The sequence below is a fragment of the Castor canadensis genome, chromosome X (genome assembly GCF_047511655.1).
Source record: "Castor canadensis chromosome X, mCasCan1.hap1v2, whole genome shotgun sequence".
NCBI classification, from domain to species: domain Eukaryota; kingdom Metazoa; phylum Chordata; class Mammalia; order Rodentia; family Castoridae; genus Castor; species Castor canadensis.
Genome location: NC_133405.1, coordinates 93,262,543 through 93,334,631, shown reverse-complemented (window position 1 = coordinate 93,334,631; position 72,089 = coordinate 93,262,543). Strand labels below are relative to the sequence as shown.

The following is a 72,089-nucleotide window of genomic DNA, read 5'->3' as shown; positions in this document are numbered from 1 at the left end:
GGGTTAGTTACTATTGTTATACTGTTTTAAAAGTCTGCCCTCAAAATTGGGGCTGCCTGTTTACCCCAGGTAAAACGCTACTTTTTTTTCACCACAGTAAAATAGAAATTACAAAAATTCAGGACACCAAAACTGAGCATTAAGTTTCATTCCACCTTTTTCTCTAACTTTGGCAATTCCTAGTTCTATCCCTGTTCAGCCCCTTTGCCTGGAGATACTCAGTAGCAGACTCCAGTCCTGGTTGATGTAGGTCATTCTAGATTAAGGACAAAGACCACAGTTTCACAGTCAATCTATGCCTAAGGCCCAACTGACCTGAGGGGGGAATGTTGAAGTCAGCTACACAGGTTGTGAAATGTGTGCAGAACAAAAAAGTTGCCAACTCAACAGGCTGAAATGCAGGCCATGCTCCACTTATCAAGCCCCACCCACGCAGGTCTTAGCGATACAGAAAGGAGGCCCTTTGCTTATGCATCTGTCTGAACAGGTCATCTTTCTCATGTTAACAAAAACATCCTATAAGTTGCCAGATGTCCTGAGAATGTTCTCAGTCTCTGTTGGTTCACTCTGTCATGATAACATGTATGGTATGCACTGGTTCTGTTTTAGAATCAGTCTGTATATGAAGCCTTTTAGACTTAGTTATCCTTCCAGAACAGAATAGAAAAGTTATAAACACTTTTGAAACAGCAAAAAATGACTGTCAGAATGACTGCTAGAAACTCTAATATATTCATTTTATGTAGATGGAGTGGAGATACCAATTCCAGGTAATAGAACAAACATAAATGAATTGAACCTTGAACTCAAGAAGTTAGAAAACCTGCCAGGTGTGTTGGCTCAAGCCTGTAATCCTAGCTACTAGGGAGATGGAGATCAGAAGGATCGCGGTTCAAGGCCATATGGTTAGTGAAGCCTCATCTCAACCAATAAAATGCGCGGCATGGTGGTGCATACTTGTCATCTCAGCAATGCGTGACGCATAAATAGGAGGATTGTGATCCAGGCCAGCCTGGGCATAAACCCGAGACCCTATCTCAAAAATAACCAAAGCAAAAGGGCTCAAGTTAGGTAGAGTGGCTTGCTTGGCAAGCACAAGACCCTGAGTTCAAACTCTAGTACCACCAAAAGAAGAAGTTAGAAAACAAAACAAACAATAAATTTGTGGAAGCAAGGCAGAATGGTAAAAACCACAACATAAATTAAGTTGTCGAAAACTAAGGAATGCAGGTATAGAAGTAACACTTACAAGCATAGGCCCCAGGGTATGTCTCTTCACAGGGTTTTTTTCCATCCACTAAGTCCCTCCCTCCTCCCACCCTGGAGAGCCAAACAATGCAGACATGGCCTATCTTAATCTCTTTTCTGTTGCGATAACTGCATATTACAGACCAAGTAACTTACAAAGAAAAGAAACACAGTTCTGAAAGCTGGGAAGTCTAACAACAAGGGACTATATTTGGTAAGAGCCTTCTTGTTGGTGGGGACTCAGCAGAATCCCAAGGCAGTGCAGAGTATCACCTAGTAAGACAGAGCAAGCTAGCCAGAGAGCTCACTTTTGTAACAAAGCCAACTCCCTCACCAAACCATTGCTTAGTTTGGATGTGGTTTGTCCACCAAGGATTCACGCATTGGAAGCGTGGTCCACAACATGGCAATAGTAAGTAGTGTTGGGATCTTTAAGATGCATTGCCTAGTAAGAAGTCACTAGATGATCAAGAACACTGCCCTCAGAAGGTCTTAAGGTAGTTCTCGTGGAAACCTGATTAGTTCTTGCAAGACAGCTGTTATAAAAGATTGAGACTGGCCCCTCCTTGATCTCTAGCTACCTGTCTCACCATGTGATGTCAACTTCTTATACATGCTTCCAAACATGAAGCCCTCCCTCACCAGAGAACAAATCAGATGGGGCTGCCCAATCTTGAACTATGAGCTAAATAAGTGTCTTTTCTTTTTTATTGTCCAGACTTGGGTACTTTGTTATGACAATAGAAAAATGGACTATACCCATTAATCCATAAATGGAGTATAGCAGAGCCCTCATGACCCAATCATCTCTCAAAGGTACTACATCTCGAATAATGTAACATAAAACTTTAGAGATTAAGTTTCTAACACATTAAATTTGAGGGACATGCTCATATAATAGCAATGCCTCTTTTCCTAATTCTATTTTACTCTCATCATCATCATCATTCTGTCTCTTTAATTTCTGTCTCTTTATTATCTGTTTAGTCTCTGTATCATTATTCTCTATCTCTCTAAAAATGTTTGTATCATTCTACATCTCTGTTGCTCTTTCTATGTCTTTCTGGAACTCTGGGTCTGCTTTCCTGGCTCTTTCCCTACAGATTCCAAACATACACAAATTCATCTTGTTTTCAAAAAGAAAGTATCTCCCTCCTAGAATATGTGTAGCTGAACTTCTCATAAGAGGAATTTACACTCTGGGGCCTAGCCTTACCTCATCTTCCCTTCAACTCTCACCACACTGCAAGCAAACTCACTTTGACTCTTCTTCTGCTCTATATACTCTCTAAAGAGTAAGAGATCCTCACTTTCATCTCCAATAATTCTTTCTTTCTGAGTGATCTTCTCCTCCCACCCTTTCCCCAATTCACTCTCCTCCTCTCCTCTCTTCTCCTTTCTCCTCCTTCTCCCCTCCTGTACATTCTCCTCCTCCTAGCATTCTCTCCCCAACCCCTCCCTCTGCCCATCTCCATTGAGGCTGCTCAGGGCTAGTCAAGACTCCCCTTTTTCTCCTCTTTTCCCCACTACACAACAATTCTCCTAAGTAACCTCATTTTCCCCTGTCTCAACCACCAGCCTCAACCATCTTCTTATTTCTTCAGACTCTAAGAAAGCTGTACTCCCATCTGACACCCCTGAAGAAAACACATCACAGGGCATTCTGCAAAAAATTAAGGAACCATAAACCCTGAGACATACCTATGGGCACAGGACGATTTCGAAGCTCTTCCCTGGAAATCCTGTCTCCCGGAACACCACTTGCTCCTGCCTTTCTCTTAATTCTCTGGCAGCTCCTTTTCAGGTTCCTTGCTGGCCCAGTCCTCTGTCTCTGTTTCTCTTTAAACACCTACATCCTCAAGGTATTGACAGATCCTTCACCAAACCTTCTGACAGAGGTCTTGCCATCTACATCATCATAGAGAAAAGACCTTGGAGACAGCCCTGACAAATGACTGGAAACTCATCTGGCAGCTGTAAGACTGAAGGACAGGGGGCAGATGACCTCCTTGGAGGCAAGACCTGGCTGTGGTTTACTGGGAGATGGAGACTTTGTCAGGACTGGGGACAGAGGTCATTAAATACATGGCCTGCATTTAATGATTTTATCCTGCATTCTGAATCAACTATCAAAACCACTTAAATATGCTGTATTCAGCTTTATTCAATAAATTACAAAGTTGGAATTACTTTTCAGTTACAGTAAATGGCTCTTAAATTTCTTAAAGAGTAAATTACTTTTCACAGTGTAAAAAAAGCCCCACCCCCTCCCCAATAAAGATAATACACAAATTGTCTAGAAAATATTTCTCTGTGCAGGTTTGACTGAGGGAAGGCAAAAAGGGATGACTGATAATAAAAGTACTTATTTTTCATATTCAAGAAAGCAAAAGATTGTTCTTTGACCAAAGTCTCAACTTTGGGGTGATGGGAGAAGGGAAGTAAGGAGGAGCAAGTGGAGAGAGTGGGAGAAATAGGAGGAGAGAATGAATCACCAGCCACAGCCTCACTCCAGTAAATACACTTTTGAGAGGTAGCAAATCAATAGCCCCAAGTTTCTGAAAGCCCACCAGAAATGCCCAGTCTTCAAACTTGCCCAATTAATGATAACCATACCCCAAAGTCAGCCAGACAGTGACAGCCCCACACTTTCAGTCAACAGTCAATCAACACCAAAGAATCGCACCCTGGTCAGCAACCTTAATCCAGTGAGCATCAGAACATAGTAAATATTTGTCAGTCCCTGAACATTCCTAGTCCTTCACCTCAACCAATCCCTGAACACCAGGCTTCCCAAAATCTTCCCAATGTTCTGGCTTTGTTCTAGAAGACCATGCCTTAAAAGCACAGCTTTCTCTTATAGACAAACAGCAAGTTTGTCTTGTTTGTATCAGATAGCAAATTCAATTATTATCAGTTCACAAGTTTACAGACCTTTAAAACTGTTTATAGTTAGTTGAGTTAGGATTTATGAGTGACAGATATACTTTTCAATTCTTGTGGTGGTTATTATTATTTTTAATTTGTAGGTATCTGAATCTCAAGATGTCAAAACACAAGTGCAAATTTCATGATAAATTTTCTGAGCAGTATTAAATGGGGGAAAAGTCCTTTTGAAGACCTTGGTGCAGTGCTCAATTATTTATTTAATATAAAAAATGACAGAAAGTCAGGTGTAAACCAGCATATAATAGCTAAACATAAGAGATATTGTAATGGTCTTCTACCCAGATGACTTGAACACATTTCTACCAGAAGTATTTTCTGATTTCAAAGTTAAAAGCAAGTATTTAAGTGCCAAGATGAATTCTACTTTAATAATCCAAAATGTAATAGAGTCATGTAATATTACATAGATTATCAACTATCTAAATGCCTCATCTTTTAAAAGCAGAGCCACGGAAGCACCTACTTACAATGCAGACAAGAACTTTGTCTTTACTTGTGCAATTACTTTTCTTGGGATGAATCCCTTGAGTAAAATCTCTTTCAAATCAAACTTGAGAAACAAGAACAAATTTTTGTAGAGGCTCTCTTATTTAGTTAGGAATTAATGAGAAAAATGTTCTACTTTTATGCAAATAATAGGAATACAAACTTTGGTGGATGTTGGCATAAAGGTGCAAACAATTTATTCAAAGTTGGAAGGCACTCTGCCTGTATTCTGCATAGGACCCTCAAATAGCATCTGATGTTCTTTCTATTAACATTGAAGTAATTGTCATGCAATTGTTCTCTTACTTTGGCATTTATACCATTCAAATTGAGCAATTAAATGATTTAAAATTTTTCTTGGCATCTGGTATTATTCAATTCTCATACATTCAAAAATCTGTTAGCTCTTTTTTTAACAAATGAAGTTGAGAAAATCGTTAGTTTACTTGAAGCATTAAATGCTTTAATTCTGAAGATGAGGACCCCCAAATTTCTGACTATTTTAATAATCCATTGAGCAAAGCCTACTTATTTCATGTTCCTAGTTTTCAATAGCTCTTTAACAATAGAACTGTAGATTGAAAGAAGAGCAGACAGTGTTAATGAAGTAATTCGCTGCCTAAATGGAGTTGATTGCATTAAAGAAAAAAATTAATGAAAAATTTGTTCATTTAAGTGTCAAGGCTATTACTAAAGGAAACGTTACTTATAAACAGGAAAAGAAAAATGTGACTTGGAGTACATCATTATTATCGCACTTGCCATGACCACCTTTCAGGATGGATTTCATCCGTTGTATAATTTGATACTTCTACATAGATGTTACTAAATACTCTTCCAGCATGGAAACAAGTAGAGTCATCACACGTAGTTACAAGGAAAGGAGTAAAAATAGATGATAATGCTGTTTTTGTGTGAACATTTAAAAAAAATTGATCAAGAAATACAAAGCAATCCCAAAGAACAGAAAACAAATGAAGAATGGTATTATGTGCTTCAACGGATCTAATTTGAAGAACAATTCTCAGAGTTGACAACTTTATAAAAGTACATGTTTCATATACTGGCTCATAAAGCTAATATTTAGTATGTTTTCTCAGTAAAGAATGTTCAGTGGACAAAAGAACAAAATAAATATAATCAGTATAGAGGCTATTCTACTATGTAAATGGAAGAAAGAATGTACTGCAAGGAATTTAATAAGCAAAATCTTCAAAACCCAAAGCTATTAATGAAAGCCAAACACCACAGAAAAAGTATGCAATTTGGATATATATAGTTTACTCTAGATAAGCAACAAATAATTTTTAAAGCAAGTATATCCCATGCAACATTTTTCTTTTATAGCAATGTAAATATGCATAGGCAATATGAAGTCAAATTTAACTGGTTCTCCTTTATTTTATTTGTTAAATCTGGCAACCTCATTCATAGGAAGAATGTGTCCAATCTAGCAACTGAAACTGTAGAACACACACAGATTTGAAAATCATTTGTATAAATGTAACTCTAGGAAATCCCTTTCTACGTCTCTCTTGGAAATATGAAAGTGAATTAGGGTCAAAATAGGCCTTCTGTACTTATGTAGTAATCTCAACTTTAAGGCAGTGAGGAGCTTGCTTGAACTGAAAAAAATGCACCCTGGTTGGAGCAGAGATGTATGGAAAGGCCTGACTGAAGTGATAAGAAGATTCTGGTGTGAACAGGGCAAAAGAGTAGACACTGGTTTGGGAAGTGCTGAGAAGGACATTGGCATAAGAAACAGAGGCAAAGAAAAGCAGGGTTTGAATGAAGATGTGTTGTTTTACTCCTATCACATTCAAGATGTCTATGGGACATTCAAGCAGAGATGTATAGCAAGCAGTTGGGTATGTGGACTTGGAGGTAGAGAGGAGAAGTTCTCTGTGTTAAACAGAACTAGTGAGAGAGGTATTGCAGAGATCACTGGCAATCCTAAATATATTAATGCCTGCATAGACCAGAAGGACCCATCTCTGATGCTCCAAGCCTTACTACATAACTGTATATGTGTTGGGAAGGACACTGGCCTGAACATGGAAGATTTTTTTTAATTCATTTATTCACATGTGCATATATTGTTTGGTCATTTCTCCCTGCTGACCCATACCTCCAGCCCCTACCCTCTCCCCTCCACCCCTCACTTCCAGACAGAACCTGTTCTGCCCTTATCTTTAATTTTGTTGAAGAGAAGACATAAGCAAAATGAGAAAGACAAAGCGTTTTTGCTAGTTGAGATAAGGACAGCTACACAGAGAGATTCCTAGCATTGCTTTCATGTACAAATGTGTTACAACCCATGTTGATTCATCTCTAACTGATCTTTACACTGGTTCCTGATCCCCTTCTCAACATGGAAGATTTGAAGCTGACTTCCAGGATGGAAGGGATCTTGATGTGAACCAAGGTAACTAGATTTGTGTCTATTCTGCCTGTGGACAGAGAAGACCTGAGCCAGAGCATGATTGACTAGAGGCTTAAAAATAATGAAGAGGAAATTGGGGTAAGAATGGGGATTTCACCTTAAATAAGTGAGAAGTAGCCGGTTGTGTTTGGTGTGGCCTGGGGTGTGCCAAGCTTGGGTCAGGTTGGGAGTTATCTTTATGTACTCAATGGGTACCAAGACTCTTGGTAGGTGATGAGACTATAGAAAGAGTGTGTGTTTCTTCGTGTGACTGGAATAGTCATAAAAATGAGCAGAGCAGAAATGAAGGGTTCTTGACATGAGTAGGTGCTGTCCTGATGCATGTGAGAAGCACTTCAGGACCAACTTTGTGTTGGTGAGGTCTGGCTTAGTGATGGAGGAGCAGGGAAGAAGATCTTGCATTGGAGATTTTTCAAAAATCTCTATGAGTTGATATTGTGTGAATCTCAACAGTAACTAAAACCAAGAAAATCATTTTCATCAGGTTTAAACTGAGCTACATATAAATCTGTGATTTTTTTTCTCCACAGATGACTAATCTACTAAAATTCCTGGTCTAGCAGAGACAGACCATTTTTACTACCTGTAGGGATAAGCTTTTGTAAGCCAATGTTTCTCAAACTCTTTAAGGTAAAGGACTCTTTGTGATAGGATTCAGAAAATATTACAAAATATTTTGCCAAAATTATAAGCTTTTTTTTCAAGCTGTGTTTTCATAAATGATTGGATAATGTTTATTATGCATAATCATATTAGTATGGTACCAAATTTATTGTGTAGGAAACAATTCTATGTCTGTGTCATCCAACCTAGTGAGAAATAAGAAACCATATTTAGCCTAGCACTAGTAACAAGAAGCTCTAGAATACACATAAAAAAGTCACGACAATAGTCACAATGTAGCAAATTTATCTTTCTATATAAGATGGAGGATTACATACTTCCCCTGTGTAACTCTGAATAAGAAGAGTCAGATAACAAATGACAAACTATATTCTGAAGAGAGAAAGAGAGAAAGAGCATTGGAGATCATGAAAGAGGTAACAGAATAGCTGAAAAGAATCAGAAAGGATACTAAAGAAAAGTAGGAAACAGCCTGCAGGTCCAACTCCAGATCTGAGTTAAGGGAAACTGAAGCCAACCACAAGGTAAGCCAAGCAGCCCTGGGGAAAACAGGCTGGCAGTCCTAACTACAGGATAAGCCCGCAGGTCTCTCAAGTCTTAAATCCAGCACTGGGATCTTGTGTGACAGTGACTCCTCCTTCATGGCAGGACAGCATTGGAGAAGAAATCCACTTTGTCGTTCCCCATACCTTGGAGTACTATAACCATGTGCCATCTTGAGAAGGGACCTATTGTTTGAGACTGAGCTACTTTGGAAACCTGAAAACAAGGAACAATCACAACACAGGAAGCCTAGGGATACCCTGCCAGAGTGTCTGATGGAACACAGCCATGAGAGGCAGTTGTGGAGAGGTAGAGGGTCAGACATGGACCCACTGAGAAGTTTAAGCAGAGGGAATTCTGACTGTGAAGGGTACTGTGGTCCATGGCCCCACCCTCTCTGGCAAGGAGCAAGTCCCACCACCTGTGAATCACTGCAGAGACTAAGTACTCTCAGTCCACAGCCTCCAGAGCTGCTCATCCTCCAGAGCTGCCTCCCTGGCCTGTGTGGCTTGCTGCTGGCAGGATTGAGAGCTCTGACCTCAGGTCCAGTGGGCTACTCAATTTCCTCAGCCTCCACCCTCCTGTAAAGTGGTTTACTGCTGGAAAGGATTCAAAAGCACTGAGACAAGCAGGCAGAGTGCCAGATTCCCTCAGTTGTCCCCCTCCAGTACAAAACTCAGTGCTCTGGTTGTTTCTGCCACACTGATGCACTTGGAGGACACCCCTTGGCTTGAACATTTGCCACCCCTGGGTGAACAAACTGGAGGACCTCTGGAGTAAGTGGGAATGTATCCAGCCCACAGGTTACAAAGATCATTGGAGCTTTCAGCAGATCCCTGTATACAAAGAAGGGACGCTTCTGAAGTGAATGCCGCCCTGAAACTGACAATTGACCCTTCACTGGCCCAACCCTCAGCCTACATACAACAGCCTGAAGAGCAAAAACTACAATGGATTCCAGCTATAGCTCACTACCTGTCACCTGGCAGATTCCAGTGCTAGAGCCCACAAAGAACCTTCTCTAATGCTTTAATTATTTTTTCAACCTTTTCTCTTTTTTTATTCTTAGAATTATTTTTCTTTTTTTTAAATTTTTTAGATTTTATTCCTCTTCTTACCTTTATCTAATTTATGTATTTTTCTTTATTTTGCAATCAGATTTTTCTCTTGTTCTTTTTCTTATTCACATTACTTTTCCTTTCATTTAACCTTGCTTTTTTTCTTTTTCCATCTCCCTGCTACCCATCTTTACTTCATTCATTTATTACTATGTCTACATTTTTAACTTCATACTTTATTCTATATTATTCTTGCCTCTTTCTTTTCCATGGTTCTTGATTGTGTAGTAGTTGACTTTAATAGATTTTTATGGTATTTCTGCATCTGGCTAGTTTTGGTATTGTTGCTTTTATGGTAGTTTGTTTTCTCCTCTCTAAATGGTGCTGGGATTTAGCTCTCAAAAGAAGGGTGCTTATTCACAATAGCCAAGTTATGGAAACAGCCAAGATGCCCCACCACTGACGAATGGATTAAGAAAATGTGGTATCTATACACAATGGAATTTTATGCAGCCATGAAGAAGAATGAAATGTTACCATTCGCTGGTAAATGGATGGAATTGAAGAACATCATTCTGAGTGAGGTTAGCCTGGCCCAAAAGACCAAAAATCGTAGGTTCTCCCTCATATGTGGACATTAGATCAAGGGTAAACACAACAAGGGGATTGGACTATGAGCACATGATAAAAGCAAGAGCACACAAGGGAGGGGTGAGGATAGGTAAGACACCTAAAAAATTAGCTAGCATTTGTTGCCCTTAATGCAGAGAAACTAAAGCAGATACCTTAAAAGCAACTGAGGCCAATAGGAAAAGGGGAACAGGTACTAGAGAAAAGGTTAGATCAAAAAGAATTAACCTAGAAGGTAACACCCACGCACAGGAAATCAATGTGAGTCAATGCCCTGTATAGCTATCCTTATCTCAACCAGCAAAAACCCTTGTTCCTTCCTGTTATTGCTTATACTCTCTCTACAACAAAATTAGAAATAAGGGCAAAATAGTTTCTGCTGGGTATTGAGGGGGTGGGGGGGAGAGGGAGGGGGCAGAGTGGGTGGTAAGGGAGGGTGTGGGGGCAGGGGGAGAAATGAACCAAGCCTTGTGTGCACATATGAATAATAAAAGAAAAAGAAAAAAATACTCCATCCCAGATGGCAAAAAGTAAGGTATAGTGTTGAGGATGTCTACTACATGGTGAAAGTGAAGAAAATCAAGAAAGTATTGAAAAGGGTTGGGAAGGGAATGTGGTCAGGACAGACCCATGGGGACTTTTTGGGTGATGAAAAAGTATTTCTTGATATGAACAGTAGTTATCCAGAAGGTCATTTTTCACTGTTGATTAAACTACATTAAAACATAAATGTTTGTTTAAAAAAAAAAAAGAAGGGTGCTCACTAAGAGTACCTCCAAATAAAATGGAAAATAGATCCATCACAACAGATGTGCAATCACAACTTCAAAACAAAGAAATAGGAACAAACAAAGCAACATGACTCCTCCAAAAAGCTCATATTTCAAAAACTAGATCCAAATATTTGAAATGGTTGAAATGCCAGACAAAATATTCAATAGTATACTTTTAAGACTGACAAGTGACTTCAAAGAGTATTCATATGAATACTCTTTGAATGAACTAAAGAAGTCAATTCAAGGGCAGGAGATGTGACTCAAGTGGTAGAGTGCTTGCCCAGCAAGCACAAAGCCATGAGTTCAAATGCCAGTATTGCAAAACAAAAAACAAAAAAAAAAGAAGAAACAAATTCAAAACATGAACAAGAAATTCAGCAATTTGGATAAGAAATTCAACAATTTAGACAATAGAATCTGAAAAGAGCTAAAGATTCTGAAAAAAAAAACACCAAATCTTGGGAATGAAAAGCTTAATAAATCAAGTAAAAACTCAACAGAAAGCATCACCAATAGACTAGACCAGACAGATGAAAGAATATCAAGGAATGAGTTACCCAGTGCTGGTGGCTCACACCTGTAATCCTACCTACTCAGGAGGCAGAGATCAGGAGGATCACAGTTCAAGGCCAACCCAGGCAAATAGTTCATGAGAACCTATCTTGAAAAAACAAAAAAGGGCTGGTAGAGTGGCTCAAGGTGTAGGCCCTGAGTTCAAACCCTAGTCCGCAAAAAATAAGAATGAGCTAGGCATAGTAGTACATGCCTATAATCCCAGTAACTGAGGAGATGAAGCAGGAAGATCATGATTTTTGAGACCAGCCTGAACTACACACAGAGAGAGAAAGAGACCTTGTCTCAAAAAAATTAAAACCATGGAAAAGAAAAGGATATCAGAGATTAAAAACACAGTCCTGAGGAATTATTATATTCATATAACAATAAAGAAAAGAATGAGCTATCATGACCACAGCATTCAATACCTCCAGGTCATGATTAAGATACCAAACCTATGAATCTGTAGTGTAGAAGAGGGTAGCAAGATAAAACCTAAAGGCACAGGAAACATAGTCAATGAAATGATAGCAGAAAATTTCCCAGATGTGGGGAAAGGAAAGGACATCCAACTACTTGAGGCATTTAGAACCCCAAATATATATGACCAGAAAAGAAACTTTCCACTTCATATTATAGTTAAAATACCAAGTGTACCAAACAAAGAAAAAATACCGAAAGCTACAAAGGAGAAGTACCAAGTTATTTACAAAGCCAAACCTATCAGAAAACAGCAGACTTCTCAGCAAAAACCCTAAAGGCCAGGGGAGGATGGATTGATGTATTTTAACTCCTGAAACAAAATCGCTACCAACCAAGACTACCATATCCATCAAAGTTATCCTTTAAAGTCAAAGAAGAAATAAAGATTTCCCATGATAAGCATTAAACTAAAACAAATCATGACCACTAAGTCAGCATTGCAGAAGACAGTTAAAGGAATCCTATACACAAAAGAGGAAGAAAGATACACACAAGCACAGGAGCTTGGAGAAAAAATAAATCTCACTAGGAGACTTGATCAACAAATGAGAAGTGGAAAGAATCAAACATTATCAACTCAATAAACCAGTAAACCTCTAAGATTAAGAAGGGAGAAATTAGTACAAACCTTACAATAATAACCTTATATGTAAATGATTTTAACTCTCAAATTAAAAGATGCAGACTTGTTGAATGGATTAAAAAAAACAAGACCAAATGATTTGCTGTCTACATGAAATTCATCTCACGGGCAAAGACACACTCAGACTGGAATTGAAAGAATGGAAAATTATATTCTAAGCAAATGGAATCCAAAAGTAATCAGGAACAGTTATATTCACATCTGACAAAGTATATTTCAAGCTACAATTAGTCAAAAGACATAAAGAAGGTTTCTACATATTAATAAAGGGGACAATCCACCAAGAAGATAATAGTGATTGTAAATTTATATGCACTGAATGTTGGTGCAACCAATTTCATGAAACAAACACTATTGGACATAAAGGCCCAGATACAATAATATTGTGGGTGATTCAATAACCCATTTTCATCAATAGATAGATCATCCAGAATAAAAAAATCAACAAGGGTGATCAAGGTTCAAAGCTAGCCTGAGTAAATAGTTTACAAGACCCTATCTCGAAAATACCCAATACATAAAGGGGCTGATGGAATGACTCAAGTGGTAGAGTGCCTGCCTAACAAGCATGAGGCCCTGCGTTCAAACTTCAGTACCACTAAAAAAAAGAAAGAAAAAAACAAATCAACAAGGGAACTTCATAGTTAACCTGCACTTAACAGACCTTCACAGAATATTCCACCCAACAGTTATGGATACACATGCTTCTCTGCAACCCATGTAACGTTCTCCAAAATGGATCATATTTTAGGCCATAAAGCAAGTCTTTAAAGATGCAAACAATATAAATAATTTCTTCTATCTAATCAGGTAATAATGGAATGAAATTAGAAATAAATAGCAAAAGAAACTTCACAGCTAATGATATTGAACAATACAGTTTTGAATAATAAGTGGTCAATCAAGGAAAAAACTTAAAAATTTTTATAATCAAATGAAAATGAAAACATGACTTGCCAGAATCTTTGGGACACATCAAAGTCAGTTCTAAGAGGCAAGTTTATAGCTGTAAGTGCTTGAATTAAAATCAGAAAAATGTCAAATAAATAACCTAATTATGTACCTCAACGTCTTAGAAAAACATAAGCAATCCAAATCCAAAATTAGTAGATGGAAAGAAATAATAAAGACTAGGGTGAAAATTAATGAATTGGAGACTAAAAGAGTAATAAAAAGAATCAATGAAACAGAGTTGATTCTTCAAAAAGATAAATCAGATTCACAAATTCTTAGTCAAACTAACCAAAAAAAGAGATAGAAGACCCAAATTAATAAAATTAGAGATGAAAAGGGGATATCACAAACAGATACCCATAAAATCCATAAGATTATTAGGAAATATTTTGAAAGCTTATATTCTAATAAATTGGCAAATCTAGAAGAAATGTACAATTTTTCTTGACATGTGACCTATCAAAATTGAACCAAAAACATATAAACAACCTTAACAGATCTATAACAAGTGAGAGTGTAGCAGTAATAAAGTCTATCAATGAAGAAAAGCCCAGAATTAAATGGATTCACTGTTGAATTTTACCAGATCTTTAAAGAACAAACACCAGTGCTCTACAAACTGTTCCATAAAATAAAAAGAGAAGGAGCACTTCCAAACTCATTCGATGAAGCCAGTTTTAACCTGATACTAAAACTGAATAAGGACACTACAAAAAAAGAGAAAACTATAGACCAGTTTCCCTGAGGAACATAGACACAACAATCCTCAATAAAATATTTGTGAAATGAATTCAGCAGCACATTAAAAAGATCATACATTGATCAAGTTAGTTTCATTCCAGGGATGCAAGGATGGTTCAACATACGCAAATCAATAAATGTAATACAGCCCATCAAGGACAAAAACCACGAGATCTCAATAGATACAGAAACAGATCTTAACAAAATTCAACATCCTGGAGAATGATGGAGAGAGTGAACTCAACTATGATATATTGTAAAAATGTTTGTAAAGCCACAATGTACCCACAGCACAACAATTTAAAAAATCAACATCCCTTCATTATAAAAGCCCTGGAAAAACTAGGCAAAGAAGGATCATACCTCAACATATTAAAGGTTATATACAACAAACTTACAGCCAACATTATACTGAATGAGGAAAACTGAAAGCGTTTCCTTCAAATCAGGAATGAGACAAGAGTAAACACATACTCCACTGTTACTCAATATAGTGCTTGAATTCTTAGCCAGAGCAATAATAAGACAAGAGAAACAAATAAAATAGATACAACTGAAAAATGAAGAAATCCAATCATCCATTTGCAGACGATAGGGTCCTGTACTTCAAAGACCCTAAAGACTCCAGCAGAAAATGCTTAGATCTGATAATCACTCTCAGCAAAGTAGCAGGATACAAATATACAAAATCAATACCTTTTCTATATACCCATACTGAGTATGTTAAGAAAAGAATCAAGAAAACAATCCCATTCACAATAGCCTCAAAAAAATACCTAGGAATGAACTAAACCAAGGAGGCTAAAGACCTCTATGATGAAAACTGAAAATACAAAACACTGAAGAAAGAAATTGAAGAAGACACTAGAAAATGGAAAAACCTCTCAAGTTCATGGATGGACAGAATTAATATTATGAATATAACTATATTACTCAAAGCAATCTACAGATTCAATGAGTATAGAAGACAAAAACTAGATCCCCATCTCTCACATTGTACAAAAATCAATTTTAAAAAATCAATTCAAAATGGGGCAAAGACCTTAATGTAAGACCTGAAACTTTGAAACTCGTAGAAAAAAATGCTTCAAGATATAGGTATAAGCAGCAACTTTTCAAATAGGGCTTCAATAACTCAGGAAATAATAGCAAGAACTCACCACTGGGCTTGCATCAAATTAAAAAGCTACTGAATCTCAAAGGAAACAATTACCAGAGTGAACAGATACCCTACAGATTAGGCAAAAAATCTTTGCCAGCTATTCATCTGACAGGCAATTAATATTCAGAATATATAAAGAACTCAAAAAACTAAACACAAAAGAAAAACTAATCTGCAATAAATGGGCAAATGAATTGAACAGACAGTTCTCAAAAGAAGTACAAGTGCCAATAAATATATGCAAAAACATTCAACATCCTTCAGAGATTCTATCTCACCCCAGTCAGAATGGCTATCATCACGAAAACAAAAACAAATGCTAGAAGGATGCTGGGAGAAAAGGACCCTTATACACTGTTGGTGGGAGTGGAAAGGTAAGTTAGTGTAGCCACTATGGAAATCAGTATGAAGGTTTCTCAAAAAACTAAAAATAAACGAATATACCATTCTTGGGTGCATACCTGATGGAATCTAAATCAATATAAAATAAAGATACCTTCATACCCATGTTTATTATAGTACTACTCACAATGGTAAAGTTATGGAATCAGTCATATATATATATATATATATATATATACATAACTTGACTGATACACACACAAAATAGAGTATTATTCAACTACAAAGAAGAGCAAAATTATGTCATTTGCAGGAAAATGAATGGAACTGGAAATCATCATGTTAAGCGAAATAAGCCAGATATGGAAAGACAAACATCACGTATTTCTCCCATGTGTAGAATCTAGATTTTTTAAGGCATGAAGATTGAAGGGAGATTATTTGTGAAGAGGAAAGGGAATAGCAGGAGAGGGGATGGGGAGACAAAAGAGGGTAATGGGGTGTAAATATGGTTGAAGTACATTATAAACATGTATGAAAATGTCAAAATGAAACCCATTATTTTGTACAACTAATATACACTAATGATAAAAAAGAAAAGAAAAGAAAGCCACGTGGTCAGTTTCCATAGAAATACAGCATGTCAAAGTTGCAAAGAATCACCAATTAGGACCTTCTGTTTTCAGGTGAACGGGATTAAGCCTGGTTCAGTTTTGTTCCACAAGCCTTTGCTAACACCTACTGACTTCTGGATGGTGTTCAGGATGATGGGGAACACAGATGACCCAGATAGAGTCCCTGCTCTTAAAGCAGCTCTAAGTGTTGAGCGAGAGCTACAGAGGCAGGCAATTTCAATCATAGCCTGATTAGATCTCTAATAGGTGCTGGACTCTTTATATACGTCACTCCACAAAGAGTAGGATAGGTAAATATTTGCTCTTTTACAGATGTAGACACAGCTGACAGTGACTTGGTAACTTATCTAGTAATCAGTAGAGCCAATTTGTCTCTAAAGCCAATCAATTTCCCCACTTATCACAGCAACACTTGTTTTACAAATATCAAGAAGTTGTCATTCCTGATGACATAGTCACCCCCTCCCAACATGGTTCCCAGATGGACAAGCCATGCACTCAGCTGGGCAAAGCATTCCTGCAAAGTTCTAGGTCAGAGCACTGGGCAAGATTTCAGAGGATGTGTGCTGAAGTCAATGGAACTGGCTCCACTTTGCAATCATTCATGAATCTATAAGGACAGATAGCTTGCAAAGTGACAGCTTCAGGAAAGATGGGGTCTTTCATGGCATGAATTATTTCTAAGCTGGGGCTACCCCTACTTACCCTGCCCCTTAAGTGGGATCTATTCCTAAGAGAAAGTAGCTTTCCAGAAACTTGTTTCCTGGGAAAGAAGAAACGCAAGGCTTGCCTTTGAGCCCTGAGCCTCTCTCAGCTGGGCAGCCTCACTTCCAGGCTTCCCCTGGGAGGACAAAAACGCCAAAAGACTTCTAATAATCCTTCCCTGGAAGTTGTATCCCGATCAGCCTGCACGGTGTTTTACAGGTTTTAAGAATACAGGGGTAGAACACCTGCTGAGCTAGCAGGAAGCCCTGAGTTCAAATCCCAGCACTAGCAAAAAAGAGAATACAGGGGCAAGTAGAGCCATGAAATAAAATGCATAACAGTATTATGAGAGAATGTAGTTTGTTGGAAAGAATACAAGGCTGAGGAATAAGACAGACCTAGGGCCTTGTGACCTTAAGCAAGTAATCTAACCTCTCTGACCCTCAGTTTCCTCGTTTGAAAAATGGGACAAAGGTGTTTAATTAAGTTTGCAATAGGGCCAAATATTAATCAAAATCAATTTTTGCCACTTGTTAGATTTGCACATAGTATAATAAGATTCGTAAACTCAATTTAAAAAGCTTAAGGGAAAACTAGGCTTGGATATATGAGACTTCAATAACAAATAAAATTTTTTAAAAAGTAAACTGAATAAACTTTTCTAAACCCAACAGCCAATTTGAAGGCACCAAAATACTCAAACATTCCTTTCCTACTGATTATTCTGCCATCCAATTCTAACTGTCCCCATCTTATCACTTGATCAAAACAAGCCTTAATAAGGTCACTAATGCCTTCTATGTTGTTGAATCCAACACACACTGCTCAGTCCACATCTTACTTGATCCTTTATCATCATTTTACACTACTGGCAAATCCCTCCTTCTAGCAACCTTCTTTTTCTTTGGTTTCTGTGACACAAAAATCTTCAATTTTTCTCTGATACTGCTGCCTGTTCCTTCTTATCTTCATGTGATCAATTACCTTCCTCAACTTAGCCACTAAATGTAGTTCCTTAGAGCTCATTTCTAGTTGCCTTCTCAGCCTCACTTTCCTTGGGAATCTCATTCCTACTGATGGCTTCAATCACCACATATTTCCATATGTGTTGAGGATCCCTCGACATCTCTAAACTTAATAACTCACTAGGAAGAAGCATAAGAATTGGAATCTAGTCATACTTACGAATAAAATTAGTTATAGAGAAAGGATACAAAACAAAACAACGAAGTCTGCCAAAAATCAGAAACAAGCTTCCAAGATTCTTTTCCCAGTGAAATCATACAGGACATGCTTAATTCCTCCAGCAAGAAGGTATGATAATACATATGAAATCTTATCTACCAAGGAAGCTCTTTAGAAACTTCGTGTCCAGGGTCATATAGATATCTTTTGTCTAGCATGTACCCAAGTTCTAGACTCCCAGAAGGAAAACAACTATTTACAATAAACCACATTCTTTATGCAAACAGTTTAGGCACAGTGAACCACTCATCAGTTGTGGAAACGGTGAAAACCTTCCTGAAATCCAAGTTCCCAGATGTTAGTCAAGGGCCAATCTTTTAATCAGCCCTTTCAAAGGATAGCAGTCAGACCTACTATGTTAACTTTTTTCTGCACACTTCCAAATGGTATCTCCATCCCTAGTGGCTCCTGTGAACTTCAAGCCCTAAATACTTAATTGCCTACTTGATAACTCCACTAAACTCTCAAAGATATTTCAAGTTTTCTGGGCCTCGGTGGCTCACGCCTATAATCCTAGCTACTCTGGAGGCAGAGATCAGGAAGACCAAGTTCCGAAGTCAGCCTGCCACTTTCTGAGACCTTATCTTGAAAATACCCAACACAAAACAGGGCTGGTGAAATAGCTCAATTGGTAGAGTACCTGCTTAGCAAGAGTGAGGTCCTGAGTTCAAACTCCAATACAATAAGTAAACAAGATATTTCAAGTTTGACACTATGGCTACCAATCATTGAAATTTTTCTTTTCCCCTGGTGTTATTCTAAGCACTTTACAGATAGTAAATCTGTTTATTTATATTGTTTAATCCTCAGAACAATCACCTGACGTAGTGTTATTATCTGCCTTTTAAAAATAAGGAAATTGAGGCAGAAAGGGTTAACAGCTTACTTCAGATTATGCAGTTGCTATACTGTGGATCGTAGATGTTCCCCAAAAGTCTGTGTGTTGGAGGTTTGGTTCCCAAGGAGGCACTATTTGGAGGTGGTGAAATCTTTAAAATGTGGAGCATATTGTGAGGTCTTTGGGTGCCTGAGGGACCCTGACTTCTTCCTCATTCTCTTTTGCTTCCTGGCCATGAAGTGAGCAGTTTTGCTTTACCTCCCTGCCCTTCACCATTGCCATCTGGCACCCTCACCAGAGGCCTAAAAAGAATGGGCCTGGATGATTATGGACTGGAACCTCTAAAATCATGAGCCAAAACCTCTTCTCTTTATAAGTTCATTATCTTGGGCATTTATTATAGTGCTAGAAAGCTGACTAACACTGCAGTTAATTTGTGGGACCAGAATTCAACGCCTAGTAAATCTGACTCCAAATCCATGTCGTTAGTGACTACTCAGTACTGTCTCAATATTTTCAAAATCAAATTCATAATCCTTTTCCTCAGCTCCATTCCTCTTCCAGGATTCCCTGTCTCTATGACAATTATCACCAACCACCCTTCCCAAGTAGGACAAATCCTTAATAACTTTCCATCTCTCCCCTCACCACTTTGCCTATTTTTGTCTCAAACATTTCTTAAGTCTATTCACATTTCTCCATCTTTACCATCACTGGGTTAATGCAAGCTACCATCACTGCAATAGCCTCTACATTGATCTCTAATCTTTTGGACCATATTGATATAGTGAATCACATAAGGATTGTGAGCAACAAGCTGGAAGAAACTTGGGCCTTAGGCAGACATCATAGAGCCATGCTGCCATATTATCTTGAAAATTTACATGACAGTAAACTCTATTTCTGTCTTGCTTAAGTTTCTATTTTGAGTCTTTGTCAAATACAGTCATAAATAAATACACATATACAAACATACATAATAAATAAATAAAACCTATTCTAGTATGTAAGGACCCTGAAAGTTATCACTCCATCCTAAAAACAAGTAAACAGCTGAACAATTGAAAAATCAGCAACTCTATCAGAAAAGTTAGATTAGAGGGCATGCCACTGCTGCCAAAATTGAAGAGAAAGGCAAGCAAAGACAGAGAATCACAACCTAACAAAGCAGAAAACCATGAGCAGAAACCTCCATTGGAACCAGTGTAGAAAATTCTGAATTTCAGGTAGAAAAACCTGAATTTTGATTGACCAATTGCAGGAAACTCAGAATGAAACTAGTCTGAGAGTTAAAAGCTCAAAGAAGTGGGCTCATCTCTGGTCTCCTGGATGCCACCACCTTGGATTGTGGAGCCAGGAGTGCCATCACCACCATGACCATTATAAAAGTTTTGATTAGTTCAACTTTTGGAAAAGCAATTGGTTTGATGTTTTTTGATGCTTGGTTGTACTCTTCCAATATACAATCAACTCTGGCTCCTCTTTGTTCTGATTTTTTTTTCACATCCTTTCTCCTATCCCATACTACATAGTAAGAAGATTAATGGATGACAGGCATTATTGTCTTGGCTTTGGGACTTGCTATTGTATTTGCCAAAGCACATTTGATTGAGTGGAGAGCTTGTGCATTTGTTCTCACAGAAAACAGTCACCTTTGCAATTATACTAGGCTTTTTCTTGGTCTTTAGCAGCAGTGCTGTAGAAGACTCTTTGGGGTATTCTGCGTGCTCCCTTCTCACTTATTTTATGTATATTATTTTCACAAAGACTTGATGAAGGATTCAAAGAATTTTCTCTTGTAGAAATGCTTGACTAATCACACACTTATCTATAGTATGGATGCATTTGGGGTGTCCTGCTAAATTTAAATAATTTTGTGTTTTGTCCTGTTCAGTTTGGTTTTGTTTTGTTTTTCTGAGACAGGGAAGTCCATGGTAGCCTGAAACCCACTTCGTAGCCCAGGATGGCCTCAAACCTGAGATTCTCCTACCTTGGCTTCCCAAGTGCTGGGATGACAGGTATGTGCTGCCATGCATAGTATACTCAGTTTTTTAAAGCAAGTATACAGTGTTCAACATTTTAACATATTATAGTGACTTGTGTTGGTTTAAGAATTCAGAATTCTACTGGCTGTATTATTGGCTAACATACATATTTTCTCTTAAGATTAATTAACTTCCATTATTATAAAAATTAAGTTTCAGTCAGTCAGGATGACATTGCTCCCAATTTTATGCTTAAGTGCAGACCACAAGCATACCTTATGGACTATCCACTCAGTGCAAATACAGCTGCATTTGTATCTCAGAGGGGCCAAGTATTAATGCCAATGCCTTCCATAAGGGTTGTTGGTTTTATTAGTAGACAAGTGTTTTGTGAATTGAAATATATTTTATGTAATTGCTACAAAGGAGTGTTTTTCTTTTCAATTGTTAGAAAAATTTATGTTAAACTTTAAGGTAAGGGTATAAAAACAAATTTTTGAGACATAGTTTTTATAATATGTTTATCGTAGTCAGTGACTTGCATTGTAGGAAGAAACCAGGTTGAAATTCCATTACGTCAATGCTCATTCTATTTATAAGTGATTTTTTTTTTGTGGTACTGGGGTTTGAACTCAGAGCCTCACGTGTTGTAGGCAGGTGTTCCACCACTTGAGCTACTACACCAGCCATTTTGTTGGATATTTTCAAGATACGGTTTTGCAGCTGGCCTTAAACCTTGATCTTCCTAATCTCTGCCTCTTGAGTAGCTAGGGTTACAGGTGTGAGCCACTGACACCGGCTATAAGTGAAATTTTTTATGTTCTATTGGCCTTTCATATATTATCATGGGTAAAAACAGACATACATAGAACTGTTGTATTTTTGCACCATTTACAGCAGAAAAACCTTCTTCTGCTTCCTTCTTTGAACTTATTTTGTATGTTGTATTTATTAAGTACAAGAACTTTTAAAATATAGCTTAATAACACTTACAAATGTTTAACTCACTTGGAAAATAATTCCTCTGCCATACATTGAGAGTGCCTCTCCCCCAATAAGTCTTTAATTAACAAGTGACTTGTTTGTCTTACAAATAATTCATGCATTAACATCTGAAGATTTTAAGATGTAGACCACAGTAAGGGTAGTACTTATTTTAAGATTATATCATACGTAATCTTAAACTATTTAAGTTTCCTGTGAACTCCTCAATTGTTTGGGTATTGATTTCATCATGATAGATCTGTTATTTCTTTATAAAATGTACTTATCATATGAATTAATGCAAAGTAGCAAAAATCTAGCTGTATAGCAGTTTCAGACACAAACCTAACTAAAAACTTCCCAGTAACCAGGCATGATCAAATTAAACTGGTCATTGAAACTCACAGTTATCGGCACTTTTTTCAGGAGCTGGTTTTGAAAATGTTTGAGTTGATCTCATGGTATTTTGTTAAGGGTATTTGTAGTCAGCATACTTAGTGTTTTTCCTCAGTCAAAACTGAGTAAGCTTGATAGTTGTCTTTTGTTATTTTCTAAAGTTCACTTCTCAAGAAAATGGGAGCAAACTTTGGGTTTGTTCAGCTTTATACAAAAGATGTCTAAATCTATGGGATTTTGGGGGGTTTTTTTTTGTAATTTTTTATTTGTGTGTGAGGTGGGGGTTCTAACCCAAGTTTTGCTATTTTAACTGTGTGATAAGAAGCAGCATGAAATTTCTTCTTGTGGCTATGTCATTTACACATTAGACTGAAAATGGCTTGCTCTGTAATAATGTTCTAGAATTAGGAAGTTACAAGTAAACATGAATTAAACAGCTGGTGATACAGCTGGAACTCTTTATGCCTGTGATCTACTAGATATTTTTTTCACCAAATTCATTCTCTGGTTCTTCATTTTCCATCCCTCTAGAACATCAGTACAGTGCACTGTGACTGTTTTACTCACTTATATACTCTCTTTCTATAAAGCTGCATATTCTTTCTGTGTACTAATTGCATTGGCAGTATTGTGTCTTTGACTTTTCACAGTTGCCTGACAGTGCTGTCTCTGGTTTCTAGGCTAGTTACTCAAGATATGAATTTTCCATAGATTATGTCATTCTTCTATAGAAAGAATTTTTTTATGATGAAACAGTAAAGAATTTCAGTATAAAAAAACTAAATGGGCCCCAGTCATGGAGCAGGGGTTCTGCACTTGTGAGTTTTACCCTACAGGAGCTTGATAAGATTCTCTTGGTGATATCAGAGAAAATTCCTCTTGTGTTCCTGGCAAGGAGAAGGGAAAAGGATCCATCTTGAAATATACCATAGCATTCTGTTCTTTTTTTTTTCTTTTTGTCGGAACTGGGGTTGAACTCAGGTGTTCATGCTTGCTAGATAGGTGTTCTACCATTTAAGCCACACACCTCCAGCCCTTTTTGCTTTAGTTATTTTTAAGATAGGGTCTTGTTTATGCCTGGGTGAACCATTCTGACCTATCAAAAGGGTGGGAAAAAACTAAGCAGCACTTGTAAAGTTAGCAGTACAGAGTAAGGCTCACTGAAGAACAGATCTAATCATAGGACTATACAATGCTTCTCTTCCCACCCCCACAACTTACCACCGTACTACTAAAGGACTATTTACAGCAGTTCCTTTTACCCAGTTTATTATGTCTGGTTATCAAAAGAACTTTGCAAGGGACACTAAAGGCAAAAAACAGTTTGAAGAAACAGAGCAAATATAAGAACCAGACTCAAATATGGCAAGAATGTTGGGATAGACTGAAAGTGTAAAACCTCTATAATTAATATGCTATGATAGTTAATTCTGTGTATCAGCTTGACTGGGCAAAGGGATGCCCAGAAATAAGGTCAAACATTATTCTAGGTATTTCTGTAGAGGTGTTTTGGGATGATATTCACATTTAAATCAGAAGATTAAGAAAAGCAGATTGCCTTCCCTAATGGGGGGTCTGTCTCATCCAATCAGTTGAAAGCCTGAATAAAACAAAAAGGCTGAGCCCCTCTGAGAATTCTTCCTGCCTGACAGCCTTTAAATTGGGACGATAGTTTTGTTTTGTTTTTTTACTGCCTTTGTATTCAAACTGAAACATGGACTCTTCCTGGTTCTCAAACCTGCCAGCCTTCAGATTGGAAATACATCATTAGCTCTCTTAATTCTCATGCCTCAGACTCAGACTGAAAATAAACCATCAGCTCTTCTGGGTCTCCAGCCTGCAGATTTCAGAGCAAAACCCCAAATCACAGGTATAGACAAGGACATTACATAATAATAAAAAGAACAACCCAGTAAATGAGATAGCAATCACAATTGTGTGCGTACCGAACAACAGACTGCGTAATCCATGAAGCAAAACTGATAGAACTAAAAGGAGAAGGGAAAAACCCATAATTATAATTGGGAACTTCAATATGCCTCGCTCAGCAATAGACAGGACAACTAAAAAAGAATTATGTATAATAATTGAAAAGCACCCCCAAACAACAGCATCTAATCATCATTTATAAAGCACTCTACTCAACAACAGCAGACTACATGTTCTTTTCAAGTACCCACAGATAATATCCTAGTTAATGCGAGAAATCTCAACAAATACAAAACAACTGAAATCATACAGAATGTTTTCTGGCTACAATGGAATCAATCTAGAAATCAATAAAACAAAATAACAGGAAAATTTTCCAAACACTTGGAAACTAAGTAACAAGCTTCTAAGTAATCCATGGGTCTTGAGCTCTTTATAAAGCATTAAAGCACACACAGGGTCAATAGAAACCAGTATGGATGGCGACAGAACCATAAACTTGTGAAAGGAGCCATTAAATAATTCCACAGGCTGGATGAACCTGGCAGAAAAGTCACCCTAATAGGAGTTGTGGGTTTAGGAATGGGAACATTGTAATGGCCAGCACATGGATCAGAACAAAAAGCCAAAGGAATAAATACCCATATCTCATTTATTTTCTACATTTTAATGTCCTATCCTATTGTGAGCATTTATATCCTGCTGAATCTGAATATTTATGTGTTCATTCCTAGAATTTCATATACATAACCCACCTCCAGACTTCCTTGTCACCAATATTCCTGTCATTTCTTTCTTAGCCCCAAATTATCAGTCAACCCACTCAGCCATTGTACATGAATCAATATAAATCTATATTAGAACATTTCTCCTTCCTAACAAAGTAAACAACTACATGTACCTCCCCAAATTCTGATTTCACTTCACCACAGCCTTTCAGGATCACTTCTGAATGGGGCTACAATGCAATAGTTAGCCATCAACCTCCACTGATGTCGTTATACTTGCAGACTCATCTACAAACCAAGAGGGTGCTATTTCATCCTCTGTTAATTGAGTATAGTGAACTCCCATAAGGCCATAAGGTGAGTTAAGGTACAGGTATTCAAACAGGTGAAGCCAGTACCATTACACTGTGATCCAGTTGCTCAGATACTTTACATGGGTTGTTTGGTCTTGTTTGGGTCTGCTCTTGTACTTAATATTCCATTTAACAAAGGAATAGCACAGCCCATATCCAATATTCTAATGCAGTGGAACAGATTTCACTAGTTCATAGTAAGTATTTTGGGCACAGTCACTTGCTATCCCATATTCTACCAAAACCAAATAGCAAATCAGAGGCTGCTTTTCAAAAAGAAAATAGTTAGCAGGAGAAGGGAGGAGGCATGATTCATTTCAAAACTCTAAGAGTCTGTTTTCCAGCAGCACCATACTACATGTCTAACTGCACAGATGTTTCTGATACCATTTTTATTAATTAATTTATTTTTATTATTATTGTACTGAGGGTCCATTGTGACCTTTACAAAAGTTCTTACAATATATCATAGCTGAATTCACCCCCTCTCTGATACCATTTTGTCTAATGGGCCATAAGTCTTGTGAAGCAAAACAGTTTGCTCAATAGCTTGGGTCTGCTACAAAGCTTTCCTTTCTTCCAGGCACCTCTCAAAATGGCAGTCTTATGGAACACCCAACAAACAGGAGAATACAATTTGCTCAAATGCAGTGTAACTTGCCTCCAAAATCTGAAGTGGTCCTACATGTCTTATGTGATTGAGTGGTTCAAGGTGCAACAACTATCAATCACTTTTGAAAAGATAGCCCAACATATCCAGACCAGCAAAACTCTAGAGACTTCAGCAATATAGATGATTCTTTTTCTTTTCTTTTTTTATTTTATCATTTTCACATTTACTCACGTGTTTATACATTGTTTGGGCCACCTCCCCTCCTCCCAGGTGGTTCTTGAATTTTTATATTTTATCTCCAATTGACTGTCAACTGTGTTTCTTATTTAGCAACCTAAGATGCTTTTATTTTCTGTATAATAGTTCTATTTAGCATATTATTTTAATGAACCAGTACAATGCTTTGTGGAATATCAAGATGATGAGTGTCCTTCCAGACGTGACAAAGCAAGAGACTTGATAGACTTGGACAAGGGGAAGAACAGGTTCTGTTTTCCTTCCTATGTGAAAGTAAACTACTTTTGACTTTCCATCCAGACAGAGATGTGGGGGAGGAGAGAAGAAATTACTAAGTAGCTGTGTATCAATTTACAGTGACTATGTTGATTTGCCTAAACACACTACATAAGCAATCACAAATATGAATGTCATCACCACCCTACTAAGTGTATGATAACTGAGTCATTTACTAGAAACAACATAAATTTTCATGACACAGATGAAATAAATGGCCATGCTTACAGTAAAAATAGTTGAAGAAAAAGAAGGAAAATGGAATGAAAACAGGAAACAGAAGGACAAAAAAAAACCAAGAACTAGAAGGTGACAAAATAAAGACATTTTGGGACATACAAAATTGAATTTTTACAAAAGGAAAATGATTCTACATGGAAATTTGCATTTATACACAAAAATGTAGAGACTCAATAATGCTCACCAAATGGGTAAGTACATAGATAAAAATGCATGAACACACTAGGGAAAAGACTGAGAAGATAGAAATTAAGTATTCTACTATAAGGTTTCCATACTATATGTAAACTGGCATAATACACTCTGAAGAAGACCATGATAAGTCAAAGTCAAAAATATACACTATAAACTGCAAAGCAACAGTCAAAATAACAAAAGTTATATCTAATAAACCAATGAATTATATAAAATATAATAAAAAATACTCCATTGATTCTGAAGGATGGAGAAAATAAAGGAAAAAGAATAAAAGAACAGAGCAGACAAAAAAGAAGCAAACAAAATGAATAAAGAAAAAAATTGTTTATTCATAAAAAAATAAAAAATAGTTCCAATGGAAAAAAAAGAAACAAACAGCAATCATATATAGAAATGGTCTAAACATCCCCAGAAAAATCAGACAGAAAATACCAAGTTGGATAAAAAAGCAAGACCCAACTATATACTGCCTACTGGAAACCCACTTTAAATAAAGAAATGCTTGGTGTGGTGGCATATACTTCCAGATACTCAGGAGGCAGAGTTCAAGACTAGCTCAGGCAAAGTTAGAAGGATCTTATCTCAAAAACAAAAATACAAACAAAAGGGCTGGGGACATGACTCAAGTGGTAGAGAGCTTGCCTACAATGGGCTAGGCACTAGGTTAATTCCCAGTACTACAATCAGCCAATCAACAATCAATCAATATAAAAACTGGTTGAAGATGCAGTTCAGTGGTAGAGTGCTTGCCTAGCATGAGAAAGGCCCTGGTTTCAATCTCCAGTAGTATAAAAAGGAGAAACAAATTAAGTAAAAAATAAGTAAATTTAAAGAAAAATAGCTTTAAAGCAAAAAGATAAGTTAATATTATTCCAAAAGAATCGAGGATGGCTGTATTAATAACAGAACACACTGAAAGCTGTTGAATAATAGGGGGTAAGAAAAGAGTAATAGAGGTGGTTAACCTGATTAAAGTACAATAGATTCGTATATGAAATACCATAGCAAAATCCCCTTGAACAATGAATATACACTTAAAAAATTGACAGGAATGTAAAATAGGTCCTGCTTGGGGATGGCTACTAGTAGAAGGGGGAAGGGTGTACAGAGATTGTGAAGGAGTGTGAATATGGTCAATTCGCTTTATATACTGTGTGAAAGTAGAACAATGAAACCTGATGAAGTTGTTTGAAGAAGGAGGGGTTGAGGGAAAATAAAGGAGGATATCAATCTAACCTAGGTACATTGTAAGACTATACAGAAATGTCACAATGAAATCCCCCCATACAACTAATATATGCTAGTACAATGTTTTTTTAATCCACAAGGAGTTTTTTAAATGTAAGACATTTGACTATGCACCTAAGATTCTCATAGCAGTGGTCTTTAGTGTATAAAGTGTGTAGAGGTATTGATTCATTTGAGATTTTGTTAAATTGAGTATGCATGTAAAAATTTTATGGTGCATTAACTAGACATTGCATTAATCTAGTAATAAAATTTTTACTAAAGTCAAAAACAGAAAATGCAAATTTAAAAGAAAGGATATAACCAATGACTTTTTTTAAAGTTCATTTCACAACAAAAAAGGGATCAGTTAATCGAAAGGACCTAACATCCCCAAATAACAAAGTTCAAACACATGAAACAGACTGAAGGAATGGCTAAGGACTAGAGGGCATGCCTAGAAGTGGAAGGCCCTGAGTTCAAACCCCAGGAGCACCAAAATAAATAAATAAATAAATACATGAAGCAAAACTGATAAAGCTACAAGGGGAAATAGACAATTCACAATTTAAAAAATTTCAATAACTTTCTCAAAATAATTGATAACTAGGCAAAAAAAATCAGCAAGGATATAATAAAGTTGAGCTGTTTTATTGACCAACTCAATTTTATTTACACTTATCAAACTTCTACACAATGAAGGTTGGTAACCCAATATCTACTTTTATCAAGAGTATAACAAATGTTTACAAAATAGGTCATATTCTGACCTGTAAAAGAAAAGGTCTCAAGAAATTCAAAGGGATTTAAGTCATTCAGAACATGTTCTACGACCACAGTGGAATCTAACTTGAAGTTAATAACAGAAAGGTCATTGGAAATGCACTCATATATTTGAAACAAAGATCACACAAATATCCCAAAAATCATAGAAAAATCAAAAGGAAAATTAAAGTTTTGAACTGAATGAAAATGAAAATACAGTCTATCAAAATTTGTGAGATGCAGATGAAGCAGTATGTAAGGGAAAGTTAGACTACTAAATACATATGTTAGAAAAGATAATATGAAATAGCCGGGCACAAATGGCTCACACCTGTAATCCTAGCTACTCAGGAGGCTGAGATGGGGAATATCAAGGTTTAAAGCCAGCTCAGTCAATAGTTAATGAGACTCCATATCAAAAATACCCAACACACACACACACACAAAACAAAAAACAAGGCCAGCAAAGTGGCTCAAGTGGTAGAGTGCCTGCCTAGCAAACATGAGGCCCTGAGTTCAAACCTGAGTGCTGCCTTAAAAAAATAGTATGAAATCAGTAGCCTCCCTTTTCATCTTAAGGAAACTAGATAGAAAAGAGCACATAAAGCCCAGAGTAAGCAGCATATAAGAAATAATGATAATAAAAGTAAAAATCAAATAGAAAATAGAAACAAAGAGAAAAATCAATGAAATTAAAAGGTGGTTCTTTGAGAAGACAGATAAAACTGACAAACCTTGAGACACATTTGTGAAGAAAAAAAGATGAAACAAATTACAATAATAGAATTTAGAGATGTGATACTACAAATTCTATAGATGTTAAAATATTAATTTTTTATTAATAAGGAAAGGAGAGGAATGAGAAGTGACTGTTAAATGGCAATGGGGTTTCTTTTGGGAGTGATAAAAATGTTCTGGAATTAGGTGGTGGCAGTATTTGCTAAACTGCTAAATTCTAAATTGTATCCATTTTTAAATATATGTGAACTATATCTCAATTTTCAAAGCACAATAATATGAACAAATTAATGCCAACAATTTGACAACTTACATGAAATGAAATTCCTTAAAGGACACAAATTACCAAAACTCACTGTAGAAAAAATAGATAATATTAATAGCCCTATAGCTATTAAGTAAATTGAATCTATAGACTACTTTGAGATCTATGGATATATTGTTTCTTCCAATCCAGAAACACAGGAATATTTTTCCATTTATTTGGTTCTCTTCAATTTCTCTCCTCGGTATAAAGCACTATACAATGTCTTCATTGTAGACAACTTTCACTTCCTAAATTAATTTTTTTTACCTTTTAGATTTTTATTAGTAGTTCTCTCTGAAAAATCAAAATTGTTAGCAAATTATTTTACATTCATCAAGACTATATATCTTTATATTTAACGATGTACAACATAATACAAAACAAACCAAAGAGACTGATTTCTACGCCTAGGTATTACTCATTGTGTCATCCTAAAGCAGGGCTGGACGAGGCTGATCAAGAACAAGAAGGTTAGTGCTATGCAACTAAGTCATGGTCTGTTTTCTCACTCGTTCAATGTGCTGGGAAGGGGCCAATGATTACTCCAACTGACAACAGTTTCCTACAGCTGGGGCCCTAAAGCCTTGGACAGCAGAAGATTGTAGTCTAAACCAAGCCAAAAGAAACAGGCTGGACAGGAAAGCATGGGAACTGCCTAGCAGAAGAGGCAAACTCGGCCCCATGAGGAAAAGTGCATTCTTTGCATCTCAGAGACTTAGCAGGGCCAGTGTAACACTAAGACACTCTGTAAAAACGGGAAAAAATAAAACCCTGGAAGAACCTTTCACTTGCATTCATCTTGGATTAAAGTTTAGTCTACCTGAGTAGGTAGAGCAGGAAGCATCTAGACCCAGAGCAGCCTGAGTCTGGCCCTCCCTTTTTCTCCTCCACTCTTCTTGGCAGCCAAGCCAGGTTTTCGCTGAAGACATAGAGACCCCAGAAAGACCCAAGTATTCTTTCTGGAAGGCCAAGATTAGAAGGACATTTCTCAAAATACCAATTCTTTTAGTATGGAAGGAGCCAGGACAGGTCTGAGATATTCACATGCCAAATACTCCCTAATTTGGCTCAGGGCCAGCTCAGGGCCTAGTCTCACAAAGACAGACAAGCATAGTCTCTACACCTGATCTTCTAACATCCCAAAAGAAAATCTGGAAATATACCCCAAAGGTGGGCTTTGCAGGGCTTTCTGGAACATGGTGTTTTCATGGCAGGCTCTAGTTTCAGCTGGCTCCAGTCCAGACCATGAGGTCTTCCAAAGCATTGTCCTGTCATTGTTGTGTAATAGCAAAACTTCCTTAATGTCTTTCAGTTAAAAGCCCATTAAATTTGCTCACTGGAGAAACTCATCATCTTTTCTTCTGAACACTGGTGCATTTTCAAAGATTTTTCCACTAAAAGAGGGTAGAAGCCCTTCTCACAAGGGAAAAGAGATAGTCAAGAATTTGCTCAAGGCAGAGGATATTACAATGTGTATTGAAAACTGTTAAATAATGAGGGGTGAGAGGGAGGGGGTAAGGGAAAACAAAGGAAGGGATTGAACTGAGCAAAGTAAAGTATACTAACAGAGAGGTTACTTTGAGCAACCCCTTTGAACACTCATTTTGTAATTAATAATGAAAGACAGGACTGAAAACCAGGTACAGTGTAGGGGGTACTTGTGAGATGGGGAGGGTGAATGGAGGAGATGAAGGTGAGGGAATATGGTTGATGGACTTCATATACATATATGAAATAGAACAATGAAACCTCTTGCAATTGCTTTAAGTGGGGCAGGGAGGTGGCGGCGGGGGGTGGAGAATGGTGGGGGTGATCTAACCAATGTACAATGTAAGCCTATTCAGAATTTTCACAATGAATCCCCCTGTACAACAAATATATCCTAATTAAAAATAAGGAATAAAGGAATCTGCTCAATATTCTCTCCTTTCTTCTTCACGGCTCTCAAAACACATTTATAAGTAGCCTATGTTGACCATTACCTCCACACACTACACTCATTGGGGGACAGTGCCTGAAGTTAAGAATAGGCCTAGGGACAGTTGGGTATGTTGTGCACTTGTGACACTGAAAAATTCGGAGAGGTGACTGTAGGACCTGTATTTGTAGGTGATTACTCTTCCACAGACAAAACAAGCAGCGAAGGCATCTAGGAGGGTGTCAGTTGGTACCTCTCACTGTCCTAATTCAAAGCTGAAAGCCCAAGAGTATGGTCTTCATTGAGTTCACTGGCACCATTGTGGTAAATTCTGGGACGCGCCACTGCAGAGGTAGCATGTGCTATGGAATGTGTTTGCCAGCTTGATTGTCTTCTGATTTCTATCACAAGAGTCAAGTTTTGAGGAGGACAGAGATTTGATATTGATATTGCTTACTGTGCGGATGGAGGGGAGGGACACTTTGGAAAACAGTGTCATCTTTTCAGTTACCCAACTGTGGTGAGGTTATAAGCCATTGGGTTTATGAAGAGGCTTGAAATCTAAGATTGCACTCTTCAAGGTTGCCAAGACCTCTTCATTCTGTAACACAGACCCAGCGCCTCCTCTGAGCATGTTATTGTCCAATAACAAATTCATAATGGGTCCAGTTGCTCCTACCAGAATGTTTCTCAGCTTTTCCTTCTCATCAATAGTTTTTAACTCCAGATTATCAAATGGGTTCTCTTCAAAACTCGAAGTCAGCCTTCGTGTGGGGTAGGTTGAGAACTTTGTTTTGTGGCACTACTGCTGAGTCGGAGTGAGGATGCTGTTGTGCTATAAGCTGACTAGGATAAGAGGTAGCATTGTGGCTGTACTGTAAGTCTTGGTGTAGCTCATTTTGCTATCATGCTCTGGACCACTCTTAGAATTCACTTCAGCTTCTGCTTCCTCAGCCTTACATTCTGTTACTCTCTGGGCTTCTTGGATATTCTTAGTATCTTCAGCCCACTCAGTGGTTTTCTTTTCCAAGAAGTCATACTGCACTTCTCTGACAACCTGTAAACAATCAGGCAAGGAGAAGCCAAGAGGAAGACCAACTTTAGCTGGTATTTTGAATTTGTCACCTATCTGAAATGGGACATCATCAAACTAACTGAAAGTTCCATGAAAATCTGCACCCAACTTCTTAGAAACCGTTTAGACGCTGCCATCCCAAAAGCTGAACCATACTGGCACCATCAGGCCTCCCAGACTCAGTTCCTGCTGAGCTCCTGATATCCCTATGGTGAGCAAATGGCACCTCTTCCAACTCTACCCCCCCAGGCCAGGTAGCACTACCAGTTCTACAGCCTCATATTGAAGTCTCTCCTTAGTCAAATTTATTCTTATGTATTTTATTATAACTATTGTAAGTAAAATTGATTTTTTGATTTCTTTTCCAGATAGTTCACTATCAGCATACAGAAATACTACTGATTTTTCTATGTTGATTTCGTATCCCACAACTTGACTGAATTCGTTTATTAATTCTAGCAGCATTTGGTGGAGTTGTTAGGGTTTTCTATCTATAAGATTATACAGATTATGTCATATGCAAAACGAACAATTTGACTTCCTCCTTTCCAACATGGATTCCTTTTATTTATTCTTCTTGCCTTATTGCTCTGATTAGAATTTCTGTACTACATTGGATAGAAACAGTGAAAGTAGACATCTTTGTCTTGTTCCGGATCTTGGGAGAAAAGCTTTCAACTTTTCTTCATTCAGTACAATATTAGCTGTAGGGTTTTCAATATATGACTTTTATCAAGTTTAGGTACATACCTTCAATTTCTAACTTTATCATGAAGGAATGTTTAATTTTGTTGAATCCTTTTTTCTGCATCTATTGAAATGACCATATGGTTTTTGTCCTTCTTATATTTGAACTTTCTATTGAACTACCATATGATCCAACAATCCTAGTACTGAGAGTGAGTGTGAGTGTGAGTGTGTGTGTGTGTGAAAAGGAAATAAAATCAGTATGTCAGAGACATGTGATTCCCATGTCTAATATAGAACTATTCACAATAACAAAGATATGGAATCAATGGACACAAAGAAAATGTGTATATCTATACAATTTAATATTATTCAGCAATTAAAAAGATGAAATCTTGTCATTTACAATAAAATGGATAGACTGCGAAGACATTATATTAAGTAAAATAAGCTAGGCACAGAAAGACAAATGCCACATGGTATCACTCATTTGGAAAAAGCTATTTTTATAGAAGTAGAGAATAGAAGAGTGGCTATAAAAGACTGGGAAGGGTAGAGGGGAAATGAGGATGAAGAGAGGTGAGTCATTGGTTAGAAGTTACAATTGGGTAGGGGGAGGAAGTTCTGATGTTCTTTACACAATAGGGTGACCTCAGTTAATAATAATGTAATATATTTCAAAATAGCTAGAAAAGAGAATTTGAAATGGTCTAACCATAAAGAAATGATAAACGTTTGAGGCGATGGATATACTACTTACCCTGATAAGGTCATTGCATAATATATTCATGTATATAAGTAGTAGAGTTTACCCTACAAATATGAATAATTAAAATGTGTCAACAAAAATGCAAATAAGCTAAAATTCACAAAAGAAAGAAATTGAACTTTTTTTATACGCCAATATAATTTGTTGCAAAAAGAAGTTAAGAAAGCAATTCAACTTTTAATTATAATGTTTCCTATAAAGAAAACTCCAGGCCAAGATGGCTGCAATGGTGAATTCTACCAAGTATTTATGGACAAAGTAATACAAATTCTAAGCATATTCTTCCCTAGAATGGAAGGCCAGGGAATACTTCCTAACTCATTTTGTAAAACCAGGATTACCATGAAATCAGACAAGGGCATTACAAGAAAAGAAAAAACATAGACCAATATCTCTCATGAATACAGAGGCAAGATTTCTAACAGCAAAAGCATATCACGACCAAATACGGTTTATCCAAGAATTCAGGACTGGTTAAACATTCAAAGATCAGAGAGCAATCCAACACAATACTGAGAAGTATAAAGTCAGAGGGCTTACACTACCCAACTTGAAGATGTATTATAAAGCTGTAGGAATCAAGACAGTATTGTATTGGCAAAAGAATAGACAAATAGATCATTAGAATAGGACAGAGACCAGAAACAGATCCACATAAATATAATCAACTGCGTTTTTCTTCTTCTTTATTTTTTTTGGCAGGACCAGGGTTTGAACTCAGGGTTATGAGCTTGCTAAACTCTACAGTTTGAGCCACACCTCCAGCCTCAACTGAATCTTTCAGAGAACAAGAAAGAGAATACATTGGCACAAAAATTGTCTTCTCCACAATGGTGCTGGAACAACTGGACATCCACATGAAAAAAATGAATCTAGACACAGATCTCACACCTTTTATAAAAAATTAGCTCAAAGTGGATTATAAACCTAAATGTAAATGTCAAAACTACAAAACTTGTACAAAACAACATGAAAGTAAAATCTAGTTGATGTCATGTGGGCTTGCAATGAGTTTTTTGATACAACACCAAAGGCATAACTTAAGAAAGAAAAATTGGTAAATTAGACTTTAATAAAATTAAAAACTTCTGCTCTATGAAAGACACTGTCAAGAGAATGAAAAGTCAAGCTATTTTAGGATGGAATATTTGTGAAAGATATGTCTGAGAAAAACTATTATCCAAAATACACTTAAAACTCAACAAAAAGAAAATGAACAATTTGATTGAAAATGGGCAAAAGACTTGAAGACACTTCACCAAAGAAGATAATACAGATGAAAGCAAGCATACACATCGATGCTCAAGATCATATATTATTAGGGAAATGTGAGTTAAAACAAAAATATTATGCTATTATACACCTATTTAAATGGCCCAAATCCAGAAGAAAACTGACTGCTTATATCCACACAAAAACCTGCAGGTGGCTGTTTATGGAGACTTTATTCATAATTTGTAAAAACTGGAAGCAATCAAGATATTCTTCAGTAGATATGTAGTATCTACATATCTACTTGAATGGTACAGCCATTCAAGGAATATTATTCAACAATAAAAAGAAATGAGCTCTCTGAAGCTGGGGGAGTGGCTCAAGTGGTAGAGCACCTACCTAGCAAGTACAAGGCCCTGAGTTTAAACCCCAATGCCATCAAAAAAGAAAGAGAAATGAGCTCTCAAGCCATGAAAAGACATGGAGAGACTGGAGATGTGACTCAGGCGATAGAGCACTGGTGCTTTGCAAGTGTGAAGCCCTGAATTCAAATCCCATTCCCACCAAAAAAAGACATGGAGAAACCTCAAATGTATATTGCTAAGTGAAAGAAGACTATCTGCAAAGGCTACAAACTGCATCGTTCCAAGTATATGTCATGCTATAAAAGGCAAAACCATTACAACAATATCAGTGGTTGCCTAGGGTCCTCAGGGAGAGATGAATAGGTGAAGCATGGGGGATTTTTAGGACAGGAAAATTATTTTGTAAAATACTTAATGGTGAATACACTATATTATGCATTTGTTTATACCCATAGATGTGTTATAATATGGATATAAAACCTAATATAAACTGGATTTTAGTTAATATAAGTAAATAAATCAACCAAAGGAAACAAAATGCGACCCAAGAGAGAAAAATATAAAAAATACCATTTCAGATAGCATGAAAAAATATAAAACACCTAGGGATAAACCTGACAAAAGATGTGCCTCAGGCTGGAGGCATGGCTCAAGTGATAGAACACCTGCCTGGCAAGCACAAAGCCCTGAGTTCAAACCCCAGTACCACAAAAAAAAAAAAAAAGAAAAGAAATATGTGAAAAATCAGTACGCTAAGTACCACAATTGATCAGAAAACTTAATATGATTAAGATGACAATTTTCACAAATTGATGTACAGATTTGATGGAATCACAATCAAAATTATAGCGGGCACTTTTAGTAAAAATTGAAAAGTTGATTTTAAAATTCATGTGGAAATACAAAATAGGCAAAAAATGCAGAACAAGAACAAATGTGATCATCTTCTGTCACCAGAGATTTGCCTAGTTTAGGCAAAAAATTTTACTGCAAGAAAGTATTCAGGAATTATGAGGTATCATGTTAGCTACTTAATTGCAATTGTTTCAGAGGAGGGAAGTTCCATATTTTCAAATATTTTTTAAGTTTGCAACAAATGATAAGATTAAAAATCTCAGAAAATACATGGACAATATCAAGAAAAACCAAATGATAATTTTAGAATGCAAATAAAAGTAAACTTCGCTGAAGTATGAGAAAAAAGGAAAGAATCTGTGAACTTGAAGATAGAATAGGAGAAATTAACTAGTCTGAACAAAAGAAAAAAACTAGATTGGGGGGAAATGATCAGAGCTTCAGGGACACATGGAACAATTTTTAAAACCAATATTCATGCTATTGGAGTTCCAATGGAGTGCCAGAAGGAGAGCAGAAAGAGTGTAATGCTGAACAAAAATACATAGAGAAATAATGACTTTGAAAACTTTCAAAGTTTGGTGAAAGATAAACCTACAGATTTAAGTAATTAAACAAACCCCAAATGAGATAAAGCCAAAGAAATCCCAGCTAAAATGTGTTACAATCAAACTGCTGAAAACAAAGAAAAATCTTGAACACAGGCAGAGAAAAACAATGTATTGTGTTTTTCATGATGGTGTATTCTCAACAGAAATCATAGAAATCAGGAAGAAGTGGCATGATAGTTTGTATTCTTTTCTTGCTTTTTTTTTTTTTGGTTGATTGGTTGGTTTTTGAGACAGGGTCTTGCTCTGTAACCCAGGCTGGCCTCACACTCACAATCCTCTGCTTCCCAAGTCCTGGGACTACAGCTGTGCACTACCATGCTTTGTCTGGTAAACATTTTTTAAATGCTAAAAGAAAATAACTCAATCCAGAAGTCTACAGCCAGTGACAATATGCATTAGAAATGAAGATTAAATAAGGTCATTTTTCAATGAAGGAAAACTACCAGAGTTCATAACCAACATATTTGGTCTAAAACATTGCTAAAGGAATTTCTTAGGAAATTATGCCAGAAGAAATTGCAGAAGAACAAATCAAAATAATTTCTGGGCAAATAGGCTATTCTTCTCCTCTTGGGTTTTTAAAAATAGGCCTGGCTGTTGAAAGCAATAAATATGTATATATGTATGTATATAAAAGTATATAAAATAAGTAGTAGACAGAGCTATGGCATATAGCAGGAAGAACAAATGAATTAAGTTACTGCATTTTGTATTTTCAGCTCACAAATATTTTGCTTGATTTCCTCTTCCCTGTAAGAGGTGTTTACATTTAAGTGAAGGTAAGGTGGCTACATTTAAGTGAAACAGGAATTTGGTAATCCATAGAGCAACCATTGAACAAAGAAGTATAGTCAGAATCACAACAGATAAAATGGAGCACTAACAAAAGTTCAAATTACCCAAAGAAGGAATAAATGGGAAATAGGAATCAAAACCATAGGAAACAAAGAGAAAACAAACAATAAAATTGCCTAATTAAACCCAAACATATCAATGATTATATTCAACATCAACCAAGAGCTGACAAACTTTTTCTTAAAGGTCTGATGGTAAATATTTTAAATGTGAGGGCCATATAGTCACTATCACAACTACTCAACTCTGTTGGTGTAGCTCAAGAGTGGCGATAGACAATACAGAAGCAAATGGGCACGACTGTGTGCCAATAAAACCTTTTTACAAAAACATGCAGCTGTCTTGCAGGCTATAGTTTGCCAGCCCCTGATCTAGACATGCCAGTTAGAAGACAGAGATTGTCAGAATGAACAAAAAATAGGAACCATAAGTATACTGTCTCCAAGAAATTTATTTCAAATATAGAGAGAGCAGTAAACTAGAAGAAGTAAAATGATGGGAAAGGATGCACCATGTAAACACAAAGAAGCTGGAATAACAAGTTTGCAATACTGCTTGAGACAAACAACAGAATAGCAAGAAGTTTAACAGGAAGAAGTTATGATGGACAGAGGACAATGTTAATGGACCTGGACAAACTCACACATAATCCCTGGAAGGCTAGAAGTGTGTACTTGCATAAGACTGTACACTTGCTCAGAAGAGAACAGAGAGGGACTTAATTATCATAATTATCTTATTGTCAAAGTCTGAACAAGAGGTCTTCTATTAAAAAAAAAGTGAGATCAAGGGAAGAGTTGCAAACTGCCAGAACTTTTCTCTTTTACGTTCAATTCCATTGAAGCACAAAGACCAAGTATGCCTTCTGGACAATTTCCAGTTACTCCAGATGATGCAAATCTAGAAATGAGAAAGAATGCTTTCTTTCCTTTTTTTTCATTTTCGTCTTGCCTTAGGAAAGCCACAGAAACTCTTGTTTACTATGATTTGACATGTTTCCAATGTACTTTCTGCTTACAAATATTTTGCATGATTTCCTCTCAGCAGACCCAATTCCTCATGCATTTCTGCTTTGAAGTAATCTGCCAAAACTGCAAATGAGTTGCTAAAACTACATAAATCAATGGGCAAATGGCAGAAGTCTTACTGGGTCAACAATTGATCAATGATTGGCTGACAAGTAAGCAACGCTTTCCAAGGGTTACTCCTAGGAAGCAAAGTTTAAAAAGAAAAATAAGCCAGGTGCAGTGGTACACACTTATAGTCCCTGCTACTCAAGAGGTTGAGGTAGGAGGATTATATGAACCCAGAAGTTCACACCTAGCCTGGGCGGCATAGTGAGATCTCCATCTCTAAAATACATGCATACACACGTACATAAACAAGAATGTAAAAAGCTGAGAAGAGACATCAGTGTGCTAGACACTGTAGAGGAATTACTCCAGGCAAGTCACCAAAATAAGACAAAAACAAAGAAATCAGCAAAAGCAACACACCACAGTTGGCTGCAAACCAAACCTTACTAATACCTTATCTGAACAAATTTCAACCCAAAAATGATGAGACATACAAACAGGAAAATAGGACCCATCCACAGAGGGGAAAAGCAGTCACAGAAACTGAGGAGGCCTAGAAATTAAACTAACAGGCAACACTTATAAAGAGTATATTATGAGTATATTTAAAGAATTAAACCTTGGCACGGTGGCTCACACCTGTAATCCCAGTTACTCAAGAAGCGAAGATTGGAAGAATAGCAGTTCCAGGCCAACCCAGGCAAAAAGTTAGCAAGACTTCCATCTCAATCAATAAGCTGGGCGTGGTGGCACATGCCTGTCTCCCCAGCCACTTGGGAAGTATAAATAGGAGGATCACAGTCCAGACTGGCCCAGGCAAAAACACAAGATCCTATTTGAAAAAATAACTAAAGTAAAAAGGAGTAGGGGAGTGGTTCATGGTAGAGCACCTGACTAACAAGCATAACCTGAGTACTACCAAAAAAAAAAAAAGAAAGAAAGAAAGCAAAACATGCTTTAAAAATTAAAGAATTGATAACAATAATTTATCAGGTGGAGAAGACCAATATGGATAAATTATTTTTTTAATTTTTATTGTTTTATTATTCATATGTGCATACAATGCTTTGGTCATTTGGATAAATTGTTTTTAATGAAATAGAAATTCTAGTGTTAAAAGTAAAATAACTGAAATTTAAAAATCACTAGGCAAGCTCAACAGCAGATAATCAGTTGGCAGAATTTAAAAATCAGCAAATTTGAAGATAAATAAACATAGATTACTCAATCTGAAGTTAAAATTGAAGAAAAAAATGATCAGAAAGAGCCTCAAAGACTGCATGACTATCTTCATTCCCGTCTTCATTACAGCATTATTAGCAATGGGCAAGACATGGAAACAACACAAATGCAAATGGATAGAAGAATGGATTTTCAAAATGTGAGAGACACATACAATGAAATATTATTGAGCTTTTAAAAAGGAAGGCAAACAAGTTATCGGAATGGCTCAAGCAGTAAGCCTGCCACGTGTCAAGCCCGGAGTTCAAACTCCAGTGCCACCCAAAAAATAAAGGAAGTTTTTTTTTAAAGAAAGGCAATCCTATCATTCGCAACAACTTGGATGAATCTCAAGTGCTTTTTGCTAAATGAAATAAGCCAGTCACAGGACAAAATATTGTATTTTTCCAATGTATCTAAAATAGTCAAACTCACAGAAAGTAGAGTGATGGTTGCCAGGGGCTGAGGAAGGGAAGAGAAGAGATAGAGTTGTTTCTTAGTAGATAAGAAGTTTCAGTTATAAAAAACAGAATAAAAAAATTCTAGAGATCTGCTGTACAACATAGTATGTATTAACTACGTGATATTATGCACTTAAAATTTTATTAAGAGGGTAGATTTCCAGATCAATCTACAGAGAAAAATGTAGATCTAATGAATGACTTCAATAAAGTCTCAAGATATGAAAGTCATATGTTAAAAATCAATTGTATATTTACATACTAGCAATGAACAGTTGGAAAAGAAAATTAAGAAAACAATTTAATCACAATAGTATCATAAACTGTAAGCTATTTGGCAACGTATTTAACAAAAGGAGTGTAAGACTTGTATATTGAACATAACAAAACATCGGTAAGAAGAATTGAACAAAATCTACATAAACAAAGGGACATTTCGTGTTCATGGATTGAAAAAAATCAATATTATCACACTGACATTTCTCCTGAAACTTATAGTTTTAATGCACTATTTACCAAATCTCAGAAGGCATTTTGCGGAAATTAGCAAACTAATTTGAAAACTTATATAGAAAAACAAAGAACTCTGAATACACAAAATTACATCAAGAAGTATAGTACTGACATAAAGATGTACAAGCATGTCAATAAAATAGAATTGAGAGTCCAGAAGTAAACCTTTGTATTTATACTTAATTACTTTGAGGCAAAAGTGCCAACCAATTCAATTGGAGTGGGGAAATGATCTCTTCAATAAATAAAGTACTGTTAAATAATCACATGCAAAACAACAAACTCATGCCTATACAAAAAGTAACTCGAATGGATCATAGACCTAATTAAAAGTAATAAAACCATACTTTTGAGAAGAAATAGGGAGAAGAATCTTCATGTCCTTGAATTAGGAAAAGCATTCTTAAATGTGACATCAAAAGCATGATTCATTAAAGAAAGCTTGTTAAATTTGATTTCATTAAAATTAAAAATGATTGCACATCGAAAGACACATTAAGGAAGTGAAAAGTCAAGCCACAAACTGCGTGATAATACTTAAAGATCATATTTCACATAAAAGACTTATATTTGGAATATGTAAATAATGCTTTCATTTCAAGAACTGAGGAGTGGCTCAAGTAGCAGTGTCTGCCTAGCAAGCATGAGACCCTGAATTCAAACCCCAGTACCACCAAAAAAAAAAATCACAGCCCTGTCCATTTTCAACTATGACTCCAAATACTTATGCTTACATTTCAATAATATGAATCTACAAATGAACAGATAAGCAAAATTTTTTAGACATTTCACCAAATAGAAGAGAATGGCTAATAAGTACATCTAAAAATTCTCAGTATCATTAGTCATTAAGGAAATGCAAATTAAACACAATGAGATACCACTTCACAGCTGCTATATCTATAACAGAAAAGGCAGACGATAACAAATATTTGAAAGGATTTCTAAGGGGAAAAAACCTCCGCGCCACCTCCAAGACTTTGAATAAATCAGAGGGAATTTCGGTGCAGAAAGAAATAAATTAAAAAAAAAATTTCTACCACCAAGCGTTGTTGGTAGAAATGTAAGATAGTACAACTTGTTTGGGAAACAGTGTGGCCATTTCATGAAAAGTTAAACATAAGTTTACTAGATCACCATTAATTCCACGTTTAGGTATCTATGCATGAGAAATGTTTTCAATTAAATCTAAATTGAAATAACTGAAAGAAAAAATAAATAAACACACAAGGTACAGTTAAAGAATTCAACAGAAAATTACCAAAGATACAGAAAAACTAAGCATAGAACTATCTGAATGTGTTTCCTCGAATCTAACTGACATTTTTTGAACAGGTTATTAAGCAACATCAAATTCTTTTTTCTGGCTTTGAACAAGCTATGTAGCCCCAGGGTATTCTTGAACTTGTGGCCCTCCTGCCTCTGCCTCCCAAGTGCTAGGATTGCAAGTGTGAGCCATCATGCCTGCCATACATTCTTTTCAATTGCACAAGGAACATTCAGCAAGAAAAACCATATCCTAGATCACTCAGGAAACCTCAGCAAATTTAAAAGAATACAAATTAAACAAAGTACATTCTCAGACAATAACTAAAGTACAAAGAAATAATAGAAAGATAACAAGAAAACCTGCACACACGTACAAACAAAACACTTCTAAATAATCCATAAATCAAAGAAGAAGCATCAGGATAAATTAGAAAATATTTTAATACAATATATTAAAAGTTATGTGATGCTGCTAAAACACAGTTTAGTGGGAAATTTATCACATTAAAATGCTTGTATCAAGCCGGGTGTGGTGGCTCATGCCTTGCAATACTTGCTACTTGGGAGCCTGAGAGCAGGAGGATCATGCTTCAAGGCCAGCCTGGGCAAATAGTCCATAATACCCCATATTATTTGGCCCACCAGAGCCAAATGGACTGCAGGTGTGTCTCAAGTGGTAGAGCACCTGCTTTGCAAGCACGAAGCACTGAGTTCAAACCCCAATCCCACCAAAAAAGAAAAAAAAAGCTTTTATCAGAAAAGAGGAAAGGTTTAAGATCAATAACCCAAGCTTAAGAGACTAGAAAAAGAAGAGCAAAATAAATCCAAATCAAGCTAAGGAAAGTAACAGGGGTAAGAGCAAACATAAGTAAAATTTAAAACCAAAAATCAGTACAGAAAAGTCAATGAAAATAAACACTTCTTCTCTGAAAAGATCAATAATAGTGACAAATCTGATAAATCTGACAAAACTGACCAGAGAAAAAAGGAAGGTCCAAGCTATGGAAATTATCAGTGAAAGAGGGTATGTCACTACAGAGCCTGAAGACATTATGGGGACAATTACTGAATACTTCAAAATAATTCTTTGCATACAAATGTAGCAGATTAGATTAAACAGACAAATTTCTCAAATACCATAAATACCAAAACTTACCCAAGTTGAAACAGATAAAATTGTTCTACAACTTCTGAAAAAAAAAACTCCAGTCCCAGAAGTTTTCACTAAGTCTACCAAGCATTTAAACAAGAAATCATCCCAGTTCTTCCCAGTCTCTTCCAGAAAATGGAAGTAACACTTCCCAACAAAATTTACAGGGTCAGCGCTACCTGAACCAGACAAAGGCATTACAAAGGAGGAAAAAAACACATATCGAACCTCTCTCATAATCAATAATGTAGACCTCCTGAACAAAACAGTAGCCAATAAAGTTCAGCAGTATGCAAAAATAGTAATATCCCACAACCAAGTAGGGTTTATCCTAGGAATGCAAACTTGGTTTAATACTCAAAAATTAATCAAGACAACTCGCCATCTAAACATTCTAAATAAGTAAAACCACATGATAATTTGGATAGAACTGGAGAACATCATCTTAAGTGAAGTTACCCAGGTTCAGAAAGCCAAAGACTGCCTGTTTTCTCTCATATGTGGAATATAGGCCCAACACTAATGCAAGCAATATTATGAAAAACAGATCATGCTAAGGGGAGGTCACTAACAAGAGAGGAAAGGTAAAAAAAGGAAGTCAAGAAGGGGAATATGGTTGATGTACTCTCTACACAAGAATGAATATAGAATTTTTAAACCTATTGAAATCACCATAAGAAGGGGACTAAAGTAGGACAAAAATAGAGGGGATGAACCAATTAGGTTATAGTACATGAAAATGTCACAATGAAACTCCCTGTATAGCTATCTTATACAAAGAAAAATGTCTTTTTTCAGAAATGGAGAGCAGGAAGGCAAAACAGGTCCTACCTGGGGGTTGGCACCAATAGAAAGGGAAGACATAAAGAAAGGGCGTAGGAGGGAGGATGTGGTGGAACCACTATGTACTCATGTATGAAAACGGAAAATGAGACCTGCTGAAACTATTCCAGGAATGAGGGGAGATGAAGGAGAATGAATGATAGAGAGGGTGAATTCGACTATGATATATTGTAAGAATTCTGATAAATGTCACAATGTACCCCCAGTACAACAATAATAATTTTAAAAAAGAAAGAAATTTGCCAGTTGGAAGACCTCATGAGTACGTTTGATGGACCTTTCCAGACCTCCTTGGGAATGCAGTTCCAAGGAAGTCAAAGTGAAGAGAAGAGGTTAAGGGGGAAATGGCCTGACATTTTACAAAAGCATTCTAATCTCAAGAGAAAGTGGGAGAAATCTCTGGGATCTGTTGATGATATAGGGCCCACAAAACAAGGCCAACCACGTAAATGCCAAAGAACTATATAAATATAAAGGGGGGAAGTGATAAAAATAAAGGATGGCCCAACCTTTCTGATCTTTCTTTGTAGAAGCAGCTAGTATCTTAAACTGGGACTATTTTTGAGCACCAACACTCATTAGAAATAAACATTTTCATTGAGAGTAGCTCTGTTCTTTATCTCTGTTTATAGGCAAAGAGCTAGATCTAAATACAAGAGCTCTGACATTGAGTTTGTGCTACGTAGAAAAGCACTGGAAACTAATTGGGTTAAAAATTAGTGTTCACAGGCTTCAAAGCGTCTGAATTAATTCTTTGCTTGAGAAGGCACTTCTTAAACAAATAATAATTTTTAAATTAAAAACATATTTCCATTCTTAAAAGCACTACTAGTGCTTCATGATTCATGAATACCAAAGTTATTGACGTGGAAAGATCTTGTGACCAAGTACTATCAGAAATAAGGCTGTGATTTTTTTTTTATCTTGAGCTTGCATTTTTCTTTCAGAGAAAGATTTGGCCCTACTGGTACTAGAGCTATCAATATGTAAACAAGTTGTGCAATTTTCATATTTCAGGCATTGATTTTTTCTTTTGAAGAAAGATATGACCTTGCTGTACTAAAGTTCACAATGCTTAAATAGCAGATAAAAGGGCAAGACTCGTAAGTGATAACATGCTCAGAGCTGAGAGGCTTTTAACAGTTCTTTCCCAAAGTCTGGATTTTCTTCCTCTCATCTGAGCCAATTTAAAATCTTAACAAGAGGTTAATGCTGCTGCAGTGATAATGGAACTACACAGTCCCCATTTCTTTACTAAAAATCCTATATTAAGTGATTTTCTTTTTGGTGGTACTGGGGATTGAACCCAGGGCCTCGCACTTGCTAGGCAAGTGCTCTACTTGAGCCACGCCTCCAGCTCCTTTATTATGTGATTTACATTTATACATTGATGACTGGAAAGTTTTATACTAAAAATCTTTTCTTTAAACAGAACAAAAACTCATAGGTAAAAATCTTGGTTCATAAGGTTGGTTTTAATTCATGAAAAGTAACTATATGTTTCATCCCTAGAGTGAACAAATAATTTCTACATATCTATCTCTAATACAAAATTGGTGATAAAGTTTAGCATATCTGGCTCCATGCAAAAATATGGATATTTTCACCAAACCTGGAAGATCTAAAATTCTCTATAGGTGCAAATTCCTTAATTTGCCATTTGCTTTCACATGGAAAAAAAACACCAGTCTCAGTGTATGCCATGTATGTGTGAAAATTATTTAGAATGATGTCAAGGGTAACCTGGATGTATTAAGGATATAGGATTGTTGGCTAGAGATGTAGCTCAGTGGAAGAGCTTTTGCATACCATAGGAAAAGCCCAGGGTACCATTCCCAGCACCACACACAAAAAAAAAGGATGTGAAATTTAACTGTAATGTGCTATAATCAATTTGTGCTTTTTTCTTTTGTGAGTTTGTTTTCATGAAGCAAGTCAATATTTTGAAAATTATAGGACCTTATATAAATTGAGCGGCATGAGATGAGTGGATAGATTTTTAGATTGTTATTATTTGGCACATCTCCATTACAATTCTTGATAACATATTTGCTGAGATTTATGATGGGCTTTGATGGCTCTAAAATAGAACAACACAGAAGCCACGTGAGCCAACAAAGAAGCCAAGGTCCTATGAAAAATTGCTCAAACTGCCTATTACAAATAAATGAACAGCAGCACCGGTGATGAAAAACAAGAAGAAAAGAAGGAATAAGTAGTAAGACTCAGAGGACAACACCAAGACTGTTCTGGCACTTGGGAGAGGTTTAGTCAAAACTTCACAAGCTGGACCTAGACCTATGTATGTATGTATGGCATGAAAACTTCATAAGCCAACGTTTGCCTAGTTATTCCTTTTCATTAAGTGCATAAGGACTCTATTTTGATACTAGGTACCCTACGCCATCAGAATTCCCTGAGGCTCAATGGTAGGAGGTTAAAATTTCTTTCCAGACTGCAAGTATAAAGATTCATCCAAAGTTGTCTGCCTTGTAGCCTATTTTGTCAAGGAGTGAAAAAGTGGACAGTTCTGAAGCTGGCAGCACAATATTTCGAGTAAATGGGAGGATATAAACAAAAGAACACTAAACATGGTGAGCACAAATGAAAAATGAAGAGAACAAATTATTTAAAATGTCATAATAGAACTAGACAAGAAAGGACTTGAAATTAAAGTGAAAACATCAACTTGAACTCACACCCTTAAAAAGCTTCCACTTTGTCACTTAAATTACTTAAACTGCTTCTCCCTACCAACAGTAGTCATGTGGAAAATTCTAAAATACCCCAAGTCCCCAGATCTTATACTTTTCCTTGCCAAATGGAATCAGGGTTATTTGGGTGGCAGACAAAAGAAAGCAAAATGTGTCTAGAACATCTTGTCATAGAATAAGGATGCTTTCATAAATGATTGTGGAGCATTAAAGAAAAACCAAAGGCAAAATTTAAAACTACATATTGTTTGACCCAATAACTCTACTTACAGGAATTTATCTCATAAATGTACTCAAATATATATAAAAGGCAAATAAATGCACTTCAGCAATGTTTACAATAGACCCAAATTCTACTAACTAAGGACTGGTTTAAAAATGATAAAAATAAAAAAGGACTGGTTAAATAAATTGTGGTATGCAGTCATGTGTCACTTAATGGATGGGGATACATTTTGAATAATCTGTTGTTAGGTAATTTCATCATTGTGCAAACATCATTTAGAAACACAAAAATTAAATTAAAACATGGATTTTTTTTGGTGGGACTGGAGTTTTAACTCAGGGCTTTGCATTGGCAAAGCAGGAGCTCTACTGCTCCAGTCCATTTTACTCTGGTTATTTTGGAAATGGGGTCTCAAGAACTATTTGTCCAGGCTGGCCTCCAGCTATGATCCTCCTGATCTCAGCCTCCCAAGGTGCTTGGATTACAGGCACGAGCTACTGGTGCAGGTGAAACATGGATTTTTAATATGTTAAATACTGTAATCTAGAGGTATCTTCTAATAATCAAGTAGAAACAATTTGAACATTAAATAAATGATACAGTCAGTGAAATCTATAACAACAGACTTCAGTACATGATATCAGCTAAGCAAATAAAGTCCTTTGAAAATGATTGTTCAGGGGAGGGGAAGGAGAATGGTGGAGGGGGTGAATCTAATTAAGATATATTGTAAGCACATAATGTCACAATGAACCCACTCTGTGCAACTAATATGTGCTAATAAAAAAAGAAAATGGTTGTTCACTGATGTGACCACAGCCTAGGGAGATGCTACAGAACAGTTTGTGTGAGTCACAGTTTCATATTTACCAGATGATATATCTCATACATCTCATGCTTTTTGAGTCTACTGATTGCATCAAGGGACCACATATTTACATTGCACTGAGGTGTTTTTAAATATGGTTAAATATCAATCCACAGGCACTCTGGATATAATCCCCAAACCTACTAAATAATAATAAAGGAACAAAAACATGTACACTCACTGGGGAAAAGAGAGTGGGAAAAACATAACAATAGATGAGATATTTCAGAAATTTGGGGAAAGTAAAAAGCAGACAGATGAGGAATAATTAACTGGGCAGATGAGAGAACACAGTAATTTGAATGCCTCCAAGAAACAAGACATTTTGACCCACCCCCATCAAACTGAAAAAAGTTTAGGAGTTGGAGGCACAAAGTACTTTGGAAAATAGAAATGAAGCCTGTATATATAGCGATCAGACACTCGAATTTTCCCCCTGCCTTGCAATTCAATGACTATTCTACAACATTCCTGAGGTTTATTCTCAGAAAAAATTGAAGTTGAGAGGTTTTAGACATGGAGACATCAAGCATAGCAGAGACTGGAGTAAAACCCAGGGTTATAAACAAAGGGATAAAAATCAAAGTTGACATGTGTGACAGTAGAATCACAGCCCCCTTTCATTGGCCTTCTTCCAGAATGTTGGAGTCTGGTTTATATCCTTCAAGCAGGAATCTAGAAGATTTTATATGGTGTGATTAAAGACCTCAGAGAAAAGACCTCCAGATACAAAGATCTGAATTTTCTCTTAGTGAAGAAGCTGTCTTGCCAACATAACAACCTTGGGAAAAAACCCAATAGTTGACAATTCCCTGTCATCCATATATAATTTTCACTTAGCTTCTCAGTGCATCTTTCTGCAGCAATGACTTATTAAAGCTCTTTTGAAATAAGAGACAAATGCAGAAAATAGAAAAAATGAACCCATAGGAGATAGAGTAAATTCAGGGAATAGAAGAAAACTTTCTAAAACTTTTATAAATATTTTCATAGAAACAAGAAAAGACATTGAGCCTATGAAACTAAATCTAGATGCACATTTTTACAAAGCAATAAATGAAAAAGTTATAGACATTTCTAGTTTTAGTTTTGTAAGGAACCTCCATAGTTATTTCCATGGTGGCTGCACTAATTTACGTTCCCACCAACAGTGTATGAGGATTCCTTTCTCCCCCGCATCCTCAGCAGCATTTGTTGTTGTTTGTTTTCTTTGATCATGGCTATTCTGACTGTGGTGAGATGGAGTTTTGATATGCATTTCCTTTATGACTAAGGATGGTGAACATCTTCATGCATTTATTGGCCATTTGTACTTCTTTTGAGAACTGTCTATTCAACTCATTTGTCCATTTATTAACTGAAATACTTGTTCTTTTGGTGTTTAGTTTTTGAGCTCTTTATACATCCTGGTTATTAATTTCTTGTCAGATGAATAGCTGGCAAAGATTTTCTCCCATTCTGTGGGCTGTCTTTACATTCTGGTAATTGTTCCCACTTGATGTGCAGAAGCTTTTTAATTTGATGTAATCCCATTTGTCAATTCTTGCTCTTATTTCCTGAGCTATTGAAATCTTATTTAGGAAATAATTGCCTATGCATATATCTTGAAGTGTTTTCCCTATTTTTTCCTCTAGAGTTTCAAATTTTTATGTTTTCCATTAAAGTCTTTGATTCATTATGAATTGATTTTTGTTCTGCCTATGGATACCCAGTTTTCCCAGCACCATTTGTTGAAGAGGTTGTCTTTTCCCCAAATGTATATGTTTGGCCCTTTTGTCAAGAATCAGATGACTGTAGGTGCATGGGCTTATTTCTGAACCTTCTATTATTTCCATTAGTCTTCATGTCTGTTTTTATACCAACATCATGATGTTTTTATTGCTATGGCTCTGTAGTATAGTTTAAAGTCAGGTCTTGTGATTCCTCCAGCATTGCTCTCTTTGCTCAGGATTGCTTTGGCTATTCAAGGTCCTTGTGCTTCCATATGAATTTTAGGAATTTTTTTTCATTTCTGTGAAGAATGTCATTGAATCTTTAGATTGCTTTCAGTAATATAGGCATTTTCACAATATTAATTCTACCAATCCAAGAACATGGGAGGTCTTGACATCTTCTAATGTCTTCTTCAATTTGTGTCCTTTGTGTTGTATAGTTTTCATTGTAGAGGTCTTTCATCTCCTTGCTTAGATTTCCTGGGCATATACCTAAAGGAATGTAAGTCAGCATACAATAGATACCTACACATACATGTTTATTGAAGTACAATTCACAAAAGCCAAGTTATGGAATCTGCCTGGGTGCCTCAACAGATTAATGGACAAAAAAAACTGGGGTATATATACACAACTGGGTATCATTAATGGTGTTCATTTAGTAGACTGAACGGGTAAGATATGATTATTTCTAATGCTGTTGACTAAGTTCAAAAAGACACTAAATGTTCTTGTGAAACATGATTACGATTCATAAAATTAAGCCAAGCAAAAATTTTAAAAAAGAGCTATAGGAGACTAAAGGTAAAATTTTCAAATAAGACATTGGCTAGAAGGAAATACTTCAGAAACTAGAGCAAAAGTATTAAATGGAAAATAGTAAATAAAATGTAAGCAAATATGCCAGGTGCCTGTGGCTCACACCTGTAATCCTAGCTACTCAGGAGGCAGAGATCAGGAGGATCATGTTTCAAAGCCAGCCTGGGCAAACAGTTCACAAGACCCTATCTCAAAAACACCCAACACAAAAAAGAGCTGGCAGAATGGCTCAAGTAGTAGAGCACCTGCCTAGCAAGTGTGAAGCCCTGAGTTCAAACTCCAGTGTTGCCAAAAAATAAATAAATAAAGTAAGGAAATAAGAATATCTATTTAGGAAGCCCATCAATTAACTAACAAACTACCAGAAAAAGAGCCAAGAATTGGAAGAAAGGTAAATACCAAAAGAGAATACAGAAAAAAATTTCCAGATGTTATGGGTCTGCAGATTGACAGATATATCTCTATTTCACAGCATACAAAAAAAATCAAAGTTTATGGTACAAGCCAGGCACAGTAATATTGCCTATAATCCCAGCTATTCTGAAGGATGAGGCAGAAAATTCAAAAGTTTCAGACCAGCCTGGGCAACACAGAAAGGCCTAATCTCAAGAAAAGCAAAGAAATATAAATAAATAAAATGTAATTCAAAGGACACCATCAAGAAAGTGAAAAGATTCCCACACTGGTAGATCACTTCTGTAATCCTAGCTACTCAGGAGGCAAAGATCAGGAGGATCGCAGTTTGAAGCCAGCCCAGGCAAATAGTTCTTGAGACCTATTTTGAAAAAACCCATCACAAAAAAAGGGACTGGTGGTGTGGCTCAAGATGAAGGCCATGAGTTGAAGCCCTACTACCGCAAAAAAAAAAAAAAAAAAAAAGGGAAAACACAATACCAAAAATGGGAAAAATATTTAAAAACCCTATATATGGTAAGAAATTTTTAGTAAATGCAATGTATAAAGCACACAATTTAGCAATAACAAAACAAATTACCCAATTTTTAAAAGGGGAAAATGATTTCAATAGACATTTTCATGAAGGAAGATACAAGAAGATATCCAAAGGACCTACAGGCATATGCAAAAATGCTCAACGCCATTAGACATCAGGGAAATGAAATAAAAAACCATAAGGAGGTACTACTTCACATTCACTAGGTTGGCTATTATAAAAAGGATAAACATTAATATTGGTGAGGATGTGGAGAAATTTCAACCCTCATACATTGCTGGTAGGAATGTAAAATGTCATACGTAGTTTTTAAAAATTTTATCGTTTTTACATTTACTCACATGTGTATACATTGTTTGGGCCACCTGCCTCCCACCGCCCCCCACACACACTTTGAAAAAGCTTGACAGTTGCCCAAAAATGTTACATTCTGATCCTAGATATATAACAAAAAGAATATAAAATAGGTAGTAAAACAACTACTTATATGTAAATGTTCATGGTAGCATTATTCCTAACAGCCAAAAATGGACCCAAATATCCATCAACTGATGAATGGATAAATAAAATGTGATATATCCATACAGTGGATTATTTGGCCATTAAAAGGAATGAAATACTAAATGAAGTACATGGTACAACGTGGGCACACCTAAGTTTCATAATTTATATGATATTATTTATATTAAATGTGTATAATAGGCAAGTCCATACAGACAGATAATAGACTAATGGCTGCAGGGGACTGAGGGAGGATTTTTTAATGGGTACTGAGTTTCCTCCTGGGATGATGAAAATGCCCTGCACTTACAAGTGGTGATTGTTGCACATTCTGTGAATATTCTAAAAACCAATGAATTATTCAAAGAATGAGAAAAGCATGAGTAACCAAATAAAAATATGAGCACTTGTGTTTCCAGACCAGATGGAATTGATTCATTTCTCCTTATTTCTCTAGCTAACTCTAACTGTAAACCCTGGACATCATACATAAAACAATCCTGAGATGACTCTGGTCCTTGGAGGAAGGATGGTGAACTGTCTAGGGATCTCAAGCCTCAAGGAATGGCACTGCAGTGAGTTCCCGGGCTCTACATTTTCCTCCTATATCTCTTGAATATGCACTGGAGAAACCCAAAATGCCAATGGGCACAGATTTAAAAGTTCACATAGTAATGACAAGGCACCCCTTCCTGTTGCTACCATAATGACTGTAATAATTACGTTCTCACCAGTGGTGTATGAGGTTTCTTTTTCTCCATCTTCTTACCAGTATTTGTTATTGTTTTATTTGGTTTTGATTTAGTTTTGATAATAGTTATTCCTACTTATGGGAGGAAGAGGGTGAATGAAGGAGATGAAGGTGAGGCAATATGGTTGATGTGCTTAATATACATATACAAAATAGAATGATGAAACCTCAACCAAAAAAAATAGTCATTCTAACTGGGGTGAGATGGTTTCTCATTGATGTCTTGATTTGCATTTCCCTGATGACTGATGATATTGAGCAGTATTTTCATATATTTGTTAGCCATTTGTATTTCTTCTTTTGAAAGTATCTATTCATATCATTTAACATCTTTTGATTGAATTAATTTGCTTCTGTTGTTAGGGGTTTTTTAGTTCTTTATATATTCTAGATATTAACCCTCTGTCAGATGAATGGCTGGCATATATTTTCTCCCATTCTGCAGGTTGTCTCCTCACTGTTTATTTATTCTTTTGCTGTGCAGATGCTTTTTAATTTGATGCAATCCCATTTGTTAATTGTTGCTTGTGTTTCCTGAGCTACTGGAGTCCAAATCAGAAAATCATTGCCTGTACCAATATCTTAAAGTGTTTCCCTACATTTTCTTCTAGTAGTTTCAGAATTTTGGGTCTTAATGTCTTTGATCCATCTTGAGTTGAATTTTGTGCAGTGAGAGATAGGAATCTCATTTCAGTTTTTTGCATATGGATTTCCAGTTATCACAGCACCATTTGTTAAAAGAGGCTGTTCTTTCTCCAACATATGTTTTTGGAAATTTGCTCAAGAATCACTTGGCTGTGGATGCATGGATTTATTTCTAGGTTCTCTGTTCTGTTCCACTGGCATATTTGCCTCTTTTTATGACAATACCATGCTGTGTAATGTTCTGTAGTGTATCTTCAAATCAGGTATTGGGATGCCTACAGCTTTGCTCTTTTTAGAGTAACCCCTTTAAAACTACATACATACACTTTAAAAAGCAAAGCAAAAGCCAAGTATGGTAGTACATGCTGGTAATCCCAACATTCAGGAAGTAGATGCAGGAGGATCACAAGTTTGAGGCCAACCTCAGCTACATAGTGAGAACTTGTCTAAAAAAAAAAAAAAGCAAAACAGAATTCTACTGGCATAAAACTGACACACAGACCAATGAGACCAGAAGTAAACCCACAAATTTATAGCCAACTGATTTTTTTATAAAGGTGCCAAGAATACACAATGGAAAAAGGATACTCAGAAGTGGTGCTGGAGAAAATGGATATCCACACGCACAAGAATGAGACAAGCTCCTATCTCTCACCATGCAAAAAAATCAACTCAAAATGTTTTAAAGACTTATATGCAAATGATTTTTTAGAGAAAATCTCAAAAGTACAGATAATAAAAGCACAGACAAATGGGTTTATAGCAAACTAAAAAGCTTCTAATAGCAAAGAAAAGAGTAAAAAAGCAGAATCTACAGAATGGAAGAAAGTATTTGCAAACAATATGTGAGACAAATGATTAATATCCAGAATATGGAAGAAACTCCAAAGACTAAATAGCAAAAAAAAAATCTACTTTTAAAGTGGGTTAAAAATATGGGTAAACATTTCTCAAAAGAAGACACACAAGCCAGGCGCCAGTGGCTCACGCCTGTAACCCTAGCTACTTGGAAGCTAAGAGGATTGCAGTTCGAGGCCAGTCCACGCAAACGGTTTGCAAGACTCCCATCTCCAAAATAACCAGAGCAAAATGAACCGGAGGTGTGGCACAAGTGGTAGAATGCCTGTTTTACAGCGAGTAGCCCTGAGTTCAAACCTCAGTCCCACAAAAAAAATGACCCCCATACAAAAGAGCAAACGCAATAATACAATAAAGTAAAGACAGTCTTTTCCAACAAATTGTTCTGGAACAACCACATGTACAAAAGGGAAAAAATTAATTTAGACACAGACCTTCCACCCTTCACAAAAATCAGCTCAAAATATTTCCTTTAGGTATATATTCAGAAGTGAGATAGCTGGATCATATGCTATATATAGGTAGTTTTTTGAGGAAGCACCCTATTGTTTTCCATAATGGCTGTCCTAATTTATATTTTCCCCTACTGTGTATAGAATTCCCCTTTCTTTTTGTTGCTTGTTGCTGTTGTTTTGTTGCCGTTGGTGGTACTGGTGGTCACTACCACCAGTGGGAGCACTGGGGTTTGAACTCAGGGCATGCTTGCTAGGCAAGTGCTCTACCACTTGAGCCATGCCCCAGTTCAGGTTTCCCTTTCTCTCCATCCTCATTAGCATTTGTTATTTCTGTTGTTCTCTTTTTGATTGCAGTCATTCTAACCGGAGGAAGATGGCTAATAATATGGAGCAGTTTTTTCCATGTATTTGTTGGTCATTTGTATTTCTTTTTTTAAGAACTGCCTATTCAGATCATTTGCCCATTTTTAATCCTGTCTTGTTTTAGTTATTGTGCTGTTAAATTTTTTAGTTCCTATATTATCTGGATATTAATCCATCAGATGAATAGTTGGCAAATATTCTCTCCCATTCTGTAGGCTGCCTCTTCACTCTGTTAGTTGTTTCCCTTTGCAGTGCAGAAGCTTTTAAGTTTGATGTAACCCCATTTGTCTATTTCTGCTTTTGTTTCCTGTGCTTTTAGGGTCATACCATTTCCTATTGCAGTATCTTGAGTGTTTCTCCTGTGCTTCCTTCTACTAGTTTCATAGCGTCAGATCTCTCTTTTTGTGGGACTAGGGTTTTGAACTCAGCACTTTGCACTTGCTAGACAGACACTCTACCACTTGAGCCACACCTCCAACCCACCAAAAGAGCTATTAACACTCAACTGTAAGAAAATAAATAGCTCAGCCTTTTTTTTCTCAGCAGTACTGGGGTTTGAACTCAGGTCTTCATGCTTGCAAAGCAGGCACTCTACCAGTTGAGCAACACTTTTAGCCATTTTGCTCTGGTTATTTTGGAGATAAGGATCTCACAAACTATTTGCCCAGGCTGGCCTCAAACCACAGTCCTCCCTATCTCAGCCTCTCAAGTAACTAAGATTACAGGTGAACCACTGATGCCCAAACAACTCAATCTTAAAATGGACAAGATACCTGAATGAACACCTCAGCAAAGAAGAGATATAGATGGCTGTGTTTCAGTACCCATTACCCATATTCCCTTTATTCCTTTCCCTCACTTCCCAACCTCTGTAATCACTACTCTAAATTCAGATCAATGCCTTTCAGCTTCCACATACGGAGAAAACACGTAGTACTTGTCTCTGTTTCTGGCTTATGTCACTTATTTCAACAATGAAATGGCATTACACACCTATTAGAATGGCCAAAATCCAAAATACTGGCAATACCAAATGCTGGGGAGGACATAGAACAACAAAACTCTCATTTGCTGCTCATAGGACTGCAAAATGGCACAGTCACTTTGAAAGTTTTTTAGTAGTTTCTTACAAAATTAAACATACTTTTACCATATGATCCAGTAATTATCCCCTTGGTATTTATTCAAACGAAATGAAATTTATGTTTATGAAAAAATCTACACAAAAAGTCCATGCAAAGGTTTGTATAGAGGCTTTATTCATAAATTTTAAAACTTGAAAACAATCAAGATGTCCTTCAATGAGCAAATTAGCACATTCTGCAACATCCATAGAATGGAATGTTATTCATCAATGAAAAGAAATGAGCTCTCAAAGCACAAAAAGACAGGGTTGAAACTTAAATGCATATTGCTAAGTGAAAGAGGCAGTGTGAAAAGGTAACAATGATACAGCATTCAGGAAAAGATGAAACTATATAGACAGTAAAAAAGATCAGTGGTTGCCAGCATTTCTGGGAGTCCAAGGGAAGGACAAATAGGTGCGGTACAACAGATTTTAGGACAATGAAACATTGTAATAGTGGATAGGTGTCATTACACCTTCGTAAATCCCCTAGAATGTACATGACAAAGAGTGAACCCTAATGTAAACTATGGACTCTAGCTAAGAATAATGCATAAATATTGACTCATAATTATAACAAATTCACCACACTAATGCAAGATATTAATAATAGGGAAAATTGTGGGAGAAAGTGAGAAAGAATGGCTATATGAGAACTCACTACTTTGCATTCAATTTGTCTGTAAAATTCAAACTACTCTAAGATAGAAATTCTATCAATTTTTATGAGGCAGAATTTCACTATGTAGCTCAGGGTAGCCTTGAACTCACAATTGTCTTGCCTCAGCCTCCTTTTATATCCATAAAAAACAAGGACATAATGGGAGAAACAGTCAGAACTGCAATTGTTGACATCGAAAGGAAGGACAGGGTACATGGAATAGTGGGATGGAGGATTTTTTCACTTATGAGCCTTAATGATGTGCTAATTATTTAATACAAACTAATTTTTAATTACTTTCATAAATAACATAATTTGTTTTTAAAGAAAAAAAACATAAGGTCATAGAATGGCCATCATTTATCATTTCCTAGCAAATTCCTTTGATATTTGTTTAAATGGCCAACTTGGATTAAATATCTCTACATTTACAATTAATGATATTATAGTTAAGTGTTGTGGTTCAGTAGTAGAGTGCTTACCATGCCCCAGGTGCTGGGTTTGGTCTCTAGCACTGCAAAAAAAGGAGTTTTTAATGGCATTTATTTCCACAAATATACAAGGAATATACAAAATCTCTCAGAAACCACTGAATACAGCAAGGAAGCATGGAAGGGCTAGGGAAGGATGGTTGGCATTCACTGGAGTCCTCCCCTAAAATTAACACAACTTCTGTCCCTGAATGTCCAGAGACTTCATAAAACAATTTGAGAAATTGTTGGACTCTCAAAAGAAAGCTCAGATATAATCACAGACCAATCTCACTTATAGATATTGATGCAAAGTAAATGAAATATTAACAAATAGAATCCCAAAGTAAATTAAGAGTTAAAAATGAGTGGGAGTCATCAGAAGAGTCTATATATTAGGAAATATATATAATATATTAATAGGCCAGGTGAGAAACTCTACATTATCATCTCATAGGTGATACTGTAGTAGTGGATAGCAGTCATTACATCCACAGAGAACATACAAGATGAATTTAAGAAAATTCTACAGGTGTTCCTGATTTATTTTTCCAGGAATGGATAGTCCCTTAATATAATTTTTATACTACATATTCCTAAACAAAAACCAGTATCATGCTAAATAATGAAATGTGAAAATATCTGTTAAAGTCAGGAAAAAAAAATCCCCATCGACACCTCTATTAACATTCTGAAGGCACTACAAAATACAATTAGACAAGAGAATTAAATGAGGCAGGTGTTTGAATAGCTAGGGGCAAAACAATCTCTATTTCTTGATTATATAACTATATAATTTGAAAACCTAAGGGACTATATGGAAAACATATAATATGAATAGAATTTAATGAAGCATGTATAATTGCTATCCCATTACCAGTTCCAAAAATAAGGGGAAATTTCCTTCACAATAGCAACCAAAACTAGAAATAAACCTAACAGGGAATATTCAGAATATGTATGAAAAAAACTTTTTTTTTTGGTGGTACTGGGGTTTGAACTCAAGGCCTCATGCTTGCTACGCAGGCACTCTACCACTTGACCCATGCCCCCCCAGCCCTAAAGAAAACTTTAAAATTCTGCTGAGTAACATAAAAGACTTGGATAACTAGAAAAACATACTTTAATCGGCAATTGAAAGACTCAATATTACAAAGATGACAATTTTCTCTAAATTAGCCTATAAATCCAACATAATCCCTATCAAAATACCAGTAGGTTATTTTGTAATGATGTTAAGGTTCACCTGGAAGAATAAATATGTGAGAATACATAGAAATATTCTGTAAAAGAAGACAAAAGCACTATTGCCCCAATATGAAAATACATTCAAAATTAACATGTTATAATTAAAACAAGGTGGCACTGGTCCATACATAGACCTCTGGATCAATGGAATAGAAAAGAAAGAGCAGAAACAAACACAAGTACATATGAAGGCTCCATATATGGTAAAGATGACATTTCAACTCAATATGTCAAAAATTATGACTCCGTAGATGGTACTGAAACAGTAGACTTAAAAAAAAAAGAAAAAAAGAAACAGTAGACTTAGCAATGAGAAGGAAAAGAGGGTTACCTGTCCTAAATCCCACCTCAAAATAAATTCCATATAGATGGAAGATTTAACTGTAAAACTGAAACCATGAAAGTACTAGCAGGAAAAATGGCTAAATCATTTTAATATCTAATTTGTGAAATGAAGAAAATTTTATTAAGCATAAAAGGAAACCCAGAAGCCATAAAGAAAATGACTGACGAACCTGACCATATAGGTTTAAACAAAATTTATCATTTCATATAGAACAAGCAAAGCCAAAAGACAACAATGGGTGTGAACATTTGTGCAAATGCATGTAGACAAGAATATTTATTTTAACATTACTTCTTATAAAAAATGGGGAAAATAACAGTTATTAAGCAGGGTCTGATTACATAACTGGTTCATCTACACACTGCAACAGTACAAATTTATTTTGTTTTTATGAAGTAGATTTATATCTACTGACAGAGAAAGATGTTAATGATAAACTGTTAGGTGTCATACAAAGAAAACAAGTTGTAGAACATTCACTGCCATAAAAAAATCATATGTTAATATTGATTCTTATATAGAGAGATATATGCCTTTTTGTATGTGCATAGGAAATATCTGGGAAGATGTAAATGAAACTTAAGTTAATATTTCTGGGGATTCACATTGGGAGAGAAGAGGGTTGGACAAGGTCTTCTTTTTTGGCTTATATATTCATTCATTCAACAAATATTAATTTGAACTCTATAATGCAGCAGCACTGTCTTAGGTCCTGGGAATAAAGGTAAAGCCTCTGGTCTCATTTTTGAAAGAGAACCTGACAATAAGCAATTACATAAATGAATAACACAATGAAAAGGTCCATGTGGGAAAAACCACAGTGATATGACAGAGAGCTGAGGGGGAACAAGACAGGTGGGGGATTTCATGTTGTGTGGTTGGGCAAAGGCTTCTCTGAGGAAGTGACAAATGATCTGAGACCTAAATGATATGAAGGAGCTAGCCACTTGAAAATCAATGGGGAAAACATTCCAAGAAAGAACACTTACTGCAAAGAACCAAGAGTAAGAACAACCTTGGTGGTTTCCATAGAGGACCATGTAACTGGAACTTAGAAAATGAAGAGTCAGAGGAGCTCATGACAGTCAAATCACATAGGATCATGTCTGCATTTTCTTTCACCTTTTTAAAAATAACAAGCTTGTGGTAGATTTTAAATAACAATATATTAATGCTATAAAAATAAATTAAGAGAATCAGCTAGACCGACTCCCATTGTTTAGTCAAGTTAATCTCACTAAGCCTCAGTTTCTTCATTTGTAAAATGAGGAAAAGTACACTCACCTCCAAGGACCGAAGTGCAAATTAAATTAATCTATGTAAAGGGCTGTTTTGGTTAGGGTTCTTTTGGATGCAAGGAACAGAAACCAAGTGAAGGTTGATCAGGAAGCAGAAATCCAAGGGCAAGAAGTCAAGTACAGATAGAGCTCATTATGCCTGGTGCTGCAGGAAATGTCTAGATGAGGCATGGGCCTCTGCTCTACAGCCTTGTTGTTAATATAACTCATCCACATTACGTGTCTGTTTCTCTCTGTACATCTACCCCGTGCTTCTTGCTCGGCCAAACCACCTTTAACTGCTCCCCTAGAAATTCAACAAACACTTAACCTAGTCCATAACACCCCCACCCCAACCAACATCCTGGTGTATTAGAACTGTCAGCTTAGCTCCACACAACTAACTGGCAACTCCCTTGTGGATCTCTTATTTCACATTCCCAAGAGAGCAATCTGATTGGCCCATCTCATCTATTAAAGCTTGCCATACAATCACAGGTTGTGAGACTAAGCTTGGATCAGGTGCTGTACCCTAAAGTAGGGGGTGGTACCTTGTTACTCCTTGCTTGACCATTTGGCAGGAACTGTAAGTAGAGTCTGTGGACACACACACACACACACACACGCAAATGCCAGGGGTGAGGGGGAGCTGTGGTGTAAGGATGGCAGGCCAGAAGGGGCTTCTTTGAGGAATGAATGTAACAAAGTGACTGGCACATGATAAGTGTTCAACAAATGGTCATGATGATCAACACTAACATTATGCCACCTCTTACAGGAAGCCTTCCAAGCAGTCTCATGCTTCCCAAGTACCCCTCCCCATCAGAACTGCAACTGCAAAAATCAATGGAATTCCTTCATACAAGACAGACTTCTAAAGCTTTCTAGGTGTGCTGCGCACTAAGAGGGGGATACACAAATGAATCGGGCCCTTATCCTGTCCTCAAGGAGCTCCCATAGAAGTACCAGGTAAAAGACAATCTGAGCAGAGATCCTCAGACAGGGAGCTCTGGGAGTTCAGAGAAGGGCAAAGACTCTTGTTTATCCATATGTATGCCTGTCTCCTGGATACCTCCCTTTTAGATGTCCCAAAGGTACCTTGAACTAAACATATTTAAAACTGATCTCATCTGCTCCCTTCCAAACCTGTTCCTCCTCTCAGATTCTGTCTCAGGGAGGCAAGTTCATCCAACACAGTTGCTCAAGCATGAAACCTGAGCTGCACCCTCTCATAATGTCAGCTGTTGCAGTTGCTAAAGTTGTCCCTGAACCTTTGGTGTGTGTTTGCCTGCCCCAAAGGTCAAGACTAATAATAAACTTGAGCATTGCTACAGGACAGGAAAATTAAAACCAGCTTGGAGACAGGCAAGACCCGGAGTCACCAGAGTTGATTTCGGATTTGGCCTCTGATGTCAATGGGTATGATCCCTTTCAGAAAACCAGGTTGACAAAAACCTAAAAAATGTTCATGCATTTTCCCGGTGGTTGTTGTCCTAAATCAGTATCTATCTGCCTCCAATCCCAAAATAGGAAAAGCTCTAAACATAAAATTATCCCCTGCAAGGCTATTTGTTTCCTCTGATGATCAAGAAGTAGGAAGTAGTCTTAATATCCAACAAGAGGAGAAGGGTTAAGTGAACCGTGGCACAGCTGTCTGATGGAACATTCTACAACTATTACCGAGAGATGACGGCTGTGGAGATTCTATAGCAACAGAGAAAAATTATTATGCTGTAACTAAGGATACAGGGTTATGTGTACTCTCCGATTGCAACAATGTAAAAACTGCGTGGGCTCAGGATCTGCTAGTGGACATTTAAATTTTCTTCTCTATGAAGAGAAAAAGGCCTAAATTTTCTTTAGGTCATTTATAAATACCCCTGAGCTATTCATTTATTTAGTCTCTTCTTTCAGTCTTCAACTGTGCCCTTTTTGTACCAGGCCCTTCACTTCCGTGCTTGTGATTCAAAAGTGAATCAAACACTATGCATTTGCTGTGGGATGTCAGGGAAGTAAAGGTAACAGGTATAAAAATAAACGTTTCAAAAACATATGGGACAGTCTGCGTGGAACCCATCTGCAGAGGTGTGCAGGCACGGTCACCCCCTGGCGGCCACCCGACTACTTGCCCTTGGGTGGCTGTAATGTCCGCCTGGACAGCGGCTTCCCCTTTCAGGGGCCCAGCCCCGGGCCTCATTCTCCTAGTGTCCAAGACGCCTCCCTCTGGGGCCCCCTATCTCTCACAACGCGTTTCGGCCCTGGCCTGGCCTGGACTTAGCCCACCGGTTACTCTCTGGACCTCCTCCCACTCCAAAGCCTCGTTCCCGCTCAGAACTGCAAAATTACGTCATTGTCATTTGCTCGCATGCGCCCTCACCACTGGCCAATTGGGGCACCCCTGCTGCAGGCAAGGCAGAGCTTCGAGCTCCGGGGTTCTCACTATGAATTTTACAGTAACTTATTAAGAGGGAAATGCAGGCAAACTCGCGGTTCTAACAGACAGCGGGATCCAAGAAAAGTTGCACACCTTTCGTTCCGCCATTGTTCCACCCACTTAAGAGCTAGATTAACGCTGCCGTTTTTAGACTCCTTTAGGCCTCCGTCGTCCGTGAGTGGGAAATGAACCCCGCCCCCTGGACGTCCTACTCGTCGCGCGATACCCGGCGACGCTTGCGTGTGCACGCACACCCCACTAGGGCGGAACCAACGCAGGGCTGATGTAATCAAGACGGCGGGGGAGGGGGTAAGGGGGGGGACGTCGGATGAAGGGGGTGTGGATCATCTCAGCAGCTTATTAAAACTTTAAAACGCACACATCCTGTTGCCTAGGCAATCCCATTTTTACAGAGATACATACCCAGGACTCCGAGAGCAGGGCATCTTAAAATACAGGGCTACTTAAAATACAGATTGCTGGGACTGGTACTAAGAGATTCTGATTTACTAAGTTTGACATGCCTGAGAATTTGTGTTTCTGACAAGTTCCAGGGCATTGCTAATGCTACTTGGTTTAGGAACCACACTTTAAGAACCTTTGATCTAAAAGTTGAAATAACTGTAAGGAGCCTGTATAAACAAGTATAAGCCTTGTTAATTTGTTTGCATTAATGAAAAATTGAAAGCATTACTGAGGAGTAAGGGTGATTGATAAATAGATGGCATTATCAGTTAAAATGTGCTATATATTTATAAACTCACATGGTGGTGATGGCTGTGGTGGTGATAGCTAATATTATTGAGCACTTCCACCGTGTCCAACACTGTGCTTAAGACTTTACATAAGTTGTCATTTTCTACCGCCAATGCTCAGGAATATGGACCCTTTCTAATTCACCATGTATTTCCAGTCCAGGACAGGATCTAGCACCTAGGATCTTGTCAGTAATATTTGTAGTTTTATATGAGAAGAATCAGTCCCAATTTGATGGAGAAAACAGAAATACAAGCAAAGGAAGGCTGTGGGAGCACAAAGGAGAAGACTGGACAAACTTGCAGGAGGAAGTAGGACCTGAAAGGTAGGTAAGAATTTGTCTAAAAGGAGGAAAAGGCCACCTGTGGCAAAATGAGTGAGTGACAAAACACCCATTCCTAGTTTGTGTAACTTCACAGACCAAACAACATTTTAAAAATTGTGAGGAATGGATAAAATATTGCCAAGGAAGAACACTAAAAACAAATCGCTGCCTCTTATCACCATTATTTCCAAAAAGAAGGAACAATTTGCTGATGGTGTGGCTAAAGTGGTAGAGTGCCTGCCTAGCAAGCAAGAGGCCCTGAGTTCAAATCCAGTACTGCCAAAAAAAGAAAAAGAAAGAACAATTATGTATAATCTCGGCGTAAAAGACCAACCTTTTTGCTTAACTTTTATTATGAAATTTTTTCTAACGTAAACAAATGTAGAAAGAGCTAATGAATCCCTAAGTACCTATCACCTATTTAACAATTATTGATTTATGGGCCATTTTTTTACATCTATGCCTGCAATGCACACTCTATCCCAGATTACTCTGAAGAAAATCAGACATCGTTTTTTCCATAAATAAAAATATAAAGGATTAGTTTTAAAAGCATTAATCATGACACCAAAGAACATCTACAATTTAAGAATAATGTCCTAATATCATGAAATAGTATTTCAGATTTCTTTGATTTACACATATTTTATTCAGTTTCTGTACAAAATAGCAACTAAATAAAGTAAAAGAGAAGACCTTAAATCAAATACATTTTATGGAAAATTCACTACAGTGTTTTCTTTATCTTCATTTTACTGCAGACTGGCAAGAACTTTGTCAGCCACTTGTGCAGGACCATAGATGAGTACTGGGAACTATTGGTATAGCATTCATTCACACAAGAATAGATAGTAACACACACGTAGGCACAGAGCATGGCATTTGTAAGGTGACACAATAGTAAACGAGGCAGACCACAGGGGGAGAGCCAGTAAGAGCAGGGAGGGAGAAAGGAAAGGGTGACAAGGGGGGTGAATATGATTGAAATACATTATATACATGTATGAAAAATCACATAATGAACCCCACCAAAAATGCTCAAAGGAGAGGGGAGGAAAGAGGTGGGCTAGGAAAGAATAATACATATGGGTGAATTTGATCAAAGTACATTATATGCATATATGTAAATGTCACAATGAAACCCCTTTATACAATTAATTTATGCTAATTATTTTTTTAAAAGCAGACACAGTCCCTGTACTCTTGGAGGCAGCGTTCTAGTAAGGGTAATAAACAATAAGCAAATCAACAAACTCAGAATATAATTTCAGAGTCATGATAAGTATAATGAGAAAGAATGAAAGGGAAAGAAAAGGAAGGAAGGGAGGGAGGGAGGGGGAGAGAGAGAGAAAAGGAAGGAAGGAAGGAAGGAAGGAAATAAGACAAAAAGTGATGCAGGCAAAATGACAATGTGGGTACTTCCAAGCTCTTGTTTCCCTACAGAAACATGGAAATGCAAGCAGAAACTGACAGAACAAAATTTATCAAAACTCTGGAAAACTGTCAAAGGTTTATAGCAACTAAACAAACAGTGAATAAAGAAAAGGCAACTTTAAAATAATAGGAAAGCTTTATGACATTTTCACTTGTTCCTGTCCATATCCTTCCTAGTGGTCTTAAATAGGAAAGCCCACATTCCCATGTGGCTCTCTGATCTCTAGATCTGGAGAAAACAAAGCAGACTTGATGTGCAAATTATTGTGTGTGTGTGTGTGTGTTCTAACTTGCTTAACAGCAAAAAGACTGACACAAGTCATTGATTTCTCACCTCGCTCAGAATTGACCTGGAAAAGGGCAAGGATTACTCAGAATCAATTCAAGAAAAACAGGAACATGCAGATGTCTGAGGGAAAGGATTACAGTCAAAACATAAACTAGACCGCTTAAAGCTGGGAGCAGAGCTGAGGAGAGTATCCTTGAGAAATTAGGATTTTCAAAAGCAAAACATATATGGTGGAATTTAGAAAGCCATGCGCATGCCTGATGCAAGACATATGCTCAGAAAAGAGTGAGAAGACCAAAAGCTTTCACAATGAACTGATTCTTAGGCTCAGTGCAAGCCTGAGTAAATATTGCCCTAGAACAGAAAGACTCTACAAAGATAAGGAGATGGGTTTTTTTACTCTTGGAATTTTTTTAATTTGTTTTTTGGTTTGAGAGGTTTTCATTTGTTTGTTTTGGGGTATTAGTGTTGGCTCTTGATGTTTAAGATAATCTCTATCAAAATACTACCTGAGCACCAACTAAGGAAAAGAGAGTTCAGTGAATACACATAAGGAATACAGTCTAAACAAAATTTGTTTAGAAAAGTCCCTAAGCAAACAGAATTCTATGGCTTTCAAAAATAAATAATCGACAAACTCAGAGGAAAAGGGAGCATCTAATTTACAGCATTAATATTTTATGAGTTTGAAATGTATGGTTTTCAACAAAAAAAATCACAATGCATACAAATAAATAGGAAAGTCTAGCCCAGTTAAAGGAAAAAAATAAATTGATAGAAACTATCCCATAAGCAAGCGCAGACATCAGATTTACTAGAAAAACACTTTAAGACAACTGTCTTAAATATGCTCAGAAAGCTAAAGGAAAACATGGGCAAAGAGCTAAGGAGATCTGGAATATTCTGGACGAGAATACCAATTTAAAAGAAACTACTCTGGGCATGTTAGCCTTTAATCCCAGCACTCAGGAGGCTGAGGCAGGAAGATTATGAGTTTGAGACCAGCCTGGACTACACAGTGGGTTCCAAACCAGCCTAATCTACATAGGAAGACCCTGTCTCAAAAAAAAATAGAAAGTACACAAAGGAGGAGCCAAAAAGAAATTTTGGAGGTGAAAAGTATAGTAACTGAAATAAAAAAAAATTCACTAGAGGCAGCTGAACAGCAGCTCTAAGTATAAAGATCAGAACAGAAATAAGTCAAATACAAAATAGAAAAATCAATAGAACTAATTGATTTAAAAAAATAAAATTAACAAACTCTTTACTAGAATAAGAAAAAAGAGAGAAGACTAAAATACATAAAATCCAAAATTAAAGTGGCAACAGTACCCGAGACACCTCAGAAATAAAAAGAATCATAAGGGACTATTATGAACAATTACATAACAAAAATATCATAATCTAGAGGAAATGGGCACATTGCTGGGAAAATGCAACCCTACCAAGGTTGAATCAGGAAGAAACAGAAAGTCTGAAAAGACCAATAGTGAAGAAATTAAAAAAAAAAAAAGAAAAGAAAAGCCCAGATCTAATGACTTTACAGCTAAATCTTACCAAACTTCAAAGAGGAATCAATATCAATATTTTTTAAACTCTTGCAAAAGTTCTGGAGGGAGTATTTCCTAACACACTTTATACATTAGCCAAAGACCACTAGAAAAGAAAAGAAAAGTTACAGGACAGTATCTCTGATGAATATTAATGCAAAAGTCCTCAATAAAATATTAGCAAATCAAACTCAACAACACATGAAAAGTCAAATGGGATTTATTGCTGACCTGCAAGGCTGGTTTAACACATGCAAATGTGATCCATCATATCAGCAAACTAAAAGAAAAAAATCTACATGATCATATTAATTGATGTAACATCCTTTCTTGATGAAAACTCTTAAGAGTTTAAAAATAGAAGGAATGTTACTCAGCATAATAAAAGTCATAAATGAAAAACAATATTTAGCATCATAATCAATGGAAAGAAACTGAAAACTGTTCCACTAAGATCTGGTATGAGGCAAAGATGATTACTGTCTACTCTTGTCACCTCCACTCATTATAGTACTGGAAGTACAATGAAGATCAATTAGGCAAAAAAAAGAAATAAGGCATCCAAATCAGAAGGAAGTAAAATTGTCTTGATTGCAGATAACATGATCTGATATGTGGAAAACTCCAGACTCCACCAAAAAAAACCAAAACCTATTAGATCTTAAAAATAAACTCAATACAGTTACAGGATATAAAGATGATGTATGCAAATTCATGCCATTTCTGCATGCAAATAACAACCTAGCTGGAAAAGAAATAATGGGCTCTACCACTCAAGTGGTAGCAAGCATGAGGCCCTGAGTTCAAACCCCAGTGCTACAAAAAAGAGTCTATGTTACCTAAAACAATATATACATTCAATGTAATCCCTATCAAAATCCCAATGGCAGCCAGGTGCCAGTGGCTCCCTCACATTTGTAATCCTAGGTACTCAGGAGGCAGAGGTCAGGATTGCAGTTCAAAGCCAGCCCTGGCAAATAGTTTGAGAGACCCTATCTTGAAAATACCCAACACAAAAAAAGGGCTGGAGAAGTGTCTCAAGTGGTAGAGTGCCTGCCTAGCAAGTATGAGGCCTTGAGTTCAAATTCCAGTATAGTAAAAAAAAATCACAGTCATTCTTCACAGAAATTGAGAAATAGCTTTTTATTAGCACAGATTAAGTGTACATTTTAATGGGGTTAAATGTGATATTTTCACACATGCATACAGCATTTGCTGATCAAGTCCAGCCTCCCTTTACCCACCCTCCACTTACATAACCCTTCTCAATCTGTATTAATCACTATTTACATTCAACTTTAATTTTTTAGCTTCCACATATGTGAGAGAATGTGCAATACTGTGTTTCAGTGTCTGGCTAATTTCACATTGAGCATAATGTCCTCCAGTTCCACCCACTTTGCTGCAAATGATAGGATTTCATTCATACTCAAGGCAGAATAATATTCCAGAAACAATTAATAGAGTGAAGAAACAACCTACAGAATAGGAGAACATATTTCCCAACTATTCATCTAACAAAGGGTTAATACCAGAATATGTAAGAAACTATAAAATCTTTAATAGTTTAATGAACAAGTAATCCAATTAAAAATGGGCAGATGACCTGAATAAATGCTCCTCCAAAGAAGAAATACAAAAGACCAACAAATGTATGAAAAATGCTTAATATCATTAGCCATCAGGGAAATACCAATCAAAACTACGAGATTCCATCTCGCCCCAGATCAAATGGCTAAAAGTCATATGCTGCTATAAAAGACCTTGAATATTCAAAGCGATTCTGAGAAAAAGAAAAATTTGAAGCATTTCACATCCTAATTTAAAATTATATTACAAAATTCTACTAATCAAAACAATAGGGCCCTGGCATAAAAAAAAAAGACAGACATATAGGGCTGTGGACATGGCTCACCTGGTAGGGCACCTGCTTAAAAACAGACACATAGGACAATGGAATAGAATGGAACCCTCAGAAACAAGTCCAAACATATATGGTCAATTAGTTTGTGACAATGGCACCAGGAAAATGCAATAGAAAAAGGATGGTGTCTTCAATAAATGGTTCTGAGGAAACTGGACATCCATATGCACCAGAATGAAACTGAACTCTTACCTTGCATTGTGTGCACAAAAATCAACTCAATATGGATAAAAGACCTAAATGTGAGTTCTGAAACCATAACACTGGAAGAAAACACATGGGGAAAGCTTCTTAACATTAGCCTTGGCAATCATTTCTTGGATATCACACCAAAACCTCAGGCTACACAAAGGCAAAAATAAATAAATGGGACCATATAAAAATTTAAAAAACTTCTGCACAGCAAAGAAAATAATAAACAAAATTAAAAGGTAACCTATAGGCTGGGAAAAATATTTTAAACCATATATCAGATAAGGGGTTATTTTCCAAGAGTTATAAAGAACTCATACAACTCAGTAGCAAGAAAACATCTAACCTGATTTTTAATAGGGCAAAGGACTAAAATAGACATTTCTGCAAAAATGACATAAAAAATATCTGAAAGGTACGTGAAAAGGTGCTCAACATCACTAATCATCAGGGAATCACAAGTCAAAGCCACTATGAGATATGGCCTAACATCTGTTAGGATATCTATTATCAAAGAGACAGAAGATAACAAGTGTTGGTGAAGGTGTAAAGAAAAAGGAACACCTATACATTATTGGCAGGAATGTAAACTGGTGCAGTCATTATGGAAAATAGTATCGAAGCTCCTTAAGAAATTAAAAATAGAACTACCATACGACTGACCCTGCAATCCCTCCTCTGGGTATACTCCCAAAGAAAATGAAATCACTGCCAAGTAAAGATAACCTCACTCCCATTTTTTAAATTTATTTTTTATTATACATATGTGCATTCAATGCTTGGGTCATTTCTCCCCTCTTCCCACACCCCCTCCCTTACCCCCCACCCCCTCCCTCCCCCCCTACCCCCTCAATACCCGGCAGAAACTATTTTGCTGTTATCTCTAATTTTGTTGAAGAGAGAGTATAAGCAATAATAGGAAGGAACAAGGGTTTTTGCTAGTTGAGATAAGGATAGCTATACAGGGAGTTGACTTGCATTGATTTCCTCTGCATGTGTGTTACCTTCTAAATTAATTCTTCTCCAACTAACCTTTTCTCTAGTTCCTGGTCCCCTTCTTCTGTTGGCCTCAGTTGCTTTAAAGTATCTGCTTTAGTTTCTCTGCATTGAGGGCAACAAATGCTATCTAGTTTTTTAGGTGTCTTACCTATCCTCATATCTCCCTTGTGTGCTCTCGCTTTTATCTTGTGATCAAAAATCATATGTTCTCCCTCATATGCGGACATTAGATCAAGGGCAAACACAACAAGGGGATTGAACTTTGATCACTCCCATTTTCATTGCAGCATTATTCACAATAACCAAAATATGGAAACAACTTAGGTGTCCATCAGTGGACAAATGGATAGAGAGCCTGCCATTTGCCACAACATGGCTAAAACTGGAAGGCATTAGTCTACGTACAAAGTATGTTTTCTGACCATAATGAAATAAAGCTAGAAATCAATAATAGATTTTAATTGTTGAAAAAATACCCTTAAACAACCAATTGGTTAAAGAAAAATATTATAAGGGAAATTTTTAAAAATTTAAAAACACATGAAAGTGAAAATTCAACATAGCAAAACTTATGGAATGCATTGAAGGCATCCTATGACGCTGAGGGAATGAGGGGGGAAATTTATAGCTTTAAATGTTACATTTGAAAAAGAAAGCTCTCAAATCGGTAACATAACATCCTTTTTTTTTTTTTTTGGTACTGAGGTTTGAACTCAGGGCCTACACCTTGAGCCACTCCACCAGCCCTTCTTTGTGATGGGTTTTTTTCAAGATAGGGTCCCACGAACTATTTGCCAGGAGCTGGGTTCCAATGGTGATCCTTCTGATCTCTGCCTCCTGAGTAGCTAGGATTAAAGATGTGAGCCACCAGCACCCAACAGTAATGTCACATCTTGAGTAACTACAAAAGAAGAGGAAATCAACCCCAAATCTAGAAGAAAAAAAAATAGAGCCAAGATAAATTTTTAAAAGAGAATCAACAAAACCAAGAGCCATTTTTTGGTAATCAACAAAATTGATATTTTGACCAAGAAAAAGACAAAATGACCAAGAAAAAAAAATGAGAGAAATAACTTTGGAAAGAGAAAGGGAACCAATGGGAGGTAGGAGAGGGGACAAGAGTGAGTAATGAGGGAGTGATAAATATTTCAAAAAAAGTCAAAAAACTTTCCAACTGTGAGAGACTGCAGTTGGATTATTTTATTAGCAGTATATCCTGTTGAAAAAGCTATTTTTAACTCAATAAAAGTAGTTTATTTAAGTCCCAAAATAAAAGAC

General features: G+C 36.6%; 2 pseudogenes; one reads left to right on the top strand and one right to left on the bottom strand.

Moving 5' to 3' along the window:
- The first annotated feature begins 20,433 nt into the window (after positions 1-20,433).
- On the top strand, positions 20,434-20,833 carry LOC109675688 (leptin receptor overlapping transcript-like 1 pseudogene; annotated as a pseudogene).
- Positions 20,834-31,430: 10,597 nt separating this feature from the next.
- Positions 31,431-63,275, bottom strand: LOC109675687 (ubiquitin-associated protein 1 pseudogene; annotated as a pseudogene).
- Positions 63,276-72,089: the final 8,814 nt, after the last annotated feature.